A 68,968-nucleotide genomic window follows, 5' to 3' on the forward strand; every position below is an offset into this window, starting at 1 on the left:
GGACAAGAGAGAGTCGATTGGAAAGAGAGTGTTAATTGAAAAGGGGGAAACCAGGGAAAAGAGACAGTCGAGGGGGAAAGAGGTAAAAGAGAGAATTAATGCAGTAGAGGGAAACCAGGGAAAAGAGGCAGGCGAGGAAAAAGAGTGGAAGGGAGAGTTCATGGAAAAGAGGGAAACCAGGGAAAAGAGATAGGCAAGGGAAAAGAATGGGAAGAGAGAGTTAATGGAAAAAAGGGAAACCAGGGAAAAGGGATAGGCGAGGGGGAAAGAGGTAAAAGAGAGAGTTAATGCAGAAGAGGGAAGGCAGGGAAAAGAGGCAGTAGAGGGAAAAGAAGGGAAAGGAAGAGTTCATGGAGAAGAGGGAAACCAGGGGAAAGAGGCAGGCGAGGGACAACCAGGGGCAGAGAGAGTTCATGGTAAAAAGGGAATCTAAGGTAAAGAGACAGGCGAGGGGGAAAGAGGTAAAAGAGAGAGTCAATGCAGAAGAGAGAAGGAAGAGAAAAGAGACAGGTGAGGCGAAAAGAGATAAAAGAGACAAACGATGAAAAGAGGGGAAACACACATGCAAGTGCATAGAGGAAAACCAGGGAAGAGAGACAGGCGAGGGAAAAGCAGGGGAAGAGAGAGTTCATGGAAAAAAGGGAAATCAAGGAAAAAAGACAGGCGATGAGAAATGATGGAAAAGAGACAGCTCATGGAAACACTGTGGAAAGAGTCATGCGAGGGCAAAGGCGAAAAGCAGGGACAAGACAGAGTCGATTGGAAAGAGAGTGTTAATTGAAAAGGGGGAAACCAGGGAAAAGAGACAGTCGAGGGGGAAAGAGGTAAAAGAGAGAATTAATGCAGTAGAGGGAAACCAGGGAAAAGAGGCAGGCGAGGAAAAAGAGTGGAAGGGAGAGTTCATGGAAAAGAGGGAAACCAGGGAAAAGAGATAGGCAAGGGAAAAGAATGGGAAGAGAGAGTTAATGGAAAAAAGGGAAACCAGGGAAAAGGGATAGGCGAGGGGGAAAGAGGTAAAAGAGAGAGTTAATGCAGAAGAGGGAAGGCAGGGAAAAGAGGCAGGCGAGGAAAAAGAAGGGAAAGGAAGAGTTCATGGAGAAGAGGGAAACCAGGGGAAAGAGGCAGGCGAGGGACAACCAGGGGCAGAGAGAGTTCATGGTAAAAAGGGAATCTAAGGTAAAGAGACAGGCGAGGGGGAAAGAGGTAAAAGAGAGAGTCAATGCAGAAGAGAGAAGGAAGAGAAAAGAGACAGGCGAGGCGAAAAGAGATAAAAGAGACAAACGATGAAAAGAGGGGAAACACACATGCAAGTGCATAGAGGAAAACCAGGGAAGAGAGACAGGCGAGGGAAAAGCAGGGGAAGAGAGAGTTCATGGAAAAAAGGGAAATCAAGGAAAAAAGACAGGCGATGAGAAATGATGGAAAAGAGACAGCTCATGGAAACACTGTGGAAAGAGTCATGCGAGGGCAAAGGCGAAAATCAGGGACAAGAGAGAGTCGAAGGGAAAGAGAGTGTTAATTGAAAAGGGGGAAACCAGGGAAAAGAGACAGTCGAGGGGGAAAGAGGTAAAAGAGAGAATTAATGCAGTAGAGGGAAACCAGGGAAAAGAGGCAGGCGAGGAAAAAGAGTGGAAGGGAGAGTTCATGGAAACGAGGGAAACCAGGGAAAAGGGACAGGCGACGGGGAAAGAGGTAAAAGAGAGAGTGAATGCAGAAGAGGGAAGGCAGGGAAAAGAGGCAGGAGCGGGAAAAGAAGGGAAAGGAAGAGTTCATGGAAAAGAGGAAAAGCAAGGAGAAGAGGCAGGCGAGGGAAAAGAAGGGAAAGAGAGACTTCATGGAAAAGAGGGAAACCAGTGAAAAGAGACAGGTGAGGGAAAAGCAGGGGAAGAGAGATTTCATGGTAAAAAGGGAATCCTGGGAAAAGAGGCGAGGGAGAAAGAGGTAAAAGAGAGAGTTAATGCAGAAGAGGTAAAGACGATAAGAGAGACAGGCGAGGCGAATAGAGATAAAAGAGTCAAACGATGAAAAGAGGGGAAAGAGACAGGCGAGGGCATAGAGGAAAACCAGGGAAAAGTGACATGCGAGGGAAAAGAAGGGAAAAGAAACACGCGAGGGAAAAGAAGGGAAAGAGAGAGTTCATGGAAAAAGCGGGGAACCGAGGAAAAGAGACTCGCGACCGAAAATATGGGAAAGCGAGACTTCATGGAAAAGAGGGAAACCAGTGAAAAGAGACAGGCGAGGAAAAAGAGGGGAAAGAGAGGGTTCATGGAAAAAAGGGAAACCAGTGAAAAGAGGCGAGGAAAAAGAGGGGAAAGAGAGAATTTATGGAAAAAAGGGAAAGCAGGGAAAATAGGCGATGAGAAACGATGGAGAAGAGACAGTTCACGGAAAAACTGGGGAAAGAGTCATGCGAGGGCAAAGGCGAAAATTAGGGACAAGAGAGAGTCGATTGGAAAGAGAGTCTTAATTGAAAAGGGGGAAACCAGGGAAAAGAGACAGTCGAGGGGGAAAGAGGTAAAAGAGAGAATTAATGCAGTAGAGGGAAACCAGGGAAAAAGAGGCAGGCGAGGAAAAAGAGTGGAAGGGAGAGTTCATGGAAAAGAGGGAAACCAGGGAAAAGAGATAGGCGAGGGGGAAAGAGGTAAAAGAGAGAGTGAATGCAGAAGAGGGAAGGCAGGGAAAAGAGGCAGTAGAGGGAAAAGAAGGGAAAGGAAGAGTTCATGGAGAAGAGGGAAACCAGGGGAAAGAGGCAGGCGAGGGACAACCAGGGGCAGAGAGAGTTCATGGTAAAAAGGGAATCTAAGGTAAAGAGACAGGCGAGGGGGAAAGAGGTAAAAGAGAGAGTCAATGCAGAAGAGAGAAGGAAGAGAAAAGAGACAGGTGAGGCGAAAAGAGATAAAAGAGACAAACGATGAAAAGAGGGGAAACACACATGCAAGTGCATAGAGGAAAACCAGGGAAGAGAGACAGGCGAGGGAAAAGCAGGGGAAGAGAGAGTTCATGGAAAAAAGGGAAATCAAGGAAAAAAGACAGGCGATGAGAAATGATGGAGAAGAGACAGTTCACGGAAAAACTGGGGAAAGAGTCATGCGAGGGCAAAGGCGAAAATCAGGGACAAGAGAGAGTCGAAGGGAAAGAGAGTGTTCATTGACAAGGGGGAAACCAGGGAAAAGAGACAGTCGAGGGGGAAAGAGGTAAAAGAGAGAATTAATGCAGTAGAGGGAAACCAGGGAAAAGAGGCAGGCGAGGAAAAAGAGTGGAAGGGAGAGTTCATGGAAACGAGGGAAACCAGGGAAAAGGGACAGGCGACGGGGAAAGAGGTAAAAGAGAGAGTGAATGCAGAAGAGGGAAGGCAGGGAAAAGAGGCAGGAGCGGGAAAAGAAGGGAAAGGAAGAGTTCATGGAAAAGAGGAAAAGCAAGGAGAAGAGGCAGGCGAGGGAAAAGAAGGGAAAGAGAGACTTCATGGAAAAGAGGGAAACCAGTGAAAAGAGACAGGTGAGGGAAAAGCAGGGGAAGAGAGATTTCATGGTAAAAAGGGAATCCTGGGAAAAGAGGCGAGGGGGAAAGAGGTAAAAGAGAGAGTTAATGCAGAAGAGGTAAAGATGATAAGAGAGACAGGCGAGGCGAATAGAGATAAAAGAGTCAAACGATGAAAAGAGGGGAAAGAGACAGGCGAGGGCATAGAGGAAAACCAGGGAAAAGTGACATGCGAGGGAAAAGAAGGGAAAAGAAACACGCGAGGGAAAAGAAGGGAAAGAGAGAGTTCATGGAAAAAGCGGGGAACCGAGGAAAAGAGACTCGCGACCGAAAATATGGGAAAGCGAGACTTCATGGAAAAGAGGGAAACCAGTGAAAAGAGACAGGCGAGGAAAAAGAGGGGAAAGAGAGGGTTCATGGAAAAAAGGGAAACCAGTGAAAAGAGGCGAGGGAAAAGAGGGGAAAGAGAGAGTTCATGGAAAAAAGGGAAACCAGTGAAAAGAGGCGAGGGAAAAGAGGGGAAAGAGAGAATTTATGGAAAAAAGGGAAAGCAGGGAAAATAGGCGATGAGAAACGATGGAGAAGAGACAGTTCACGGAAAAACTGGGGAAAGAGTCATGCGAGGGCAAAGGCGAAAATTAGGGACAAGAGAGAGTCGATTGGAAAGAGAGTGTTAATTGAAAAGGGGGAAACCAGGGAAAAGAGACAGTCGAGGGGGAAAGAGGTAAAAGAGAGAATTAATGCAGTAGAGGGAAACCAGGGAAAAAGAGGCAGGCGAGGAAAAAGAGTGGAAGGGAGAGTTCATGGAGAAGAGGGAAACCAGGGAAAAGAGATAGGCAAGGGAAAAGAATGGGAAGAGAGAGTTAATGGAAAAAAGGGAAACCAGGGAAAAGGGATAGGCGAGGGGGAAAGAGGTAAAAGAGAGAGTTAATGCAGAAGAGGGAAGGCAGGGAAAAGAGGCAGTAGAGGGAAAAGAAGGGAAAGGAAGAGTTCATGGAGAAGAGGGAAACCAGGGGAAAGAGGCAGGCGAGGGACAACCAGGGGCAGAGAGAGTTCATGGTAAAAAGGGAATCTAAGGTAACGAGACAGGCGAGGGGGAAAGAGGTAAAAGAGAGAGTCAATGCAGAAGAGAGAAGGAAGAGAAAAGAGACAGGCGAGGCGAAAAGAGATAAAAGAGACAAACGATGAAAAGAGGGGAAACACACATGCAAGTGCATAGAGGAAAACCAGGGAAGAGAGACAGGCGAGGGAAAAGCAGGGGAAGAGAGAGTTCATGGAAAAAAGGGAAATCAAGGAAAAAAGACAGGCGATGAGAAATGATGGAGAAGAGACAGTTCACGGAAAAACTGGGGAAAGAGTCATGCGAGGGCAAAGGCGAAAATCAGGGACAAGAGAGAGTCGAAGGGAAAGAGAGTGTTCATTGACAAGGGGGAAACCAGGGAAAAGAGACAGTCGAGGGGGAAAGAGGTAAAAGAGAGAATTAATGCAGAAGAGGGAAACCAGGGAAAAGAGGCAGGCGAGGAAAAAGAGTGGAAGGGAGAGTTCATGGAAACGAGGGAAACCAGGGAAAAGGGACAGGCGAGGGGGAAAGAGGTAAAAGAGAGAGTGAATGCAGAAGAGGGAAGGCAGGGAAAAGAGGCAGGAGCGGGAAAAGAAGGGAAAGGAAGAGTTCATGGAAAAGAGGGAAACCAGTGAAAAGAGACAGGTGAGGGAAAAGCAGGGGAAGAGAGATTTCATGGTAAAAAGGGAATCCTGGGAAAAGAGGCGAGGGGGAAAGAGGTAAAAGAGAGAGTTAATGCAGAAGAGGTAAAGACGATAAGAGAGACAGGCGAGGCGAATAGAGATAAAAGAGTCAAACGATGAAAAGAGGGGAAAGAGACAGGCGAGGGCATAGAGGAAAACCAGGGAAAAGTGACATGCGAGGGAAAAGAAGGGAAAAGAAACACGCGAGGGAAAAGAAGGGAAAGAGAGAGTTCATGGAAAAAGCGGGGAACCGAGGAAAAGAGACTCGCGACCGAAAATATGGGAAAGCGAGACTTCATGGAAAAGAGGGAAACCAGTGAAAAGAGACAGGCGAGGAAAAAGAGGGGAAAGAGAGGGTTCATGGAAAAAAGGGAAACCAGTGAAAAGAGGCGAGGAAAAAGAGGGGAAAGAGAGAATTTATGGAAAAAAGGGAAAGCAGGGAAAATAGGCGATGAGAAACGATGGAGAAGAGACAGTTCACGGAAAAACTGGGGAAAGAGTCATGCGAGGGCAAAGGCGAAAATTAGGGACAAGAGAGAGTCGATTGGAAAGAGAGTGTTAATTGAAAAGGGGGAAACCAGGGAAAAGAGACAGTCGAGGGGGAAAGAGGTAAAAGAGAGAATTAATGCAGTAGAGGGAAACCAGGGAAAAGAGGCAGGCGAGGAAAAAGAGTGGAAGGGAGAGTTCATGGAAAAGAGGGAAACCAGGGAAAAGAGATAGGCAAGGGAAAAGAATGGGAAGAGAGAGTTAATGGAAAAAAGGGAAACCAGGGAAAAGGGATAAGCGAGGGGGAAAGAGGTAAAAGAGAGAGTTAATGCAGAAGAGGGAAGGCAGGGAAAAGAGGCAGGCGAGGAAAAAGAGTGGAAGGGAGAGTTCATGGAAAAGAGGGAAACCAGGGAAAAGAGATAGGCAAGGGAAAAAAATGGGAAGAGAGAGTTAATGGAAAAAAGGGAACCAGGGAAAAGGGATAGGCGAGGGGGAAAGAGGTAAAAGAGAGAGTTAATGCAGAAGAGGGAAGGCAGGGAAAAGAGGCAGTAGAGGGAAAAGAAGGGAAAGGAAGAGTTCATGGAGAAGAGGGAAACCAGGGGAAAGAGGCAGGCGAGGGACAACCAGGGGCAGAGAGAGTTCATGGTAAAAAGGGAATCTAAGGTAAAGAGACAGGCGAGGGGGAAAGAGGTAAAAGAGAGAGTCAATGCAGAAGAGAGAAGGAAGAGAAAAGAGACAGGCGAGGCGAAAAGAGATAAAAGAGACAAACGATGAAAAGAGGGGAAACACACATGCAAGTGCATAGAGGAAAACCAGGGAAGAGAGACAGGCGAGGGAAAAGCAGGGGAAGAGAGAGTTCATGGAAAAAAGGGAAATCAAGGAAAAAAGACAGGCGATGAGAAATGATGGAAAAGAGACAGCTCATGGAAACACTGTGGAAAGAGTCATGCGAGGGCAAAGGCGAAAAGCAGGGACAAGACAGAGTCTATTGGAAAGAGAGTGTTAATTGAAAAGGGGGAAACCAGGGAAAAGAGACAGTCGAGGGGGAAAGAGGTAAAAGAGAGAATTAATGCAGAAGAGGGAAACCAGGGAAAAGAGGCAGGCGAGGAAAAAGAGTGGAAGGGAGAGTTCATGGAAACGAGGGAAACCAGGGAAAAGGGACAGGCGACGGGGAAAGAGGTAAAAGAGAGAGTGAATGCAGAAGAGGGAAGGCAGGGAAAAGAGGCAGGAGCGGGAAAAGAAGGGAAAGGAAGAGTTCATGGAAAAGAGGAAAAGCAAGGAGAAGAGGCAGGCGAGGGAAAAGAAGGGAAAGAGAGACTTCATGGAAAAGAGGGAAACCAGTGAAAAGAGACAGGTGAGGGAAAAGCAGGGGAAGAGAGATTTCATGGTAAAAAGGGAATCCTGGGAAAAGAGGCGAGGGGGAAAGAGGTAAAAGAGAGAGTTAATGCAGAAGAGGTAAAGATGATAAGAGAGACAGGCGAGGCGAATAGAGATAAAAGAGTCAAACGATGAAAAGAGGGGAAAGAGACAGGCGAGGGCATAGAGGAAAACCAGGGAAAAGTGACATGCGAGGGAAAAGAAGGGAAAAGGAACACGCGAGGGAAAAGAAGGGAAAGAGAGAGTTCATGGAAAAAGCGGGGAACCGAGGAAAAGAGACTCGCGACCGAAAATATGGGAAAGCGAGACTTCATGGAAAAGAGGGAAACCAGTGAAAAGAGACAGGCGAGGAAAAAGAGGGGAAAGAGAGGGTTCATGGAAAAAAGGGAAACCAGTGAAAAGAGGCGAGGAAAAAGAGGGGAAAGAGAGAATTTATGGAAAAAAGGGAAAGCAGGGAAAATAGGCGATGAGAAACGATGGAGAAGAGACAGTTCACGGAAAAACTGGGGAAAGAATCATGCGAGGGCAAAGGCGAAAATTAGGGACAAGAGAGAGTCGATTGGAAAGAGAGTGTTAATTGAAAAGGGGGAAACCAGGGAAAAGAGACAGTCGAGGGGGAAAGAGGTAAAAGAGAGAATTAATGCAGTAGAGGGAAACCAGGGAAAAGAGGCAGGCGAGGAAAAAGAGTGGAAGGGAGAGTTCATGGAAAAGAGGGAAACCAGGGAAAAGAGATAGGCAAGGGAAAAGAATGGGAAGAGAGAGTTAATGGAAAAAAGGGAAACCAGGGAAAAGGGATAGGCGAGGGGGAAAGAGGTAAAAGAGAAAGTTAATGCAGAAGAGGGAAGGCAGGGAAAAGAGGCAGTAGAGGGAAAAGAAGGGAAAGGAAGAGTTCATGGAGAAGAGGGAAACCAGGGAAAAGAGACAGTCGAGGGGGAAAGAGGTAAAAGAGAGAATTAATGCAGTAGAGGGAAACCAGGGAAAAGAGGCAGTAGAGGGAAAAGAGTGGAAGGGAGAGTTCATGGAGAAGAGGGAAACCAGGGGAAAGAGGCAGGCGAGGGACAACCAGGGGCAGAGAGAGTTCATGGTAAAAAGGGAATCTAAGGTAAAGAGACAGGCGAGGGGGAAAGAGGTAAAAGAGAGAGTCAATGCAGAAGAGAGAAGGAAGAGAAAAGAGACAGGCGAGGCGAAAAGAGATAAAAGAGACAAACGATGAAAAGAGGGGAAACACACATGCAAGTGCATAGAGGAAAACCAGGGAAGAGAGACAGGCGAGGGAAAAGCAGGGGAAGAGAGAGTTCATGGAAAAAAGGGAAATCAAGGAAAAAAGACAGGCGATGAGAAATGATGGAAAAGAGACAGCTCATGGAAACACTGTGGAAAGAGTCATGCGAGGGCAAAGGCGAAAAGCAGGGACAAGACAGAGTCTATTGGAAAGAGAGTGTTAATTGAAAAGGGGGAAACCAGGGAAAAGAGACAGTCGAGGGGGAAAGAGGTAAAAGAGAGAATTAATGCAGAAGAGGGAAACCAGGGAAAAGAGGCAGGCGAGGAAAAAGAGTGGAAGGGAGAGTTCATGGAAACGAGGGAAACCAGGGAAAAGGGACAGGCGACGGGGAAAGAGGTAAAAGAGAGAGTGAATGCAGAAGAGGGAAGGCAGGGAAAAGAGGCAGGAGCGGGAAAAGAAGGGAAAGGAAGAGTTCATGGAAAAGAGGAAAAGCAAGGAGAAGAGGCAGGCGAGGGAAAAGAAGGGAAAGAGAGACTTCATGGAAAAGAGGGAAACCAGTGAAAAGAGACAGGTGAGGGAAAAGCAGGGGAAGAGAGATTTCATGGTAAAAAGGGAATCCTGGGAAAAGAGGCGAGGGGGAAAGAGGTAAAAGAGAGAGTTAATGCAGAAGAGGTAAAGATGATAAGAGAGACAGGCGAGGCGAATAGAGATAAAAGAGTCAAACGATGAAAAGAGGGGAAAGAGACAGGCGAGGGCATAGAGGAAAACCAGGGAAAAGTGACATGCGAGGGAAAAGAAGGGAAAAGAAACACGCGAGGGAAAAGAAGGGAAAGAGAGAGTTCATGGAAAAAGCGGGGAACCGAGGAAAAGAGACTCGCGATCGAAAATATGGGAAAGCGAGACTTCATGGAAAAGAGGGAAACCAGTGAAAAGAGACAGGCGAGGAAAAAGAGGGGAAAGAGAGGGTTCATGGAAAAAAGGGAAACCAGTGAAAAGAGGCGAGGAAAAAGAGGGGAAAGAGAGAATTTATGGAAAAAAGGGAAAGCAGGGAAAATAGGCGATGAGAAACGATGGAGAAGAGACAGTTCACGGAAAAACTGGGGAAAGAGTCATGCGAGGGCAAAGGCGAAAATTAGGGACAAGAGAGAGTCGATTGGAAAGAGAGTGTTAATTGAAAAGGGGGAAACCAGGGAAAAGAGACAGTCGAGGGGGAAAGAGGTAAAAGAGAGAATTAATGCAGTAGAGGGAAACCAGGGAAAAGAGGCAGGCGAGGAAAAAGAGTGGAAGGGAGAGTTCATGGAAAAGAGGGAAACCAGGGAAAAGAGATAGGCAAGGGAAAAAAATGGGAAGAGAGAGTTAATGGAAAAAAGGGAACCAGGGAAAAGGGATAGGCGAGGGGGAAAGAGGTAAAAGAGAGAGTTAATGCAGAAGAGGGAAGGCAGGGAAAAGAGGCAGTAGAGGGAAAAGAGTGGAAGGGAGAGTTCATGGAGAAGAGGGAAACCAGGGGAAAGAGGCAGGCGAGGGACAACCAGGGGCAGAGAGAGTTCATGGTAAAAAGGGAATCTAAGGTAAAGAGACAGGCGAGGGGGAAAGAGGTAAAAGAGAGAGTCAATGCAGAAGAGAGAAGGAAGAGAAAAGAGACAGGCGAGGTGAAAAGAGATAAAAGAGACAAACGATGAAAAGAGGGGAAACACACATGCAAGTGCATAGAGGAAAACCAGGGAAGAGAGACAGGCGAGGGAAAAGAGGGGAAAGAGAGAGTTCATGGAAAAAAGGGAAATCAAGGAAAAAAGACAGGCGATGAGAAATGATGGAAAAGAGACAGCTCATGGAAACACTATGGAAAGAGTCATGCGAGGGCAAAGGCGAAAAGCAGGGACAAGACAGAGTCTATTGGAAAGAGAGTGTTAATTGAAAAGGGGGAAACCAGGGAAAAGAGACAGTCGAGGGGGAAAGAGGTAAAAGAGAGAATTAATGCAGTAGAGGGAAACCAGGGAAAAGAGGCAGGCGAGGAAAAAGAGTGGAAGGGAGAGTTCATGGAAACGAGGGAAACCAGGGAAAAGGGACAGGCGACGGGGAAAGAGGTAAAAGAGAGAGTGAATGCAGAAGAGGGAAGGCAGGGAAAAGAGGCAGGAGCGGGAAAAGAAGGGAAAGGAAGAGTTCATGGAAAAGAGGGAAACCAGTGAAAAGAGACAGGTGAGGGAAAAGCAGGGGAAGAGAGATTTCATGGTAAAAAGGGAATCCTGGGAAAAGAGGCGAGGGGGAAAGAGGTAAAAGAGAGAGTTAATGCAGAAGAGGTAAAGATGATAAGAGAGACAGGCGAGGCGAATAGAGATAAAAGAGTCAAACGATGAAAAGAGGGGAAAGAGACAGGCGAGGGCATAGAGGAAAACCAGGGAAAAGTGACATGCGAGGGAAAAGAAGGGAAAAGAAACACGCGAGGGAAAAGAAGGGAAAGAGAGAGTTCATGGAAAAAGCGGGGAACCGAGGAAAAGAGACTCGCGACCGAAAATATGGGAAAGCGAGACTTCATGGAAAAGAGGGAAACCAGTGAAAAGAGACAGGCGAGGAAAAAGAGGGGAAAGAGAGGGTTCATGGAAAAAAGGGAAACCAGTGAAAAGAGGCGAGGAAAAAGAGGGGAAAGAGAGAATTTATGGAAAAAAGGGAAAGCAGGGAAAATAGGCGATGAGAAACGATGGAGAAGAGACAGTTCACGGAAAAACTGGGGAAAGAGTCATGCGAGGACAAAGGCGAAAATTAGGGACAAGAGAGAGTTGATAGGAAAGAGAGTGTTAATTGAAAAGGGGGAAACCAGGGAAAAGAGACAGTCGAGGGGGAAAGAGGTAAAAGAGAGAATTAATGCAGTAGAGGGAAACCAGGGAAAAGAGGCAGTAGAGGGAAAAGAGTGGAAGGGAGAGTTCATGGAGAAGAGGGAAACCAGGGGAAAGAGGCAGGCGAGGGACAACCAGGGGCAGAGAGAGTTCATTGTAAAAAGGGAATCTAAGGTAACGAGACAGGCGAGGGGGAAAGAGGTAAAAGAGAGAGTCAATGCAGAAGAGAGAAGGAAGAGAAAAGAGACAGGCGAGGTGAAAAGAGATAAAAGAGACAAACGATGAAAAGAGGGGAAACACACATGCAAGTGCATAGAGGAAAACCAGGGAAGAGAGACAGGCGAGAAAAAAGCAGGGGAAGAGAGAGTTCATGGAAAAAAGGGAAATCAAGGAAAAAAGACAGGCGATGAGAAATGATGGAGAAGAGACAGTTCACGGAAAAACTGGGGAAAGAGTCATGCGAGGGCAAAGGCGAAAATCAGGGACAAGAGAGAGTCGAAGGGAAAGAGAGTGTTCATTGACAAGGGGGAAACCAGGGAAAAGAGACAGTCGAGGGGGAAAGAGGTAAAAGAGAGAATTAATGCAGTAGAGGGAAACCAGGGAAAAGAGGCAGGCGAGGAAAAAGAGTGGAAGGGAGAGTTCATGGAAAAGAGGGAAACCACGGAAAAGAGATAGGCAAGGGAAAAAATGGGAAGAGAGAGTTAATGGAAAAAAGGGAAACCAGGGAAAAGGGATAGGCGAGGGGGAAAGAGGTAAAAGAGAAAGTTAATGCAGAAGAGGGAAGGCAGGGAAAAGAGGCAGGCGAGGGAAAAGAAGGGAAAGGAAGAGTTCATGGAGAAGAGGGAAACCAGGGGAAAGAGGCAGGCGAGGGACAACCAGGGGCAGAGAGAGTTCATGGTAAAAAGGGAATCTAAGGTAAAGAGACAGGCGAGGGGGAAAGAGATAAAAGAGACAAACGATGAAAAGAGGGGAAACACACATGCAAGTGCATAGAGGAAAACCAGGGAAGAGAGACAGGCGAGGGAAAAGCAGGGGAAGAGAGAGTTCATGGAAAAAAGGGAAATCAAGGAAAAAAGACAGGCGATGAGAAATGATGGAAAAGAGACAGCTCATGGAAACACTGTGGAAAGAGTCATGCGAGGGCAAAGGCGAAAAGCAGGGACAAGACAGAGTCTATTGGAAAGAGAGTGTTAATTGAAAAGGGGGAAACCAGGGAAAAGAGACAGTCGAGGGGGAAAGAGGTAAAAGAGAGAATTAATGCAGTAGAGGGAAACCAGGGAAAAGAGGCAGGCGAGGAAAAAGAGTGGAAGGGAGAGTTCATGGAAAAGAGGGAAACCAGGGAAAAGAGATAGGCAAGGGAAAAAAATGGGAAGAGAGAGTTAATGGAAAAAAGGGAACCAGGGAAAAGGGATAGGCGAGGGGGAAAGAGGTAAAAGAGAGAGTTAATGCAGAAGAGGGAAGGCAGGGAAAAGAGGCAGTAGAGGGAAAAGAAGGGAAAGGAAGAGTTCATGGAGAAGAGGGAAACCAGGGGAAAGAGGCAGGCGAGGGACAACCAGGGGCAGAGAGAGTTCATGGTAAAAAGGGAATCTAAGGTAAAGAGACAGGCGAGGGGGAAAGAGGTAAAAGAGAGAGTCAATGCAGAAGAGAGAAGGAAGAGAAAAGAGACAGGCGAGGCGAAAAGAGATAAAAGAGACAAACGATGAAAAGAGGGGAAACACACATGCAAGTGCATAGAGGAAAACCAGGGAAGAGAGACAGGCGAGGGAAAAGCAGGGGAAGAGAGAGTTCATGGAAAAAAGGGAAATCAAGGAAAAAAGACAGGCGATGAGAAATGATGGAAAAGAGACAGCTCATGGAAACACTGTGGAAAGAGTCATGCGAGGGCAAAGGCGAAAAGCAGGGACAAGACAGAGTCTATTGGAAAGAGAGTGTTAATTGAAAAGGGGGAAACCAGGGAAAAGAGACAGTCGAGGGGGAAAGAGGTAAAAGAGAGAATTAATGCAGAAGAGGGAAACCAGGGAAAAGAGGCAGGCGAGGAAAAAGAGTGGAAGGGAGAGTTCATGGAAACGAGGGAAACCAGGGAAAAGGGACAGGCGACGGGGAAAGAGGTAAAAGAGAGAGTGAATGCAGAAGAGGGAAGGCAGGGAAAAGAGGCAGGAGCGGGAAAAGAAGGGAAAGGAAGAGTTCATGGAAAAGAGGAAAAGCAAGGAGAAGAGGCAGGCGAGGGAAAAGAAGGGAAAGAGAGACTTCATGGAAAAGAGGGAAACCAGTGAAAAGAGACAGGTGAGGGAAAAGCAGGGGAAGAGAGATTTCATGGTAAAAAGGGAATCCTGGGAAAAGAGGCGAGGGGGAAAGAGGTAAAAGAGAGAGTTAATGCAGAAGAGGTAAAGATGATAAGAGAGACAGGCGAGGCGAATAGAGATAAAAGAGTCGAACGATGAAAAGAGGGGAAAGAGACAGGCGAGGGCATAGAGGAAAACCAGGGAAAAGTGACATGCGAGGGAAAAGAAGGGAAAAGAAACACGCGAGGGAAAAGAAGGGAAAGAGAGAGTTCATGGAAAAAGCGGGGAACCGAGGAAAAGAGACTCGCGACCGAAAATATGGGAAAGCGAGACTTCATGGAAAAGAGGGAAACCAGTGAAAAGAGGCGAGGAAAAAGAGGGGAAAGAGAGGGTTCATGGAAAAAAGGGAAACCAGTGAAAAGAGGCGAGGAAAAAGAGGGGAAAGAGAGAATTTATGGAAAAAAGGGAAAGCAGGGAAAATAGGCGATGAGAAACGATGGAGAAGAGACAGTTCACGGAAAAACTGGGGAAAGAGTCATGCGAGGGCAAAGGCGAAAATTAGGGACAAGAGAGAGTCGATTGGAAAGAGAGTGTTAATTGAAAAGGGGGAAACCAGGGAAAAGAGACAGTCGAGGGGGAAAGAGGTAAAAGAGAGAGTTAATGCAGAAGAGGGAAGGCAGGGGAAAGAGGCAGTAGAGGGAAAAGAATGGAAAGGAAGAGTTCATGGAGAAGAGGGAAACCAGGGGAAAGAGGCAGGCGAGGGACAACCAGGGGCAGAGAGAGTTCATGGTAAAAAGGGAATCTAAGGTAAAGAGACAGGCGAGGGGGAAAGAGATAAAAGAGACAAACGATGAAAAGAGGGGAAACACACATGCAAGTGCATAGAGGAAAACCAGGGAAGAGAGACAGGCGAGGGAAAAGCAGGGGAAGAGAGAGTTCATGGAAAAAAGGGAAATCAAGGAAAAAAGACAGGCGATGAGAAATGATGGAAAAGAGACAGCTCATGGAAACACTGTGGAAAGAGTCATGCGAGGGCAAAGGCGAAAATCAGGGACAAGAGAGAGTCGAAGGGAAAGAGAGTGTTCATTGACAAGGGGGAAACCAGGGAAAAGAGACAGTCGAGGGGGAAAGAGGTAAAAGAGAGAATTAATGCAGTAGAGGGAAACCAGGGAAAAGAGGCAGGCGAGGAAAAAGAGTGGAAGGGAGAGTTCATGGAAAAGAGGGAAACCAGGGAAAAGAGATAGGCAAGGGAAAAGAATGGGAAGAGAGAGTTAATGGAAAAAAGGGAAACCAGGGAAAAGGGATAGGCGAGGGGGAAAGAGGTAAAAGAGAGAGTTAATGCAGAAGAGGGAAGGCAGGGAAAAGAGGCAGGCGAGGGAAAAGAAGGGAAAGGAAGAGTTCATGGAGAAGAGGGAAACCAGGGGAAAGAGGCAGGCGAGGGACAACCAGGGGCAGAGAGAGTTCATGGTAAAAAGGGAATCTAAGGTAACGAGACAGGCGAGGGGGAAAGAGGTAAAAGAGAGAGTCAATGCAGAAGAGAGAAGGAAGAGAAAAGAGACAGGCGAGGCGAAAAGAGATAAAAGAGACAAACGATGAAAAGAGGGGAAACACACATGCAAGTGCATAGAGGAAAACCAGGGAAGAGAGACAGGCGAGGGAAAAGCAGGGGAAGAGAGAGTTCATGGAAAAAAGGGAAATCAAGGAAAAAAGACAGGCGATGAGAAATGATGGAAAAGAGACAGCTCATGGAAACACTGTGGAAAGAGTCATGCGAGGGCAAAGGCGAAAAGCAGGGACAAGAGAGAGTCTATTGGAAAGAGAGTGTTCATTGACAAGGGGGAAACCAGGGAAAAGAGACAGTCGAGGGGGAAAGAGGTAAAAGAGAGAATTAATGCAGAAGAGGGAAACCAGGGAAAAGAGGCAGGCGAGGAAAAAGAGTGGAAGGGAGAGTTCATGGAAACGAGGGAAACCAGGGAAAAGGGACAGGCGACGGGGAAAGAGGTAAAAGAGAGAGTGAATGCAGAAGAGGGAAGGCAGGGAAAAGAGGCAGGAGCGGGAAAAGAAGGGAAAGGAAGAGTTCATGGAAAAGAGGAAAAGCAAGGAGAAGAGGCAGGCGAGGGAAAAGAAGGGAAAGAGAGACTTCATGGAAAAGAGGGAAACCAGTGAAAAGAGACAGGTGAGGAAAAAGCAGGGGAAGAGAGATTTCATGGTAAAAAGGGAATCCTGGGAAAAGAGGCGAGGGGGAAAGAGGTAAAAGAGAGAGTTAATGCAGAAGAGGTAAAGATGATAAGAGAGACAGGCGAGGCGAATAGAGATAAAAGAGTCAAACGATGAAAAGAGGGGAAAGAGACAGGCGAGGGCATAGAGGAAAACCAGGGAAAAGTGACATGCGAGGGAAAAGAAGGGAAAAGAAACACGCGAGGGAAAAGAAGGGAAAGAGAGAGTTCATGGAAAAAGCGGGGAACCGAGGAAAAGAGACTCGCGACCGAAAATATGGGAAAGCGAGACTTCATGGAAAAGAGGGAAACCAGTGAAAAGAGACAGGCGAGGAAAAAGAGGGGAAAGAGAGGGTTCATGGAAAAAAGGGAAACCAGTGAAAAGAGGCGAGGAAAAAGAGGGGAAAGAGAGAATTTATGGAAAAAAGGGAAAGCAGGGAAAATAGGCGATGAGAAACGATGGAGAAGAGACAGTTCACGGAAAAACTGGGGAAAGAGTCATGCGAGGGCAACGGCGAAAATTAGGGACAAGAGAGAGTTGATAGGAAAGAGAGTGTTAATTGAAAAGGGGGAAACCAGGGAAAAGAGACAGTCGAGGGGGAAAGAGGTAAAAGAGAGAATTAATGCAGTAGAGGGAAACCAGGGAAAAGAGGCAGTAGAGGGAAAAGAGTGGAAGGGAGAGTTCATGGAGAAGAGGGAAACCAGGGGAAAGAGGCAGGCGAGGGACAACCAGGGGCAGAGAGAGTTCATGGTAAAAAGGGAATCTAAGGTAAAGAGACAGGCGAGGGGGAAAGAGGTAAAAGAGAGAGTCAATGCAGAAGAGAGAAGGAAGAGAAAAGAGACAGGCGAGGTGAAAAGAGATAAAAGAGACAAACGATGAAAAGAGGGGAAACACACATGCAAGTGCATAGAGGAAAACCAGGGAAGAGAGACAGGCGAGGGAAAAGCAGGGGAAGAGAGAGTTCATGGAAAAAAGGGAAATCAAGGAAAAAAGACAGGCGATGAGAAATGATGGAAAAGAGACAGCTCATGGAAACACTGTGGAAAGAGTCATGCGAGGGCAAAGGCGAAAAGCAGGGACAAGACAGAGTCTATTGGAAAGAGAGTGTTAATTGAAAAGGGGGAAACCAGGGAAAAGAGACAGTCGAGGGGGAAAGAGGTAAAAGAGAGAATTAATGCAGTAGAGGGAAACCAGGGAAAAGAGGCAGGCGAGGAAAAAGAGTGGAAGGGAGAGTTCATGGAAACGAGGGAAACCAGGGAAAAGGGACAGGCGACGGGGAAAGAGGTAAAAGAGAGAGTGAATGCAGAAGAGGGAAGGCAGGGAAAAGAGGCAGGAGCGGGAAAAGAAGGGAAAGGAAGAGTTCATGGAAAAGAGGAAAAGCAAGGAGAAGAGGCAGGCGAGGGAAAAGAAGGGAAAGAGAGACTTCATGGAAAAGAGGGAAACCAGTGAAAAGAGACAGGTGAGGGAAAAGCAGGGGAAGAGAGATTTCATGGTAAAAAGGGAATCCTGGGAAAAGAGGCGAGGGGGAAAGAGGTAAAAGAGAGAGTTACTGCAGAAGAGGTAAAGATGATAAGAGAGACAGGCGAGTCGAATAGAGATAAAAGAGTCAAACGATGAAAAGAGGGGAAAGAGACAGGCGAGGGCATAGAGGAAAACCAGGGAAAAGTGACATGCGAGGGAAAAGAAGGGAAAAGAAACACGCGAGGGAAAAGAAGGGAAAGAGAGAGTTCATGGAAAAAGCGGGGAACCGAGGAAAAGAGACTCGCGACCGAAAATATGGGAAAGCGAGACTTCATGGAAAAGAGGGAAACCAGTGAAAAGAGACAGGCGAGGAAAAAGAGGGGAAAGAGAGGGTTCATGGAAAAAAGGGAAACCAGTGAAAAGAGGCGAGGAAAAAGAGGGGAAAGAGAGAATTTATGGAAAAAAGGGAAAGCAGGGAAAATAGGCGATGAGAAACGATGGAGAAGAGACAGTTCACGGAAAAACTGGGGAAAGAGTCATGCGAGGGCAAAGGCGAAAATCAGGGACAAGACAGAGTCGATTGGAAAGAGAGTGTTCATTGACAAGGGGGAAACCAGGGAAAAGAGACAGTCGAGGGGGAAAGAGGTAAAAGAGAGAATTAATGCAGTAGAGGGAAACCAGGGAAAAGAGGCAGGCGAGGAAAAAGAGTGGAAGGGAGAGTTCATGGAAAAGAGGGAAACCAGGGAAAAGAGATAGGCAAGGGAAAAAAATGGGAAGAGAGAGTTAATGGAAAAAAGGGAAACCAGGGAAAAGGGATAGGCGAGGGGGAAAGAGGTAAAAGAGAGAGTTAATGCAGAAGAGGGAAGGCAGGGAAAAGAGGCAGGCGAGGGAAAAGAAGGGAAAGGAAGAGTTCATGGAGAAGAGGGAAACCAGGGGAAAGAGGCAGGCGAGGGACAACCAGGGGCAGAGAGAGTTCATGGTAAAAAGGGAATCTAAGGTAAAGAGACAGGCGAGGGGGAAAGAGATAAAAGAGACAAACGATGAAAAGAGGGGAAACACACATGCAAGTGCATAGAGGAAAACCAGGGAAGAGAGACAGGCGAGGGAAAAGCAGGGGAAGAGAGAGTTCATGGAAAAAAGGGAAATCAAGGAAAAAAGACAGGCGATGAGAAATGATGGAAAAGAGACAGCTCATGGAAACACTGTGGAAAGAGTCATGCGAGGGCAAAGGCGAAAAGCAGGGACAAGACAGAGTCTATTGGAAAGAGAGTGTTAATTGAAAAGGGGGAAACCAGGGAAAAGAGACAGTCGAGGGGGAAAGAGGTAAAAGAGAGAATTAATGCAGAAGAGGGAAACCAGGGAAAAGAGGCAGGCGAGGAAAAAGAGTGGAAGGGAGAGTTCATGGAAACGAGGGAAACCAGGGAAAGGGGACAGGCGACGGGGAAAGAGGTAAAAGAGAGAGTGAATGCAGAAGAGGGAAGGCAGGGAAAAGAGGCAGGAGCGGGAAAAGAAGGGAAAGGAAGAGTTCATGGAAAAGAGGAAAAGCAAGGAGAAGAGGCAGGCGAGGGAAAAGAAGGGAAAGAGAGACTTCATGGAAAAGAGGGAAACCAGTGAAAAGAGACAGGTGAGGGAAAAGCAGGGGAAGAGAGATTTCATGGTAAAAAGGGAATCCTGGGAAAAGAGGCGAGGGGGAAAGAGGTAAAAGAGAGAGTTAATGCAGAAGAGGTAAAGATGATAAGAGAGACAGGCGAGGCGAATAGAGATAAAAGAGTCAAACGATGAAAAGAGGGGAAAGAGACAGGCGAGGGCATAGAGGAAAACCAGGGAAAAGTGACATGCGAGGGAAAAGAAGGGAAAAGAAACACGCGAGGGAAAAGAAGGGAAAGAGAGAGTTCATGGAAAAAGCGGGGAACCGAGGAAAAGAGACTCGCGACCGAAAATATGGGAAAGCGAGACTTCATGGAAAAGAGGGAAACCAGTGAAAAGAGACAGGCGAGGAAAAAGAGGGGAAAGAGAGGGTTCATGGAAAAAAGGGAAACCAGTGAAAAGAGGCGAGGAAAAAGAGGGGAAAGAGAGAATTTATGGAAAAAAGGGAAAGCAGGGAAAATAGGCGATGAGAAACGATGGAGAAGAGACAGTTCACGGAAAAACTGGGGAAAGAGTCATGCGAGGGCAAAGGCGAAAATTAGGGACAACAGAGAGTCGATTGGAAAGAGAGTGTTAATTGAAAAGGGGGAAACCAGGGAAAAGAGACAGTCGAGGGGGAAAGAGGTAAAAGAGAGAATTAATGCAGTAGAGGGAAACCAGGGAAAAGAGGCAGTAGAGGGAAAAGAGTGGAAGGGAGAGTTCATGGAAAATAGGGAAACCAGGGAAAAGAGATAGGCAAGGGAAAAAAATGGGAAGAGAGAGTTAATGGAAAAAAGGGAACCAGGGAAAAGGGATAGGCGAGGGGGAAAGAGGTAAAAGAGAGAGTTAATGCAGAAGAGGGAAGGCAGGGAAAAGAGGCAGTAGAGGGAAAAGAAGGGAAAGGAAGAGTTCATGGAGAAGAGGGAAACCAGGGGAAAGAGGCAGGCGAGGGACAACCAGGGGCAGAGAGAGTTCATGGTAAAAAGGGAATCTAAGGTAAAGAGACAGGCGAGGCGAAAAGAGATAAAAGAGACAAACGATGAAAAGAGGGGAAACACACATGCAAGTGCATAGAGGAAAACCAGGGAAGAGAGACAGGCGAGGGAAAAGCAGGGGAAGAGAGAGTTCATGGAAAAAAGGGAAATCAAGGAAAAAAGACAGGCGATGAGAAATGATGGAAAAGAGACAGCTCATGGAAACACTGTGGAAAGAGTCATGCGAGGGCAAAGGCGAAAAGCAGGGACAAGAGAGAGTCGAAGGGAAAGAGAGTGTTCATTGACAAGGGGGAAACCAGGGAAAAGAGACAGTCGAGGGGGAAAGAGGTAAAAGAGAGAATTAATGCAGTAGAGGGAAACCAGGGAAAAGAGGCAGGCGAGGAAAAAGAGTGGAAGGGAGAGTTCATGGAAACGAGGGAAACCAGGGAAAAGGGACAGGCGACGGGGAAAGAGGTAAAAGAGAGAGTGAATGCAGAAGAGGGAAGGCAGGGAAAAGAGGCAGGAGCGGGAAAAGAAGGGAAAGGAAGAGTTCATGGAAAAGAGGAAAAGCAAGGAGAAGAGGCAGGCGAGGGAAAAGAAGGGAAAGAGAGACTTCATGGAAAAGAGGGAAACCAGTGAAAAGAGACAGGTGAGGGAAAAGCAGGGGAAGAGAGATTTCATGGTAAAAAGGGAATCCTGGGAAAAGAGGCGAGGGGGAAAGAGGTAAAAGAGAGAGTTAATGCAGAAGAGGTAAAGATGATAAGAGAGACAGGCGAGGCGAATAGAGATAAAAGAGTCAAACGATGAAAAGAGGGGAAAGAGACAGGCGAGGGCATAGAGGAAAACCAGGGAAAAGTGACATGCGAGGGAAAAGAAGGGAAAAGAAACACGCGAGGGAAAAGAAGGGAAAGAGAGAGTTCATGGAAAAAGCGGGGAACCGAGGAAAAGAGACTCGCGACCGAAAATATGGGAAAGCGAGACTTCATGGAAAAGAGGGAAACCAGTGAAAAGAGACAGGCGAGGGAAAAGCAGGGGAAGAGAGAGTTCATGGAAAAAAGGGAAATCAAGGAAAAAAGACAGGCGATGAGAAATGATGGAGAAGAGACAGTTCACGGAAAAACTGGGGAAAGAGTCATGCGAGGGCAAAGGCGAAAATCAGGGACAAGAGAGAGTCGAAGGGAAAGAGAGTGTTAATTGAAAAGGGGGAAACCAGGGAAAAGAGACAGTCGAGGGGGAAAGAGGTAAAAGAGAGAGTGAATGCAGTAGAGGGAAACCAGGGAAAAGAGGCAGGCGAGGAAAAAGAGTGGAAGGGAGAGTTCATGGAAAAGAGGGAAACCAGGGAAAAGAGATAGGCAAGGGAAAAAAATGGGAAGAGAGAGTTAATGGAAAAAAGGGAACCAGGGAAAAGGGATAGGCGAGGGGGAAAGAGGTAAAAGAGAGAGTTAATGCAGAAGAGGGAAGGCAGGGAAAAGAGGCAGGCGAGGGAAAAGAAGGGAAAGGAAGAGTTCATGGAGAAGAGGGAAACCAGGGGAAAGAGGCAGGCGAGGGACAACCAGGGGCAGAGAGTGTTCATGGTAAAAAGGGAATCTAAGGTAAAGAGACAGGCGAGGGGGAAAGAGGTAAAAGAGAGAGTCAATGCAGAAGAGAGAAGGAAGAGAAAAGAGACAGGCGAGGCGAAAAGAGATAAAAGAGACAAACGATGAAAAGAGGGGAAACACACATGCAAGTGCATAGAGGAAAACCAGGGAAGAGAGACAGGCGAGGGAAAAGCAGGGGAAGAGAGAGTTCATGGAAAAAAGGGAAATCAAGGAAAAAAGACAGGCGATGAGAAATGATGGAAAAGAGACAGCTCATGGAAACACTGTGGAAAGAGTCATGCGAGGGCAAAGGCGAAAAGCAGGGACAAGACAGAGTCTATTGGAAAGAGAGTGTTAATTGAAAAGGGGGAAACCAGGGAAAAGAGACAGTCGAGGGGGAAAGAGGTAAAAGAGAGAATTAATGCAGTAGAGGGAAACCAGGGAAAAGAGGCAGGCGAGGAAAAAGAGTGGAAGGGAGAGTTCATGGAAACGAGGGAAACCAGGGAAAAGGGACAGGCGACGGGGAAAGAGGTAAAAGAGAGAGTGAATGCAGAAGAGGGAAGGCAGGGAAAAGAGGCAGGAGCGGGAAAAGAAGGGAAAGGAAGAGTTCATGGAAAAGAGGAAAAGCAAGGAGAAGAGGCAGGCGAGGGAAAAGAAGGGAAAGAGAGACTTCATGGAAAAGAGGGAAACCAGTGAAAAGAGACAGGTGAGGGAAAAGCAGGGGAAGAGAGATTTCATGGTAAAAAGGGAATCCTGGGAAAAGAGGCGAGGGAGAAAGAGGTAAAAGAGAGAGTTAATGCAGAAGAGGTAAAGATGATAAGAGAGACAGGCGAGGCGAATAGAGATAAAAGAGTCAAACGATGAAAAGAGGGGAAAGAGACAGGCGAGGGCATAGAGGAAAACCAGGGAAAAGTGACATGCGAGGGAAAAGAAGGGAAAAGAAACACGCGAGGGAAAAGAAGGGAAAGAGAGAGTTCATGGAAAAAGCGGGGAACCGAGGAAAAGAGACTCGCGACCGAAAATATGGGAAAGCGAGACTTCATGGAAAAGAGGGAAACCAGTGAAAAGAGACAGGCGAGGAAAAAGAGGGGAAAGAGAGGGTTCATGGAAAAAAGGGAAACCAGTGAAAAGAGGCGAGGAAAAAGAGGGGAAAGAGAGAATTTATGGAAAAAAGGGAAAGCAGGGAAAATAGGCGATGAGAAACGATGGAGAAGAGACAGTTCACGGAAAAACTGGGGAAAGAGTCATGCGAGGGCAAAGGCGAAAATTAGGGACAAGAGAGAGTTGATAGGAAAGAGAGTGTTAATTGAAAAGGGGGAAACCAGGGAAAAGAGACAGTCGAGGGGGAAAGAGGTAAAAGAGAGAATTAATGCAGTAGAGGGAAACCAGGGAAAAGAGGCAGTAGAGGGAAAAGAGTGGAAGGGAGAGTTCATGGAGAAGAGGGAAACCAGGGGAAAGAGGCAGGCGAGGGACAACCAGGGGCAGAGAGAGTTCATGGTAAAAAGGGAATCTAAGGTAACGAGACAGGCGAGGGGGAAAGAGGTAAAAGAGAGAGTCAATGCAGAAGAGAGAAGGAAGAGAAAAGAGACAGGCGAGGTGAAAAGAGATAAAAGAGACAAACGATGAAAAGAGGGGAAACACACATGCAAGTGCATAGAGGAAAACCAGGGAAGAGAGACAGGCGAGGGAAAAGCAGGGGAAGAGAGAGTTCATGGAAAAAAGGGAAATCAAGGAAAAAAGACAGGCGATGAGAAATGATGGAGAAGAGACAGTTCACGGAAAAACTGGGGAAAGAGTCATGCGAGGGCAAAGGCGAAAATCAGGGACAAGAGAGAGTCGAAGGGAAAGAGAGTGTTCATTGACAAGGGGGAAACCAGGGAAAAGAGACAGTCGAGGGGGAAAGAGGTAAAAGAGAGAATTAATGCAGTAGAGGGAAACCAGGGAAAAGAGGCAGGCGAGGAAAAAGAGTGGAAGGGAGAGTTCATGGAAAAGAGGGAAACCAGGGAAAAGAGATAGGCAAGGGAAAAAAATGGGAAGAGAGAGTTATTGGAAAAAAGGGAAACCAGGGAAAAGGGATAGGTGAGGGGGAAAGAGGTAAAAGAGAGAGTGAATGCAGAAGAGGGAAGGCAGGGAAAAGAGGCAGGCGAGGGAAAAGAAGGGAAAGGAAGAGTTCATGGAGAAGAGGGAAACCAGGGGAAAGAGGCAGGCGAGGGACAACCAGGGGCAGAGAGAGTTCATGGTAAAAAGGGAATCTAAGGTAAAGAGACAGGCGAGGGGGAAAGAGATAAAAGAGACAAACGATGAAAAGAGGGGAAACACACATGCAAGTGCATAGAGGAAAACCAGGGAAGAGAGACAGGCGAGGGAAAAGCAGGGGAAGAGAGAGTTCATGGAAAAAAGGGAAATCAAGGAAAAAAGACAGGCGATGAGAAATGATGGAAAAGAGACAGCTCATGGAAACACTGTGGAAAGAGTCATGCGAGGGCAAAGGCGAAAAGCAGGGACAAGACAGAGTCGATTGGAAAGAGAGTGTTAATTGAAAAGGGGGAAACCAGGGAAAAGAGACAGTCGAGGGGGAAAGAGGTAAAAGAGAGAATTAATGCAGAAGAGGGAAACCAGGGAAAAGAGGCAGGCGAGGAAAAAGAGTGGAAGGGAGAGTTCATGGAAAAGAGGGAAACCAGGGAAAAGAGATAGGCAAGGGAAAAAAATGGGAAGAGAGAGTTAATGGAAAAAAGGGAACCAGGGAAAAGGGATAGGCGAGGGGGAAAGAGGTAAAAGAGAGAGTTAATGCAGAAGAGGGAAGGCAGGGAAAAGAGGCAGGCGAGGGAAAAGAAGGGAAAGGAAGAGTTCATGGAGAAGAGGGAAACCAGGGGAAAGAGGCAGGCGAGGGACAACCAGGGGCAGAGAGAGTTCATGGTAAAAAGGGAATCTAAGGTAAAGAGACAGTCGAGGGGGAAAGAGGTAAAAGAGAGAATTAATGCAGTAGAGGGAAACCAGGGAAAAGAGGCAGGCGAGGAAAAAGAGTGGAAGGGAGAGTTCATGGAAACGAGGGAAACCAGGGAAAAGGGACAGGCGACGGGGAAAGAGGTAAAAGAGAGAGTGAATGCAGAAGAGGGAAGGCAGGGAAAAGAAACACGCGAGGGAAAAGAAGGGAAAGGAAGAGTTCATGGAAAAGAGGAAAAGCAAGGAGAAGAGGCAGGCGAGGGAAAAGAAGGGAAAGAGAGACTTCATGGAAAAGAGGGAAACCAGTGAAAAGAGACAGGTGAGGGAAAAGCAGGGGAAGAGAGATTTCATGGTAAAAAGGGAATCCTGGGAAAAGAGGCGAGGGGGAAAGAGGTAAAAGAGAGAGTTAATGCAGAAGAGGTAAAGATGATAAGAGAGACAGGCGAGGCGAATAGAGATAAAAGAGTCAAACGATGAAAAGAGGGGAAAGAGACAGGCGAGGGCATAGAGGAAAACCAGGGAAAAGTGACATGCGAGGGAAAAGAAGGGAAAAGAAACACGCGAGGGAAAAGAAGGGAAAGAGAGAGTTCATGGAAAAAGCGGGGAACCGAGGAAAAGAGACTCGCGACCGAAAATATGGGAAAGCGAGACTTCATGGAAAAGAGGGAAACCAGTGAAAAGAGACAGGCGAGGAAAAAGAGGGGAAAGAGAGGGTTCATGGAAAAAAGGGAAACCAGTGAAAAGAGGCGAGGAAAAAGAGGGGAAAGAGAGAATTTATGGAAAAAAGGGAAAGCAGGGAAAATAGGCGATGAGAAACGATGGAGAAGAGACAGTTCACGGAAAAACTGGGGAAAGAGTCATGCGAGGGCAAAGGCGAAAATTAGGGACAAGAGAGAGTTGATAGGAAAGAGAGTGTTAATTGAAAAGGGGGAAACCAGGGAAAAGAGACAGTCGAGGGGGAAAGAGGTAAAAGAGAGAATTAATGCAGTAGAGGGAAACCAGGGAAAAGAGGCAGTAGAGGGAAAAGAGTGGAAGGGAGAGTTCATGGAGAAGAGGGAAACCAGGGGAAAGAGGCAGGCGAGGGACAACCAGGGGCAGAGAGAGTTCATGGTAAAAAGGGAATCTAAGGTAACGAGACAGGCGAGGGGGAAAGAGGTAAAAGAGAGAGTCAATGCAGAAGAGAGAAGGAAGAGAAAAGAGACAGGCGAGGTGAAAAGAGATAAAAGAGACAAACGATGAAAAGAGGGGAAACACACATGCAAGTGCATAGAGGAAAACCAGGGAAGAGAGACAGGCGAGGGAAAAGCAGGGGAAGAGAGAGTTCATGGAAAAAAGGGAAATCAAGGAAAAAAGACAGGCGATGAGAAATGATGGAGAAGAGACAGTTCACGGAAAAACTGGGGAAAGAGTCATGCGAGGGCAAAGGCGAAAATCAGGGACAAGAGAGAGTCGAAGGGAAAGAGAGTGTTCATTGACAAGGGGGAAACCAGGGAAAAGAGACAGTCGAGGGGGAAAGAGGTAAAAGAGAGAATTAATGCAGTAGAGGGAAACCAGGGAAAAGAGGCAGGCGAGGAAAAAGAGTGGAAGGGAGAGTTCATGGAAAAGAGGGAAACCAGGGAAAAGAGATAGGCAAGGGAAAAAAATGGGAAGAGAGAGTTATTGGAAAAAAGGGAAACCAGGGAAAAGGGATAGGTGAGGGGGAAAGAGGTAAAAGAGAGAGTGAATGCAGAAGAGGGAAGGCAGGGAAAAGAGGCAGGCGAGGGAAAAGAAGGGAAAGGAAGAGTTCATGGAGAAGAGGGAAACCAGGGGAAAGAGGCAGGCGAGGGACAACCAGGGGCAGAGAGAGTTCATGGTAAAAAGGGAATCTAAGGTAAAGAGACAGGCGAGGGGGAAAGAGATAAAAGAGACAAACGATGAAAAGAGGGGAAACACACATGCAAGTGCATAGAGGAAAACCAGGGAAGAGAGACAGGCGAGGGAAAAGCAGGGGAAGAGAGAGTTCATGGAAAAAAGGGAAATCAAGGAAAAAAGACAGGCGATGAGAAATGATGGAAAAGAGACAGCTCATGGAAACACTGTGGAAAGAGTCATGCGAGGGCAAAGGCGAAAAGCAGGGACAAGACAGAGTCGATTGGAAAGAGAGTGTTAATTGAAAAGGGGGAAACCAGGGAAAAGAGACAGTCGAGGGGGAAAGAGGTAAAAGAGAGAATTAATGCAGAAGAGGGAAACCAGGGAAAAGAGGCAGGCGAGGAAAAAGAGTGGAAGGGAGAGTTCATGGAAAAGAGGGAAACCAGGGAAAAGAGATAGGCAAGGGAAAAAAATGGGAAGAGAGAGTTAATGGAAAAAAGGGAACCAGGGAAAAGGGATAGGCGAGGGGGAAAGAGGTAAAAGAGAGAGTTAATGCAGAAGAGGGAAGGCAGGGAAAAGAGGCAGGCGAGGGAAAAGAAGGGAAAGGAAGAGTTCATGGAGAAGAGGGAAACCAGGGGAAAGAGGCAGGCGAGGGACAACCAGGGGCAGAGAGAGTTCATGGTAAAAAGGGAATCTAAGGTAAAGAGACAGTCGAGGGGGAAAGAGGTAAAAGAGAGAATTAATGCAGTAGAGGGAAACCAGGGAAAAGAGGCAGGCGAGGAAAAAGAGTGGAAGGGAGAGTTCATGGAAACGAGGGAAACCAGGGAAAAGGGACAGGCGACGGGGAAAGAGGTAAAAGAGAGAGTGAATGCAGAAGAGGGAAGGCAGGGAAAAGAAACACGCGAGGGAAAAGAAGGGAAAGGAAGAGTTCATGGAAAAGAGGAAAAGCAAGGAGAAGAGGCAGGCGAGGGAAAAGAAGGGAAAGAGAGACTTCATGGAAAAGAGGGAAACCAGTGAAAAGAGACAGGTGAGGGAAAAGCAGGGGAAGAGAGATTTCATGGTAAAAAGGGAATCCTGGGAAAAGAGGCGAGGGGGAAAGAGGTAAAAGAGAGAGTTAATGCAGAAGAGGTAAAGATGATAAGAGAGACAGGCGAGGCGAATAGAGATAAAAGAGTCAAACGATGAAAAGAGGGGAAAGAGACAGGCGAGGGCATAGAGGAAAACCAGGGAAAAGTGACATGCGAGGGAAAAGAAGGGAAAAGAAACACGCGAGGGAAAAGAAGGGAAAGAGAGAGTTCATGGAAAAAGCGGGGAACCGAGGAAAAGAGACTCGCGACCGAAAATATGGGAAAGCGAGACTTCATGGAAAAGAGGGAAACCAGTGAAAAGAGACAGGCGAGGAAAAAGAGGGGAAAGAGAGGGTTCATGGAAAAAAGGGAAACCAGTGAAAAGAGGCGAGGAAAAAGAGGGGAAAGAGAGAATTTATGGAAAAAAGGGAAAGCAGGGAAAATAGGCGATGAGAAACGATGGAGAAGAGACAGTTCACGGAAAAACTGGGGAAAGAGTCATGCGAGGGCAAAGGCGAAAATTAGGGACAAGAGAGAGTCGATTGGAAAGAGAGTGTTAATTGAAAAGGGGGAAACCAGGGAAAAGAGACAGTCGAGGGGGAAAGAGGTAAAAGAGAGAGTTAATGCAGAAGAGGGAAGGCAGGGGAAAGAGGCAGTAGAGGGAAAAGAATGGAAAGGAAGAGTTCATGGAGAAGAGGGAAACCAGGGGAAAGAGGCAGGCGAGGGACAACCAGGGGCAGAGAGAGTTCATGGTAAAAAGGGAATCTAAGGTAAAGAGACAGGCGAGGGGGAAAGAGATAAAAGAGACAAACGATGAAAAGAGGGGAAACACACATGCAAGTGCATAGAGGAAAACCAGGGAAGAGAGACAGGCGAGGGAAAAGCAGGGGAAGAGAGAGTTCATGGAAAAAAGGGAAATCAAGGAAAAAAGACAGGCGATGAGAAATGATGGAAAAGAGACAGTTCACGGAAAAACTGGGGAAAGAGTCATGCGAGGGCAAAGGCGAAAATCAGGGACAAGAGAGAGTCGAAGGGAAAGAGAGTGTTCATTGACAAGGGGGAAACCAGGGAAAAGAGACAGTCGAGGGGGAAAGAGGTAAAAGAGAGAATTAATGCAGTAGAGGGAAACCAGGGAAAAGAGGCAGGCGAGGAAAAAGAGTGGAAGGGAGAGTTCATGGAAAAGAGGGAAACCAGGGAAAAGAGATACGCAAGGGAAAAGAATGGGAAGAGAGAGTTAATGGAAAAAAGGGAAACCAGGGAAAAGGGATAGGCGAGGGGGAAAGAGGTAAAAGAGAGAGTTAATGCAGAAGAGGGAAGGCAGGGAAAAGAGGCAGGCGAGGGAAAAGAAGGGAAAGGAAGAGTTCATGGAGAAGAGGGAAACCAGGGGAAAGAGGCAGGCGAGGGACAACCAGGGGCAGAGAGAGTTCATGGTAAAAAGGGAATCTAAGGTAACGAGACAGGCGAGGGGGAAAGAGGTAAAAGAGAGAGTCAATGCAGAAGAGAGAAGGAAGAGAAAAGAGACAGGCGAGGCGAAAAGAGATAAAAGAGACAAACTATGAAAAGAGGGGAAACACACATGCAAGTGCATAGAGGAAAACCAGGGAAGAGAGACAGGCGAGGGAAAAGCAGGGGAAGAGAGAGTTCATGGAAAAAAGGGAAATCAAGGAAAAAAGAGGCGATGAGAAATGATGGAAAAGAGACAGCTCATGGAAACACTGTGGAAAGAGTCATGCGAGGGCAAAGGCGAAAAGCAGGGACAAGACAGAGTCTATTGGAAAGAGAGTGTTAATTGAAAAGGGGGAAACCAGTGCAGAGACAGTCGAGGGGGAAAGAGGTAAAAGAGAGAATTAATGCAGAAGAGGGAAACCAGGGAAAAGAGGCAGGCGAGGAAAAAGAGTGGAAGGGAGAGTTCATGGAAACGAGGGAAACCAGGGAAAAGGGACAGGCGACGGGGAAAGAGGTAAAAGAGAGAGTGAATGCAGAAGAGGGAAGGCAGGGAAAAGAGGCAGGAGCGGGAAAAGAAGGGAAAGGAAGAGTTCATGGAAAAGAGGAAAAGCAAGGAGAAGAGGCAGGCGAGGGAAAAGAAGGGAAAGAGAGACTTCATGGAAAAGAGGGAAACCAGTGAAAAGAGACAGGTGAGGGAAAAGCAGGGGAAGAGAGATTTCATGGTAAAAAGGGAATCCTGGGAAAAGAGGCGAGGGGGAAAGAGGTAAAAGAGAGAGTTAATGCAGAAGAGGTAAAGATGATAAGAGAGACAGGCGAGGCGAATAGAGATAAAAGAGTCAAACGATGAAAAGAGGGGAAAGAGACAGGCGAGGGCATAGAGGAAAACCAGGGAAAAGTGACATGCGAGGGAAAAGAAGGGAAAAGAAACACGCGAGGGAAAAGAAGGGAAAGAGAGAGTTCATGGAAAAAGCGGGGAACCGAGGAAAAGAGACTCGCGACCGAAAATATGGGAAAGCGAGACTTCATGGAAAAGAGGGAAACCAGTGAAAAGAGACAGGCGAGGAAAAAGAGGGGAAAGAGAGGGTTCATGGAAAAAAGGGAAACCAGTGAAAAGAGGCGAGGAAAAAGAGGGGAAAGAGAGAATTTATGGAAAAAAGGGAAAGCAGGGAAAATAGGCGATGAGAAACGATGGAGAAGAGACAGTTCACGGAAAAACTGGGGAAAGAGTCATGCGAGGGCAAAGGCGAAAATTAGGGACAAGAGAGAGTTGATAGGAAAGAGAGTGTTAATTGAAAAGGGGGAAACCAGGGAAAAGAGACAGTCGAGGGGGAAAGAGGTAAAAGAGAGAATTAATGCAGTAGAGGGAAACCAGGGAAAAGAGGCAGTAGAGGGAAAAGAGTGGAAGGGAGAGTTCATGGAGAAGAGGGAAACCAGGGGAAAGAGGCAGGCGAGGGACAACCAGGGGCAGAGAGAGTTCATGGTAAAAAGGGAATCTAAGGTAAAGAGACAGGCGAGGGGGAAAGAGGTAAAAGAGAGAGTCAATGCAGAAGAGAGAAGGAAGAGAAAAGAGACAGGCGAGGTGAAAAGAGATAAAAGAGACAAACGATGAAAAGAGGGGAAACACACATGCAAGTGCATAGAGGAAAACCAGGGAAGAGAGACAGGCGAGGGAAAAGCAGGGGAAGAGAGAGTTCATGGAAAAAAGGGAAATCAAGGAAAAAAGACAGGCGATGAGAAATGATGGAGAAGAGACAGTTCACGGAAAAACTGGGGAAAGAGTCATGCGAGGGCAAAGGCGAAAATCAGGGACAAGAGAGAGTCGAAGGGAAAGAGAGTGTTCATTGACAAGGGGGAAACCAGGGAAAAGAGACAGTCGAGGGGGAAAGAGGTAAAAGAGAGAATTAATGCAGTAGAGGGAAACCAGGGAAAAGAGGCAGGCGAGGAAAAAGAGTGGAAGGGAGAGTTCATGGAAAAGAGGGAAACCAGGGAAAAGAGATAGGCAAGGGAAAAAAATGGGAAGAGAGAGTTAATGGAAAAAAGGGAAACCAGGGAAAAGGGATAGGCGAGGGGGAAAGAGGTAAAAGAGAGAGTTAATGCAGAAGAGGGAAGGCAGGGAAAAGAGGCAGGCGAGGGAAAAGAAGGGAAAGGAAGAGTTCATGGAGAAGAGGGAAACCAGGGGAAAGAGGCAGGCGAGGGACAACCAGGGGCAGAGAGAGTTCATGGTAAAAAGGGAATCTAAGGTAAAGAGACAGGCGAGGGGGAAAGAGGTAAAAGAGAGAGTCAATGCAGAAGAGAGAAGGAAGAGAAAAGAGACAGGCGAGGCGAAAAGAGATAAAAGAGACAAACGATGAAAAGAGGGGAAACACACATGCAAGTGCATAGAGGAAAACCAGGGAAGAGAGACAGGCGAGGGAAAAGCAGGGGAAGAGAGAGTTCATGGAAAAAAGGGAAATCAAGGAAAAAAGACAGGTGATGAGAAATGATGGAAAAGAGACAGCTCATGGAAACACTGTGGAAAGAGTCATGCGAGGGCAAAGGCGAAAAGCAGGGACAAGAGAGAGTCGATTGGAAAGAGAGTGTTAATTGAAAAGGGGGAAACCAGGGAAAAGAGACAGTCGAGGGGGAAAGAGGTAAAAGAGAGAATTAATGCAGTAGAGGGAAACCAGGGAAAAGAGGCAGGCGAGGAAAAAGAGTGGAAGGGAGAGTTCATGGAAAAGAGGGAAACCAGGGAAAAGAGATAGGCAAGGGAAAAAAATGGGAAGAGAGAGTTAATGGAAAAAAGGGAACCAGGGAAAAGGGATAGGCGAGGGGGAAAGAGGTAAAAGAGAGAGTTAATGCAGAAGAGGGAAGGCAGGGAAAAGAGGCAGTAGAGGGAAAAGAAGGGAAAGGAAGAGTTCATGGAGAAGAGGGAAACCAGGGGAAAGAGGCAGGTGAGGGACAACCAGGGGCAGAGAGAGTTCATGGTAAAAAGGGAATCTAAGGTAAAGAGACAGGCGAGGGGGAAAGAGGTAAAAGAGAGAGTCAATGCAGAAGAGAGAAGGAAGATAAAAGAGACAGGCGAGGCGAAAAGAGATAAAAGAGACAAACGATGAAAAGAGGGGAAACACACATGCAAGTGCATAGAGGAAAACCAGGGAAGAGAGACAGGCGAGGGAAAAGCAGGGGAAGAGAGAGTTCATGGAAAAAAGGGAAATCAAGGAAAAAAGACAGGCGATGAGAAATGATGGAAAAGAGACAGCTCATGGAAACACTGTGGAAAGAGTCATGCGAGGGCAAAGGCGAAAAGCAGGGACAAGACAGAGTCTATTGGAAAGAGAGTGTTAATTGAAAAGGGGGAAACCAGGGAAAAGAGACAGTCGAGGGGGAAAGAGGTAAAAGAGAGAATTAATGCAGAAGAGGGAAACCAGGGAAAAGAGGCAGGCGAGGAAAAAGAGTGGAAGGGAGAGTTCATGGAAACGAGGGAAACCAGGGAAAGGGGACAGGCGACGGGGAAAGAGGTAAAAGAGAGAGTGAATGCAGAAGAGGGAAGGCAGGGAAAAGAGGCAGGAGCGGGAAAAGAAGGGAAAGGAAGAGTTCATGGAAAAGAGGAAGAGCAAGGAGAAGAGGCAGGCGAGGGAAAAGAAGGGAAAGAGAGACTTCATGGAAAAGAGGGAAACCAGTGAAAAGAGACAGGTGAGGGAAAAGCAGGGGAAGAGAGATTTCATGGTAAAAAGGGAATCCTGGGAAAAGAGGCGAGGGAGAAAGAGGTAAAAGAGAGAGTTAATGCAGAAGAGGTAAAGATGATAAGAGAGACAGGCGAGGCGAATAGAGATAAAAGAGTCAAACGATGAAAAGAGGGGAAAGAGACAGGCGAGGGCATAGAGGAAAACCAGGGAAAAGTGACATGCGAGGGAAAAGAAGGGAAAAGTGACACGCGAGGGAAAAGAAGGGAAAGAGAGAGTTCATGGAAAAAGCGGGGAACCGAGGAAAAGAGACTCGCGACCGAAAATATGGGAAAGCGAGACTTCATGGAAAAGAGGGAAACCAGTGAAAAGAGACAGGCGAGGAAAAAGAGGGGAAAGAGAGGGTTCATGGAAAAAAGGGAAACCAGTGAAAAGAGGCGAGGAAAAAGAGGGGAAAGAGAGAATTTATGGAAAAAAGGGAAAGCAGGGAAAATAGGCGATGAGAAACGATGGAGAAGAGACAGTTCACGGAAAAACTGGGGAAAGAGTCATGCGAGGGCAAAGGCGAAAATTAGGGACAAGAGAGAGTCGATTGGAAAGAGAGTGTTAATTGAAAAGGGGGAAACCAGGGAAAAGAGACAGTCGAGGGGGAAAGAGGTAAAAGAGAGAATTAATGCAGTAGAGGGAAACCAGGGAAAAGAGGCAGGCGAGGAAAAAGAGTGGAAGGGAGAGTTCATGGAAAAGAGGGAAACCAGGGAAAAGAGATAGGCAAGGGAAAAGAATGGGAAGAGAGAGTTAATGGAAAAAAGGGAAACCAGGGAAAAGGGATAGGCGAGGGGGAAAGAGGTAAAAGAGAGAGTGAATGCAGAAGAGGGAAGGCAGGGAAAAGAGGCAGGAGCGGGAAAAGAAGGGAAAGGAAGAGTTCATGGAAAAGAGGAAAAGCAAGGAGAAGAGGCAGGCGAGGGAAAAGAAGGGAAAGAGAGACTTCATGGAAAAGAGGGAAACCAGTGAAAAGAGACAGGTGAGGGAAAAGCAGGGGAAGAGAGATTTCATGGTAAAAAGGGAATCCTGGGAAAAGAGGCGAGGGAGAAAGAGGTAAAAGAGAGAGTTAATGCAGAAGAGGTAAAGATGATAAGAGAGACAGGCGAGGCGAATAGAGATAAAAGAGTCAAACGATGAAAAGAGGGGAAAGAGACAGGCGAGGGCATAGAGGAAAACCAGGGAAAAGTGACATGCGAGGGAAAAGAAGGGAAAAGTGACACGCGAGGGAAAAGAAGGGAAAGAGAGAGTTCATGGAAAAAGCGGGGAACCGAGGAAAAGAGACTCGCGACCGAAAATATGGGAAAGCGAGACTTCATGGAAAAGAGGGAAACCAGTGAAAAGAGACAGGCGAGGAAAAAGAGGGGAAAGAGAGGGTTCATGGAAAAAAGGGAAACCAGTGAAAAGAGGCGAGGAAAAAGAGGGGAAAGAGAGAATTTATGGAAAAAAGGGAAAGCAGGGAAAATAGGCGATGAGAAACGATGGAGAAGAGACAGTTCACGGAAAAACTGGGGAAAGAGTCATGCGAGGGCAAAGGCGAAAATTAGGGACAAGACAGAGTCGATTGGAAAGAGAGTGTTAATTGAAAAGGGGGAAACCAGGGAAAAGAGACAGTCGAGGGGGAAAGAGGTAAAAGAGAGAATTAATGCAGTAGAGGGAAACCAGGGAAAAGAGGCAGGCGAGGAAAAAGAGTGGAAGGGAGAGTTCATGGAAAAGAGGGAAACCAGGGAAAAGAGATAGGCAAGGGAAAAGAATGGGAAGAGAGAGTTAATGGAAAAAAGGGAAACCAGGGAAAAGGGATAGGCGAGGGGGAAAGAGGTAAAAGAGAGAGTTAATGCAGAAGAGGGAAGGTAGGGAAAAGAGGCAGGCGAGGGAAAAGAAGGGAAAGGAAGAGTTCATGGAGAAGAGGGAAACCAGGGGAAAGAGGCAGGCGAGGGACAACCAGGGGCAGAGAGAGTTCATGGTAAAAAGGGAATCTAAGGTAAAGAGACAGGCGAGGGGGAAAGAGATAAAAGAGACAAACGATGAAAAGAGGGGAAACACACATGCAAGTGCATAGAGGAAAACCAGGGAAGAGAGACAGGCGAGGGAAAAGCAGGGGAAGAGAGAGTTCATGGAAAAAAGGGAAATCAAGGAAAAAAGACAGGCGATGAGAAATGATGGAAAAGAGACAGCTCATGGAAACACTGTGGAAAGAGTCATGCGAGGGCAAAGGCGAAAAGCAGGGACAAGACAGAGTCGATTGGAAAGAGAGTGTTAATTGAAAAGGGGGAAACCAGGGAAAAGAGACAGTCGAGGGGGAAAGAGGTAAAAGAGAGAATTAATGCAGTAGAGGGAAACCAGGGAAAAGAGGCAGGCGAGGAAAAAGAGTGGAAGGGAGAGTTCATGGAAAAGAGGGAAACCAGGGAAAAGAGATAGGCAAGGGAAAAAAATGGGAAGAGAGAGTTAATGGAAAAAAGGGAACCAGGGAAAAGGGATAGGCGAGGGGGAAAGAGGTAAAAGAGAGAGTTAATGCAGAAGAGGGAAGGCAGGGAAAAGAGGCAGTAGAGGGAAAAGAAGGGAAAGGAAGAGTTCATGGAGAAGAGGGAAACCAGGGGAAAGAGGCAGGCGAGGGACAACCAGGGGCAGAGAGAGTTCATGGTAAAAAGGGAATCTAAGGTAAAGAGACAGGCGAGGGGGAAAGAGGTAAAAGAGAGAGTCAATGCAGAAGAGAGAAGGAAGAGAAAAGAGACAGGCGAGGCGAAAAGAGATAAAAGAGACAAACGATGAAAAGAGGGGAAACACACATGCAAGTGCATAGAGGAAAACCAGGGAAGAGAGACAGGCGAGGGAAAAGCAGGGGAAGAGAGAGTTCATGGAAAAAAGGGAAATCAAGGAAAAAAGACAGGCGATGAGAAATGATGGAGAAGAGACAGCTCATGGAAACACTGTGGAAAGAGTCATGCGAGGGCAAAGGCGAAAAGCAGGAACAAGACAGAGTCTATTGGAAAGAGAGTGTTAATTGAAAAGGGGGAAACCAGGGAAAAGAGACAGTCGAGGGGGAAAGAGGTAAAAGAGAGAATTAATGCAGAAGAGGGAAACCAGGGAAAAGAGGCAGGCGAGGAAAAAGAGTGGAAGGGAGAGTTCATGGAAACGAGGGAAACCAGGGAAAAGGGACAGGCGAGGGGGAAAGAGGTAAAAGAGAGAGTGAATGCAGAAGAGGGAAGGCAGGGAAAAGAGGCAGGAGCGGGAAAAGAAGGGAAAGGAAGAGTTCATGGAAAAGAGGAAAAGCAAGGAGAAGAGGCAGGCGAGGGAAAAGAAGGGAAAGAGAGACTTCATGGAAAAGAGGGAAACCAGTGAAAAGAGACAGGTGAGGGAAAAGCAGGGGAAGAGAGATTTCATGGTAAAAAGGGAATCCTGGGAAAAGAGGCGAGGGAGAAAGAGGTAAAAGAGAGAGTTAATGCAGAAGAGGTAAAGATGATAAGAGAGACAGGCGAGGCGAATAGAGATAAAAGAGTCAAACGATGAAAAGAGGGGAAAGAGACAGGCGAGGGCATAGAGGAAAACCAGGGAAAAGTGACACGCGAGGGAAAAGAAGGGAAAGAGAGAGTTCATGGAAAAAGCGGGGAACCGAGGAAAAGAGACTCACGACCGAAAATATGGGAAAGCGAGACTTCATGGAAAAGAGGGAAACCAGTGAAAAGAGACAGGCGAGGAAAAAGAGGGGAAAGAGAGGGTTCATGGAAAAAAGGGAAACCAGTGAAAAGAGGCGAGGAAAAAGAGGGGAAAGAGAGAATTTATGGAAAAAAGGGAAAGCAGGGAAAATAGGCGATGAGAAACGATGGAGAAGAGACAGTTCACGGAAAAACTGGGGAAAGAGTCATGCGAGGGCAAAGGCGAAAATTAGGGACAAGAGAGAGTCGATTGGAAAGAGAGTGTTAATTGAAAAGGGGGAAACCAGGGAAAAGAGACAGTCGAGGGGGAAAGAGGTAAAAGAGAGAATTAATGCAGTAGAGGGAAACCAGGGAAAAGAGGCAGGCGAGGAAAAAGAGTGGAAGGGAGAGTTCATGGAAAAGAGGGAAACCAGGGAAAAGAGATAGGCAAGGGAAAAGAATGGGAAGAGAGAGTTAATGGAAAAAAGGGAAACCAGGGAAAAGGGATAGGCGAGGGGGAAAGAGGTAAAAGAGAGAGTTAATGCAGAAGAGGGAAGGCAGGGAAAAGAGGCAGTAGAGGGAAAAGAAGGGAAAGGAAGAGTTCATGGAGAAGAGGGAAACCAGGGGAAAGAGGCAGGCGAGGGACAACCAGGGGCAGAGAGAGTTCATGGTAAAAAGGGAATCTAAGGTAAAGAGACAGGCGAGGGGGAAAGAGGTAAAAGAGAGAGTCAATGCAGAAGAGAGAAGGAAGAGAAAAGAGACAGGTGAGGCGAAAAGAGATAAAAGAGACAAACGATGAAAAGAGGGGAAACACACATGCAAGTGCATAGAGGAAAACCAGGGAAGAGAGACAGGCGAGGGAAAAGCAGGGGAAGAGAGAGTTCATGGAAAAAAGGGAAATCAAGGAAAAAAGACAGGCGATGAGAAATGATGGAAAAGAGACAGCTCATGGAAACACTGTGGAAAGAGTCATGCGAGGGCAAAGGCGAAAAGCAGGGACAAGACAGAGTCGAAGGGAAAGAGAGTGTTAATTGAAAAGGGGGAAACCAGGGAAAAGAGACAGTCGAGGGGGAAAGAGGTAAAAGAGAGAATTAATGCAGTAGAGGGAAACCAGGGAAAAGAGGCAGGCGAGGAAAAAGAGTGGAAGGGAGAGTTCATGGAAACGAGGGAAACCAGGGAAAAGGGACAGGCGACGGGGAAAGAGGTAAAAGAGAGAGTGAATGCAGAAGAGGGAAGGCAGGGAAAAGAGGCAGGAGCGGGAAAAGAAGGGAAAGGAAGAGTTCATGGAAAAGAGGAAAAGCAAGGAGAAGAGGCAGGCGAGGGAAAAGAAGGGAAAGAGAGACTTCATGGAAAAGAGGGAAACCAGTGAAAAGAGACAGGTGAGGGAAAAGCAGGGGAAGAGAGATTTCATGGTAAAAAGGGAATCCTGGGAAAAGAGGCGAGGGAGAAAGAGGTAAAAGAGAGAGTTAATGCAGAAGAGGTAAAGATGATAAGAGAGACAGGCGAGGCGAATAGAGATAAAAGAGTCAAACGATGAAAAGAGGGGAAAGAGACAGGCGAGGGCATAGAGGAAAACCAGGGAAAAGTGACATGCGAGGGAAAAGAAGGGAAAAGAAACACGCGAGGGAAAAGAAGGGAAAGAGAGAGTTCATGGAAAAAGCGGGGAACCGAGGAAAAGAGACTCGCGACCGAAAATATGGGAAAGCGAGACTTCATGGAAAAGAGGGAAACCAGTGAAAAGAGACAGGCGAGGAAAAAGAGGGGAAAGAGAGGGTTCATGGAAAAAAGGGAAACCAGTGAAAAGAGGCGAGGAAAAAGAGGGGAAAGAGAGAATTTATGGAAAAAAGGGAAAGCAGGGAAAATAGGCGATGAGAAACGATGGAGAAGAGACAGTTCACGGAAAAACTGGGGAAAGAGTCATGCGAGGGCAAAGGCGAAAATCAGGGACAAGAGAGAGTCGAAGGGAAAGAGAGTGTTCATTGACAAGGGGGAAACCAGGGAAAAGAGACAGTCGAGGGGGAAAGAGGTAAAAGAGAGAATTAATGCAGTAGAGGGAAACCAGGGAAAAGAGGCAGGCGAGGAAAAAGAGTGGAAGGGAGAGTTCATGGAAACGAGGGAAACCAGGGAAAAGGGACAGGCGACGGGGAAAGAGGTAAAAGAGAGAGTGAATGCAGAAGAGGGAAGGCAGGGAAAAGAGGCAGGAGCGGGAAAAGAAGGGAAAGGAAGAGTTCATGGAAAAGAGGAAAAGCAAGGAGAAGAGGCAGGCGAGGGAAAAGAAGGGAAAGAGAGACTTCATGGAAAAGAGGGAAACCAGTGAAAAGAGACAGGTGAGGGAAAAGCAGGGGAAGAGAGATTTCATGGTAAAAAGGGAATCCTGGGAAAAGAGGCGAGGGGGAAAGAGGTAAAAGAGAGAGTTAATGCAGAAGAGGTAAAGATGATAAGAGAGACAGGCGAGGCGAATAGAGATAAAAGAGTCAAACGATGAAAAGAGGGGAAAGAGACAGGCGAGGGCATAGAGGAAAACCAGGGAAAAGTGACATGCGAGGGAAAAGAAGGGAAAAGAAACACGCGAGGGAAAAGAAGGGAAAGAGAGAGTTCATGGAAAAAGCGGGGAACCGAGGAAAAGAGACTCGCGACCGAAAATATGGGAAAGCGAGACTTCATGGAAAAGAGGGAAACCAGTGAAAAGAGACAGGCGAGGAAAAAGAGGGGAAAGAGAGGGTTCATGGAAAAAAGGGAAACCAGTGAAAAGAGGCGAGGGAAAAGAGGGGAAAGAGAGAGTTCATGGAAAAAAGGGAAACCAGTGAAAAGAGGCGAGGGAAAAGAGGGGAAAGAGAGAATTTATGGAAAAAAGGGAAAGCAGGGAAAATAGGCGATGAGAAACGATGGAGAAGAGACAGTTCACGGAAAAACTGGGGAAAGAGTCATGCGAGGGCAAAGGCGAAAATTAGGGACAAGAGAGAGTCGATTGGAAAGAGAGTGTTAATTGAAAAGGGGGAAACCAGGGAAAAGAGACAGTCGAGGGGGAAAGAGGTAAAAGAGAGAATTAATGCAGTAGAGGGAAACCAGGGAAAAAGAGGCAGGCGAGGAAAAAGAGTGGAAGGGAGAGTTCATGGAGAAGAGGGAAACCAGGGGAAAGAGGCAGGCGAGGGACAACCAGGGGCAGAGAGAGTTCATGGTAAAAAGGGAATCTAAGGTAACGAGACAGGCGAGGGGGAAAGAGGTAAAAGAGAGAGTCAATGCAGAAGAGAGAAGGAAGAGAAAAGAGACAGGCGAGGCGAAAAGAGATAAAAGAGACAAACGATGAAAAGAGGGGAAACACACATGCAAGTGCATAGAGGAAAACCAGGGAAGAGAGATAGGCGAGGGAAAAGCAGGGGAAGAGAGAGTTCATGGAAAAAAGGGAAATCAAGGAAAAAAGACAGGCGATGAGAAATGATGGAGAAGAGACAGTTCACGGAAAAACTGGGGAAAGAGTCATGCGAGGGCAAAGGCGAAAATCAGGGACAAGAGAGAGTCGAAGGGAAAGAGAGTGTTCATTGACAAGGGGGAAACCAGGGAAAAGAGACAGTCGAGGGGGAAAGAGGTAAAAGAGAGAATTAATGCAGAAGAGGGAAACCAGGGAAAAGAGGCAGGCGAGGAAAAAGAGTGGAAGGGAGAGTTCATGGAAACGAGGGAAACCAGGGAAAAGGGACAGGCGAGGGGGAAAGAGGTAAAAGAGAGAGTGAATGCAGAAGAGGGAAGGCAGGGAAAAGAGGCAGGAGCGGGAAAAGAAGGGAAAGGAAGAGTTCATGGAAAAGAGGGAAACCAGTGAAAAGAGACAGGTGAGGGAAAAGCAGGGGAAGAGAGATTTCATGGTAAAAAGGGAATCCTGGGAAAAGAGGCGAGGGGGAAAGAGGTAAAAGAGAGAGTTAATGCAGAAGAGGTAAAGACGATAAGAGAGACAGGCGAGGCGAATAGAGATAAAAGAGTCAAACGATGAAAAGAGGGGAAAGAGACAGGCGAGGGCATAGAGGAAAACCAGGGAAAAGTGACATGCGAGGGAAAAGAAGGGAAAAGAAACACGCGAGGGAAAAGAAGGGAAAGAGAGAGTTCATGGAAAAAGCGGGGAACCGAGGAAAAGAGACTCGCGATCGAAAATATGGGAAAGCGAGACTTCATGGAAAAGAGGGAAACCAGTGAAAAGAGACAGGCGAGGAAAAAGAGGGGAAAGAGAGGGTTCATGGAAAAAAGGGAAACCAGTGAAAAGAGGCGAGGAAAAAGAGGGGAAAGACAGAATTTATGGCAAAAAGGGAAAGCAGGGAAAATAGGCGATGAGAAACGATGGAGAAGAGACAGTTCACGGAAAAACTGGGGAAAGAGTCATGCGAGGGCAAAGGCGAAAATTAGGGACAAGAGAGAGTCGATTGGAAAGAGAGTGTTAATTGAAAAGGGGGGAAACCAGGGAAAAGAGACAGTCGAGGGGGAAAGAGGTAAAAGAGAGAATTAATGCAGTAGAGGGAAACCAGGGAAAAGAGGCAGGCGAGGAAAAAGAGTGGAAGGGAGAGTTCATGGAAAAGAGGGAAACCAGGGAAAAGAGATAGGCAAGGGAAAAGAATGGGAAGAGAGAGTTAATGGAAAAAAGGGAAACCAGGGAAAAGGGATAAGCGAGGGGGAAAGAGGTAAAAGAGAGAGTTAATGCAGAAGAGGGAAGGCAGGGAAAAGAGGCAGGCGAGGAAAAAGAGTGGAAGGGAGAGTTCATGGAAAAGAGGGAAACCAGGGAAAAGAGATAGGCAAGGGAAAAAAATGGGAAGAGAGAGTTAATGGAAAAAAGGGAACCAGGGAAAAGGGATAGGCGAGGGGGAAAGAGGTAAAAGAGAGAGTTAATGCAGAAGAGGGAAGGCAGGGAAAAGAGGCAGGCGAGGGAAAAGAAGGGAAAGGAAGAGTTCATGGAGAAGAGGGAAACCAGGGGAAAGAGGCAGGCGAGGGACAACCAGGGGCAGAGAGAGTTCATGGTAAAAAGGGAATCCTGGGAAAAGAGGCGAGGGGGAAAGAGGTAAAAGAGAGAGTTAATGCAGAAGAGGTAAAGACGATAAGAGAGACAGGCGAGGCGAATAGAGATAAAAGAGTCAAACGATGAAAAGAGGGGAAAGAGACAGGCGAGGGCATAGAGGAAAACCAGGGAAAAGTGACATGCGAGGGAAAAGAAGGGAAAAGAAACACGCGAGGGAAAAGAAGGGAAAGAGAGAGTTCATGGAAAAAGCGGGGAACCGAGGAAAAGAGACTCGCGACCGAAAATATGGGAAAGCGAGACTTCATGGAAAAGAGGGAAAGCAGTGAAAAGAGACAGGCGAGGAAAAAGAGGGGAAAGAGAGGGTTCATGGAAAAAAGGGAAACCAGTGAAAAGAGGCGAGGAAAAAGAGGGGAAAGAGAGAATTTATGGAAAAAAGGGAAAGCAGGGAAAATAGGCGATGAGAAACGATGGAGAAGAGACAGTTCACGGAAAAACTGGGGAAAGAGTCATGCGAGGGCAAAGGCGAAAATTAGGGACAAGAGAGAGTCGATTGGAAAGAGAGTGTTAATTGAAAAGGGGGAAACCAGGGAAAAGAGACAGTCGAGGGGGAAAGAGGTAAAAGAGAGAGTTAATGCAGAAGAGGGAAGGCAGGGGAAAGAGGCAGTAGAGGGAAAAGAAGGGAAAGGAAGAGTTCATGGAGAAGAGGGAAACCAGGGGAAAGAGGCAGGCGAGGGACAACCAGGGGCAGAGAGAGTTCATGGTAAAAAGGGAATCTAAGGTAAAGAGACAGGCGAGGGGGGAAAGAGATAAAAGAGACAAACGATGAAAAGAGGGGAAACACACATGCAAGTGCATAGAGGAAAACCAGGGAAGAGAGACAGGCGAGGGAAAAGCAGGGGAAGAGAGAGTTCATGGAAAAAAGGGAAATCAAGGAAAAAAGACAGGCGATGAGAAATGATGGAAAAGAGACAGCTCATGGAAACACTGTGGAAAGAGTCATGCGAGGGCAAAGGCGAAAAGCAGGAACAAGACAGAGTCTATTGGAAAGAGAGTGTTAATTGAAAAGGGGGAAACCAGGGAAAAGAGACAGTCGAGGGGGAAAGAGGTAAAAGAGAGAATTAATGCAGAAGAGGGAAACCAGGGAAAAGAGGCAGGCGAGGAAAAAGAGTGGAAGGGAGAGTTCATGGAAACGAGGGAAACCAGGGAAAAGGGACAGGCGAGGGGGAAAGAGGTAAAAGAGAGAGTGAATGCAGAAGAGGGAAGGCAGGGAAAAGAGGCAGGAGCGGGAAAAGAAGGGAAAGGAAGAGTTCATGGAAAAGAGGAAAAGCAAGGAGAAGAGGCAGGCGAGGGAAAAGAAGGGAAAGAGAGAGTTCATGGAAAAAGCGGGGAACCGAGGAAAAGAGACTCGCGACCGAAAATATGGGAAAGCGAGACTTCATGGAAAAGAGGGAAACCAGTGAAAAGAGACAGGCGAGGAAAAAGAGGGGAAAGAGAGGGTTCATGGAAAAAAGGGAAACCAGTGAAAAGAGGCGAGGAAAAAGAGGGGAAAGAGAGAATTTATGGAAAAAAGGGAAAGCAGGGAAAATAGGCGATGAGAAACGATGGAGAAGAGACAGTTCACGGAAAAACTGGGGAAAGAGTCATGCGAGGGCAAAGGCGAAAATTAGGGACAAGAGAGAGTCGATTGGAAAGAGAGTGTTAATTGAAAAGGGGGAAACCAGGGAAAAGAGACAGTCGAGGGGGAAAGAGGTAAAAGAGAGAATTAATGCAGTAGAGGGAAACCAGGGAAAAGAGGCAGGCGAGGAAAAAGAGTGGAAGGGAGAGTTCATGGAAAAGAGGGAAACCAGGGAAAAGAGATAGGCAAGGGAAAAAAATGGGAAGAGAGAGTTAATGGAAAAAAGGGAACCAGGGAAAAGGGATAGGCGAGGGGGAAAGAGGTAAAAGAGAGAGTGAATGCAGAAGAGGGAAGGCAGGGAAAAGAGGCAGTAGAGGGAAAAGAGTGGAAGGGAGAGTTCATGGAGAAGAGGGAAACCAGGGGAAAGAGGCAGGCGAGGGACAACCAGGGGCAGAGAGAGTTCATGGTAAAAAGGGAATCTAAGGTAAAGAGACAGGCGAGGGGGAAAGAGGTAAAAGAGAGAGTCAATGCAGAAGAGAGAAGGAAGAGAAAAGAGACAGGCGAGGTGAAAAGAGATAAAAGAGACAAACGATGAAAAGAGGGGAAACACACATGCAAGTGCATAGAGGAAAACCAGGGAAGAGAGACAGGCGAGGGAAAAGAGGGGAAAGAGAGAGTTCATGGAAAAAAGGGAAATCAAGGAAAAAAGACAGGCGATGAGAAATGATGGAAAAGAGACAGCTCATGGAAACACTGTGGAAAGAGTCATGCGAGGGCAAAGGCGAAAAGCAGGGACAAGACAGAGTCTATTGGAAAGAGAGTGTTAATTGAAAAGGGGGAAACCAGGGAAAAGAGACAGTCGAGGGGGAAAGAGGTAAAAGAGAGAATTAATGCAGTAGAGGGAAACCAGGGAAAAGAGGCAGGCGAGGAAAAAGAGTGGAAGGGAGAGTTCATGGAAACGAGGGAAACCAGGGAAAAGGGACAGGCGACGGGGAAAGAGGTAAAAGAGAGAGTGAATGCAGAAGAGGGAAGGCAGGGAAAAGAGGCAGGAGCGGGAAAAGAAGGGAAAGGAAGAGTTCATGGAAAAGAGGAAAAGCAAGGAGAAGAGGCAGGCGAGGGAAAAGAAGGGAAAGAGAGACTTCATGGAAAAGAGGGAAACCAGTGAAAAGAGACAGGTGAGGGAAAAGCAGGGGAAGAGAGATTTCATGGTAAAAAGGGAATCCTGGGAAAAGAGGCGAGGGGGAAAGAGGTAAAAGAGAGAGTTAATGCAGAAGAGGTAAAGATGATAAGAGAGACAGGCGAGGCGAATAGAGATAAAAGAGTCAAACGATGAAAAGAGGGGAAAGAGACAGGCGAGGGCATAGAGGAAAACCAGGGAAAAGTGACATGCGAGGGAAAAGAAGGGAAAAGAAACACGCGAGGGAAAAGAAGGGAAAGAGAGAGTTCATGGAAAAAGCGGGGAACCGAGGAAAAGAGACTCGCGACCGAAAATATGGGAAAGCGAGACTTCATGGAAAAGAGGGAAACCAGTGAAAAGAGACAGGCGAGGAAAAAGAGGGGAAAGAGAGGGTTCATGGAAAAAAGGGAAACCAGTGAAAAGAGGCGAGGAAAAAGAGGGGAAAGAGAGAATTTATGGAAAAAAGGGAAAGCAGGGAAAATAGGCGATGAGAAACGATGGAGAAGAGACAGTTCACGGAAAAACTGGGGAAAGAGTCATGCGAGGACAAAGGCGAAAATTAGGGACAAGAGAGAGTTGATAGGAAAGAGAGTGTTAATTGAAAAGGGGGAAACCAGGGAAAAGAGACAGTCGAGGGGGAAAGAGGTAAAAGAGAGAATTAATGCAGTAGAGGGAAACCAGGGAAAAGAGGCAGTAGAGGGAAAAGAGTGGAAGGGAGAGTTCATGGAGAAGAGGGAAACCAGGGGAAAGAGGCAGGCGAGGGACAACCAGGGGCAGAGAGAGTTCATTGTAAAAAGGGAATCTAAGGTAAAGAGACAGGCGAGGGGGAAAGAGGTAAAAGAGAGAGTCAATGCAGAAGAGAGAAGGAAGAGAAAAGAGACAGGCGAGGTGAAAAGAGATAAAAGAGACAAACGATGAAAAGAGGGGAAACACACATGCAAGTGCATAGAGGAAAACCAGGGAAGAGAGACAGGCGAGGGAAAAGCAGGGGAAGAGAGAGTTCATGGAAAAAAGGGAAATCAAGGAAAAAAGACAGGCGATGAGAAATGATGGAGAAGAGACAGTTCACGGAAAAACTGGGGAAAGAGTCATGCGAGGGCAAAGGCGAAAATCAGGGACAAGAGAGAGTCGAAGGGAAAGAGAGTGTTCATTGACAAGGGGGAAACCAGGGAAAAGAGACAGTCGAGGGGGAAAGAGGTAAAAGAGAGAATTAATGCAGTAGAGGGAAACCAGGGAAAAGAGGCAGGCGAGGAAAAAGAGTGGAAGGGAGAGTTCATGGAAAAGAGGGAAACCACGGAAAAGAGATAGGCAAGGGAAAAAAATGGGAAGAGAGAGTTAATGGAAAAAAGGGAAACCAGGGAAAAGGGATAGGCGAGGGGGAAAGAGGTAAAAGAGAGAGTTAATGCAGAAGAGGGAAGGCAGGGAAAAGAGGCAGGCGAGGGAAAAGAAGGGAAAGGAAGAGTTCATGGAGAAGAGGGAAACCAGGGGAAAGAGGCAGGCGAGGGACAACCAGGGGCAGAGAGAGTTCATGGTAAAAAGGGAATCTAAGGTAAAGAGACAGGCGAGGGGGAAAGAGATAAAAGAGACAAACGATGAAAAGAGGGGAAACACACATGCAAGTGCATAGAGGAAAACCAGGGAAGAGAGACAGGCGAGGGAAAAGCAGGGGAAGAGAGAGTTCATGGAAAAAAGGGAAATCAAGGAAAAAAGACAGGCGATGAGAAATGATGGAAAAGAGACAGCTCATGGAAACACTGTGGAAAGAGTCATGCGAGGGCAAAGGCGAAAAGCAGGGACAAGACAGAGTCTATTGGAAAGAGAGTGTTAATTGAAAAGGGGGAAACCAGGGAAAAGAGACAGTCGAGGGGGAAAGAGGTAAAAGAGAGAATTAATGCAGTAGAGGGAAACCAGGGAAAAGAGGCAGGCGAGGAAAAAGAGTGGAAGGGAGAGTTCATGGAAACGAGGGAAACCAGGGAAAAGGGACAGGCGACGGGGAAAGAGGTAAAAGAGAGAGTGAATGCAGAAGAGGGAAGGCAGGGAAAAGAGGCAGGAGCGGGAAAAGAAGGGAAAGGAAGAGTTCATGGAAAAGAGGAAAAGCAAGGAGAAGAGGCAGGCGAGGGAAAAGAAGGGAAAGAGAGACTTCATGGAAAAGAGGGAAACCAGTGAAAAGAGACAGGTGAGGGAAAAGCAGGGGAAGAGAGATTTCATGGTAAAAAGGGAATCCTGGGAAAAGAGGCGAGGGGGAAAGAGGTAAAAGAGAGAGTTAATGCAGAAGAGGTAAAGATGATAAGAGAGACAGGCGAGGCGAATAGAGATAAAAGAGTCAAACGATGAAAAGAGGGGAAAGAGACAGGCGAGGGCATAGAGGAAAACCAGGGAAAAGTGACATGCGAGGGAAAAGAAGGGAAAAGAAACACGCGAGGGAAAAGAAGGGAAAGAGAGAGTTCATGGAAAAAGCGGGGAACCGAGGAAAAGAGACTCGCGACCGAAAATATGGGAAAGCGAGACTTCATGGAAAAGAGGGAAACCAGTGAAAAGAGGCGAGGAAAAAGAGGGGAAAGAGAGGGTTCATGGAAAAAAGGGAAACCAGTGAAAAGAGGCGAGGAAAAAGAGGGGAAAGAGAGAATTTATGGAAAAAAGGGAAAGCAGGGAAAATAGGCGATGAGAAACGATGGAGAAGAGACAGTTCACGGAAAAACTGGGGAAAGAGTCATGCGAGGGCAAAGGCGAAAATTAGGGACAAGAGAGAGTCGATTGGAAAGAGAGTGTTAATTGAAAAGGGGGAAACCAGGGAAAAGAGACAGTCGAGGGGGAAAGAGGTAAAAGAGAGAGTTAATGCAGAAGAGGGAAGGCAGGGGAAAGAGGCAGTAGAGGGAAAAGAATGGAAAGGAAGAGTTCATGGAGAAGAGGGAAACCAGGGGAAAGAGGCAGGCGAGGGACAACCAGGGGCAGAGAGAGTTCATGGTAAAAAGGGAATCTAAGGTAAAGAGACAGGCGAGGGGGAAAGAGATAAAAGAGACAAACGATGAAAAGAGGGGAAACACACATGCAAGTGCATAGAGGAAAACCAGGGAAGAGAGACAGGCGAGGGAAAAGCAGGGGAAGAGAGAGTTCATGGAAAAAAGGGAAATCAAGGAAAAAAGACAGGCGATGAGAAATGATGGAAAAGAGACAGCTCATGGAAACACTGTGGAAAGAGTCATGCGAGGGCAAAGGCGAAAATCAGGGACAAGAGAGAGTCGAAGGGAAAGAGAGTGTTCATTGACAAGGGGGAAACCAGGGAAAAGAGACAGTCGAGGGGGAAAGAGGTAAAAGAGAGAATTAATGCAGTAGAGGGAAACCAGGGAAAAGAGGCAGGCGAGGAAAAAGAGTGGAAGGGAGAGTTCATGGAAAAGAGGGAAACCAGGGAAAAGAGATAGGCAAGGGAAAAGAATGGGAAGAGAGAGTTAATGGAAAAAAGGGAAACCAGGGAAAAGGGATAGGCGAGGGGGAAAGAGGTAAAAGAGAGAGTTAATGCAGAAGAGGGAAGGCAGGGAAAAGAGGCAGGCGAGGGAAAAGAAGGGAAAGGAAGAGTTCATGGAGAAGAGGGAAACCAGGGGAAAGAGGCAGGCGAGGGACAACCAGGGGCAGAGAGAGTTCATGGTAAAAAGGGAATCTAAGGTAACGAGACAGGCGAGGGGGAAAGAGGTAAAAGAGAGAGTCAATGCAGAAGAGAGAAGGAAGAGAAAAGAGACAGGCGAGGCGAAAAGAGATAAAAGAGACAAACGATGAAAAGAGGGGAAACACACATGCAAGTGCATAGAGGAAAACCAGGGAAGAGAGACAGGCGAGGGAAAAGCAGGGGAAGAGAGAGTTCATGGAAAAAAGGGAAATCAAGGAAAAAAGACAGGCGATGAGAAATGATGGAAAAGAGACAGCTCATGGAAACACTGTGGAAAGAGTCATGCGAGGGCAAAGGCGAAAAGCAGGGACAAGAGAGAGTCTATTGGAAAGAGAGTGTTCATTGACAAGGGGGAAACCAGGGAAAAGAGACAGTCGAGGGGGAAAGAGGTAAAAGAGAGAATTAATGCAGAAGAGGGAAACCAGGGAAAAGAGGCAGGCGAGGAAAAAGAGTGGAAGGGAGAGTTCATGGAAACGAGGGAAACCAGGGAAAAGGGACAGGCGACGGGGAAAGAGGTAAAAGAGAGAGTGAATGCAGAAGAGGGAAGGCAGGGAAAAGAGGCAGGAGCGGGAAAAGAAGGGAAAGGAAGAGTTCATGGAAAAGAGGAAAAGCAAGGAGAAGAGGCAGGCGAGGGAAAAGAAGGGAAAGAGAGACTTCATGGAAAAGAGGGAAACCAGTGAAAAGAGACAGGTGAGGGAAAAGCAGGGGAAGAGAGATTTCATGGTAAAAAGGGAATCCTGGGAAAAGAGGCGAGGGGGAAAGAGGTAAAAGAGAGAGTTAATGCAGAAGAGGTAAAGATGATAAGAGAGACAGGCGAGGCGAATAGAGATAAAAGAGTCAAACGATGAAAAGAGGGGAAAGAGACAGGCGAGGGCATAGAGGAAAACCAGGGAAAAGTGACATGCGAGGGAAAAGAAGGGAAAAGAAACACGCGAGGGAAAAGAAGGGAAAGAGAGAGTTCATGGAAAAAGCGGGGAACCGAGGAAAAGAGACTCGCGACCGAAAATATGGGAAAGCGAGACTTCATGGAAAAGAGGGAAACCAGTGAAAAGAGACAGGCGAGGAAAAAGAGGGGAAAGAGAGGGTTCATGGAAAAAAGGGAAACCAGTGAAAAGAGGCGAGGAAAAAGAGGGGAAAGAGAGAATTTATGGAAAAAAGGGAAAGCAGGGAAAATAGGCGATGAGAAACGATGGAGAAGAGACAGTTCACGGAAAAACTGGGGAAAGAGTCATGCGAGGACAAAGGCGAAAATTAGGGACAAGAGAGAGTTGATAGGAAAGAGAGTGTTAATTGAAAAGGGGGAAACCAGGGAAAAGAGACAGTCGAGGGGGAAAGAGGTAAAAGAGAGAATTAATGCAGTAGAGGGAAACCAGGGAAAAGAGGCAGTAGAGGGAAAAGAGTGGAAGGGAGAGTTCATGGAGAAGAGGGAAACCAGGGGAAAGAGGCAGGCGAGGGACAACCAGGGGCAGAGAGAGTTCATTGTAAAAAGGGAATCTAAGGTAAAGAGACAGGCGAGGGGGAAAGAGGTAAAAGAGAGAGTCAATGCAGAAGAGAGAAGGAAGAGAAAAGAGACAGGCGAGGTGAAAAGAGATAAAAGAGACAAACGATGAAAAGAGGGGAAACACACATGCAAGTGCATAGAGGAAAACCAGGGAAGAGAGACAGGCGAGGGAAAAGCAGGGGAAGAGAGAGTTCATGGAAAAAAGGGAAATCAAGGAAAAAAGACAGGCGATGAGAAATGATGGAGAAGAGACAGTTCACGGAAAAACTGGGGAAAGAGTCATGCGAGGGCAAAGGCGAAAATCAGGGACAAGAGAGAGTCGAAGGGAAAGAGAGTGTTCATTGACAAGGGGGAAACCAGGGAAAAGAGACAGTCGAGGGGGAAAGAGGTAAAAGAGAGAATTAATGCAGTAGAGGGAAACCAGGGAAAAGAGGCAGGCGAGGAAAAAGAGTGGAAGGGAGAGTTCATGGAAAAGAGGGAAACCACGGAAAAGAGATAGGCAAGGGAAAAAAATGGGAAGAGAGAGTTAATGGAAAAAAGGGAAACCAGGGAAAAGGGATAGGCGAGGGGGAAAGAGGTAAAAGAGAGAGTTAATGCAGAAGAGGGAAGGCAGGGAAAAGAGGCAGGCGAGGGAAAAGAAGGGAAAGGAAGAGTTCATGGAGAAGAGGGAAACCAGGGGAAAGAGGCAGGCGAGGGACAACCAGGGGCAGAGAGAGTTCATGGTAAAAAGGGAATCTAAGGTAAAGAGACAGGCGAGGGGGAAAGAGATAAAAGAGACAAACGATGAAAAGAGGGGAAACACACATGCAAGTGCATAGAGGAAAACCAGGGAAGAGAGACAGGCGAGGGAAAAGCAGGGGAAGAGAGAGTTCATGGAAAAAAGGGAAATCAAGGAAAAAAGACAGGCGATGAGAAATGATGGAAAAGAGACAGCTCATGGAAACACTGTGGAAAGAGTCATGCGAGGGCAAAGGCGAAAAGCAGGGACAAGACAGAGTCTATTGGAAAGAGAGTGTTAATTGAAAAGGGGGAAACCAGGGAAAAGAGACAGTCGAGGGGGAAAGAGGTAAAAGAGAGAATTAATGCAGTAGAGGGAAACCAGGGAAAAGAGGCAGGCGAGGAAAAAGAGTGGAAGGGAGAGTTCATGGAAAAGAGGGAAACCAGGGAAAAGAGATAGGCAAGGGAAAAAAATGGGAAGAGAGAGTTAATGGAAAAAAGGGAACCAGGGAAAAGGGATAGGCGAGGGGGAAAGAGGTAAAAGAGAGAGTTAATGCAGAAGAGGGAAGGCAGGGAAAAGAGGCAGTAGAGGGAAAAGAAGGGAAAGGAAGAGTTCATGGAGAAGAGGGAAACCAGGGGAAAGAGGCAGGCGAGGGACAACCAGGGGCAGAGAGAGTTCATGGTAAAAAGGGAATCTAAGGTAAAGAGACAGGCGAGGGGGAAAGAGGTAAAAGAGAGAGTCAATGCAGAAGAGAGAAGGAAGAGAAAAGAGACAGGCGAGGCGAAAAGAGATAAAAGAGACAAACGATGAAAAGAGGGGAAACACACATGCAAGTGCATAGAGGAAAACCAGGGAAGAGAGACAGGCGAGGGAAAAGCAGGGGAAGAGAGAGTTCATGGAAAAAAGGGAAATCAAGGAAAAAAGACAGGCGATGAGAAATGATGGAAAAGAGACAGCTCATGGAAACACTGTGGAAAGAGTCATGCGAGGGCAAAGGCGAAAAGCAGGGACAAGACAGAGTCTATTGGAAAGAGAGTGTTAATTGAAAAGGGGGAAACCAGGGAAAAGAGACAGTCGAGGGGGAAAGAGGTAAAAGAGAGAATTAATGCAGTAGAGGGAAACCAGGGAAAAGAGGCAGGCGAGGAAAAAGAGTGGAAGGGAGAGTTCATGGAAACGAGGGAAACCAGGGAAAAGGGACAGGCGACGGGGAAAGAGGTAAAAGAGAGAGTGAATGCAGAAGAGGGAAGGCAGGGAAAAGAGGCAGGAGCGGGAAAAGAAGGGAAAGGAAGAGTTCATGGAAAAGAGGAAAAGCAAGGAGAAGAGGCAGGCGAGGGAAAAGAAGGGAAAGAGAGACTTCATGGAAAAGAGGGAAACCAGTGAAAAGAGACAGGTGAGGGAAAAGCAGGGGAAGAGAGATTTCATGGTAAAAAGGGAATCCTGGGAAAAGAGGCGAGGGGGAAAGAGGTAAAAGAGAGAGTTAATGCAGAAGAGGTAAAGATGATAAGAGAGACAGGCGAGGCGAATAGAGATAAAAGAGTCAAACGATGAAAAGAGGGGAAAGAGACAGGCGAGGGCATAGAGGAAAACCAGGGAAAAGTGACATGCGAGGGAAAAGAAGGGAAAAGAAACACGCGAGGGAAAAGAAGGGAAAGAGAGAGTTCATGGAAAAAGCGGGGAACCGAGGAAAAGAGACTCGCGACCGAAAATATGGGAAAGCGAGACTTCATGGAAAAGAGGGAAACCAGTGAAAAGAGACAGGCGAGGAAAAAGAGGGGAAAGAGAGGGTTCATGGAAAAAAGGGAAACCAGTGAAAAGAGGCGAGGAAAAAGAGGGGAAAGAGAGAATTTATGGAAAAAAGGGAAAGCAGGGAAAATAGGCGATGAGAAACGATGGAGAAGAGACAGTTCACGGAAAAACTGGGGAAAGAGTCATGCGAGGGCAACGGCGAAAATTAGGGACAAGAGAGAGTCGATTGGAAAGAGAGTGTTAATTGAAAAGGGGGAAACCAGGGAAAAGAGACAGTCGAGGGGGAAAGAGGTAAAAGAGAGAATTAATGCAGTAGAGGGAAACCAGGGAAAAGAGGCAGTAGAGGGAAAAGAGTGGAAGGGAGAGTTCATGGAGAAGAGGGAAACCAGGGGAAAGAGGCAGGCGAGGGACAACCAGGGGCAGAGAGAGTTCATGGTAAAAAGGGAATCTAAGGTAAAGAGACAGGCGAGGGGGAAAGAGATAAAAGAGACAAACGATGAAAAGAGGGGAAACACACATGCAAGTGCATAGAGGAAAACCAGGGAAGAGAGACAGGCGAGGGAAAAGCAGGGGAAGAGAGAGTTCATGGAAAAAAGGGAAATCAAGGAAAAAAGACAGGCGATGAGAAATGATGGAAAAGAGACAGCTCATGGAAACACTGTGGAAAGAGTCATGCGAGGGCAAAGGCGAAAATCAGGGACAAGAGAGAGTCGAAGGGAAAGAGAGTGTTCATTGACAAGGGGGAAACCAGGGAAAAGAGACAGTCGAGGGGGAAAGAGGTAAAAGAGAGAATTAATGCAGTAGAGGGAAACCAGGGAAAAGAGGCAGGCGAGGAAAAAGAGTGGAAGGGAGAGTTCATGGAAAAGAGGGAAACCAGGGAAAAGAGATAGGCAAGGGAAAAGAATGGGAAGAGAGAGTTAATGGAAAAAAGGGAAACCAGGGAAAAGGGATAGGCGAGGGGGAAAGAGGTAAAAGAGAGAGTTAATGCAGAAGAGGGAAGGCAGGGAAAAGAGGCAGGCGAGGGAAAAGAAGGGAAAGGAAGAGTTCATGGAGAAGAGGGAAACCAGGGGAAAGAGGCAGGCGAGGGACAACCAGGGGCAGAGAGAGTTCATGGTAAAAAGGGAATCTAAGGTAACGAGACAGGCGAGGGGGAAAGAGGTAAAAGAGAGAGTCAATGCAGAAGAGAGAAGGAAGAGAAAAGAGACAGGCGAGGCGAAAAGAGATAAAAGAGACAAACGATGAAAAGAGGGGAAACACACATGCAAGTGCATAGAGGAAAACCAGGGAAGAGAGACAGGCGAGGGAAAAGCAGGGGAAGAGAGAGTTCATGGAAAAAAGGGAAATCAAGGAAAAAAGACAGGCGATGAGAAATGATGGAAAAGAGACAGCTCATGGAAACACTGTGGAAAGAGTCATGCGAGGGCAAAGGCGAAAAGCAGGGACAAGACAGAGTCTATTGGAAAGAGAGTGTTCATTGACAAGGGGGAAACCAGGGAAAAGAGACAGTCGAGGGGGAAAGAGGTAAAAGAGAGAATTAATGCAGAAGAGGGAAACCAGGGAAAAGAGGCAGGCGAGGAAAAAGAGTGGAAGGGAGAGTTCATGGAAACGAGGGAAACCAGGGAAAAGGGACAGGCGACGGGGAAAGAGGTAAAAGAGAGAGTGAATGCAGAAGAGGGAAGGCAGGGAAAAGAGGCAGGAGCGGGAAAAGAAGGGAAAGGAAGAGTTCATGGAAAAGAGGAAAAGCAAGGAGAAGAGGCAGGCGAGGGAAAAGAAGGGAAAGAGAGACTTCATGGAAAAGAGGGAAACCAGTGAAAAGAGACAGGTGAGGGAAAAGCAGGGGAAGAGAGATTTCATGGTAAAAAGGGAATCCTGGGAAAAGAGGCGAGGGGGAAAGAGGTAAAAGAGAGAGTTAATGCAGAAGAGGTAAAGATGATAAGAGAGACAGGCGAGGCGAATAGAGATAAAAGAGTCAAACGATGAAAAGAGGGGAAAGAGACAGGCGAGGGCATAGAGGAAAACCAGGGAAAAGTGACATGCGAGGGAAAAGAAGGGAAAAGAAACACGCGAGGGAAAAGAAGGGAAAGAGAGAGTTCATGGAAAAAGCGGGGAACCGAGGAAAAGAGACTCGCGACCGAAAATATGGGAAAGCGAGACTTCATGGAAAAGAGGGAAACCAGTGAAAAGAGACAGGCGAGGAAAAAGAGGGGAAAGAGAGGGTTCATGGAAAAAAGGGAAACCAGTGAAAAGAGGCGAGGAAAAAGAGGGGAAAGAGAGAATTTATGGAAAAAAGGGAAAGCAGGGAAAATAGGCGATGAGAAACGATGGAGAAGAGACAGTTCACGGAAAAACTGGGGAAAGAGTCATGCGAGGGCAACGGCGAAAATTAGGGACAAGAGAGAGTCGATTGGAAAGAGAGTGTTAATTGAAAAGGGGGAAACCAGGGAAAAGAGACAGTCGAGGGGGAAAGAGGTAAAAGAGAGAATTAATGCAGTAGAGGGAAACCAGGGAAAAGAGGCAGTAGAGGGAAAAGAGTGGAAGGGAGAGTTCATGGAGAAGAGGGAAACCAGGGGAAAGAGGCAGGCGAGGGACAACCAGGGGCAGAGAGAGTTCATGGTAAAAAGGGAATCTAAGGTAAAGAGACAGGCGAGGGGGAAAGAGGTAAAAGAGAGAGTCAATGCAGAAGAGAGAAGGAAGAGAAAAGAGACAGGCGAGGTGAAAAGAGATAAAAGAGACAAACGATGAAAAGAGGGGAAACACACATGCAAGTGCATAGAGGAAAACCAGGGAAGAGAGACAGGCGAGGGAAAAGCAGGGGAAGAGAGAGTTCATGGAAAAAAGGGAAATCAAGGAAAAAAGACAGGCGATGAGAAATGATGGAAAAGAGACAGCTCATGGAAACACTGTGGAAAGAGTCATGCGAGGGCAAAGGCGAAAAGCAGGGACAAGACAGAGTCTATTGGAAAGAGAGTGTTAATTGAAAAGGGGGAAACCAGTGCAGAGACAGTCGAGGGGGAAAGAGGTAAAAGAGAGAATTAATGCAGTAGAGGGAAACCAGGGAAAAGAGGCAGGCGAGGAAAAAGAGTGGAAGGGAGAGTTCATGGAAACGAGGGAAACCAGGGAAAAGGGACAGGCGACGGGGAAAGAGGTAAAAGAGAGAGTGAATGCAGAAGAGGGAAGGCAGGGAAAAGAGGCAGGAGCGGGAAAAGAAGGGAAAGGAAGAGTTCATGGAAAAGAGGAAAAGCAAGGAGAAGAGGCAGGCGAGGGAAAAGAAGGGAAAGAGAGACTTCATGGAAAAGAGGGAAACCAGTGAAAAGAGACAGGTGAGGGAAAAGCAGGGGAAGAGAGATTTCATGGTAAAAAGGGAATCCTGGGAAAAGAGGCGAGGGGGAAAGAGGTAAAAGAGAGAGTTAATGCAGAAGAGGTAAAGATGATAAGAGAGACAGGCGAGGCGAATAGAGATAAAAGAGTCAAACGATGAAAAGAGGGGAAAGAGACAGGCGAGGGCATAGAGGAAAACCAGGGAAAAGTGACATGCGAGGGAAAAGAAGGGAAAAGAAACACGCGAGGGAAAAGAAGGGAAAGAGAGAGTTCATGGAAAAAGCGGGGAACCGAGGAAAAGAGACTCGCGACCGAAAATATGGGAAAGCGAGACTTCATGGAAAAGAGGGAAACCAGTGAAAAGAGACAGGCGAGGAAAAAGAGGGGAAAGAGAGGGTTCATGGAAAAAAGGGAAACCAGTGAAAAGAGGCGAGGAAAAAGAGGGGAAAGAGAGAATTTATGGAAAAAAGGGAAAGCAGGGAAAATAGGCGATGAGAAACGATGGAGAAGAGACAGTTCACGGAAAAACTGGGGAAAGAGTCATGCGAGGGCAAAGGCGAAAATTAGGGACAAGAGAGAGTTGATAGGAAAGAGAGTGTTAATTGAAAAGGGGGAAACCAGGGAAAAGAGACAGTCGAGGGGGAAAGAGGTAAAAGAGAGAATTAATGCAGTAGAGGGAAACCAGGGAAAAGAGGCAGTAGAGGGAAAAGAGTGGAAGGGAGAGTTCATGGAGAAGAGGGAAACCAGGGGAAAGAGGCAGGCGAGGGACAACCAGGGGCAGAGAGAGTTCATGGTAAAAAGGGAATCTAAGGTAAAGAGACAGGCGAGGGGGAAAGAGGTAAAAGAGAGAGTCAATGCAGAAGAGAGAAGGAAGAGAAAAGAGACAGGCGAGGCGAAAAGAGATAAAAGAGACAAACGATGAAAAGAGGGGAAACACACATGCAAGTGCATAGAGGAAAACCAGGGAAGAGAGACAGGCGAGGGAAAAGCAGGGGAAGAGAGAGTTCATGGAAAAAAGGGAAATCAAGGAAAAAAGACAGGCGATGAGAAATGATGGAGAAGAGACAGTTCACGGAAAAACTGGGGAAAGAGTCATGCGAGGGCAAAGGCGAAAATCAGAGACAAGAGAGAGTCGAAGGGAAAGAGAGTGTTCATTGACAAGGGGGAAACCAGGGAAAAGAGACAGTCGAGGGGGAAAGAGGTAAAAGAGAGAGTTAATGCAGAAGAGGGAAGGCAGGGAAAAGAGGCAGGCGAGGGAAAAGAAGGGAAAGGAAGAGTTCATGGAGAAGAGGGAAACCAGGGGAAAGAGACAGGCGAGGGACAACCAGGGGCAGAGAGAGTTCATGGTAAAAAGGGAATCTAAGGTAAAGAGACAGGCGAGGGGGAAAGAGATAAAAGAGACAAACGATGAAAAGAGGGGAAACACACATGCAAGTGCATAGAGGAAAACCAGGGAAGAGAGACAGGCGAGGGAAAAGCAGGGGAAGAGAGAGTTCATGGAAAAAAGGGAAATCAAGGAAAAAAGACAGGCGATGAGAAATGATGGAAAAGAGACAGCTCATGGAAACACTGTGGAAAGAGTCATGCGAGGGCAAAGGCGAAAAGCAGGGACAAGACAGAGTCTATTGGAAAGAGAGTGTTAATTGAAAAGGGGGAAACCAGGGAAAAGAGACAGTCGAGGGGGAAAGAGGTAAAAGAGAGAATTAATGCAGTAGAGGGAAACCAGGGAAAAGAGGCAGGCGAGGAAAAAGAGTGGAAGGGAGAGTTCATGGAAACGAGGGAAACCAGGGAAAAGGGACAGGCGACGGGGAAAGAGGTAAAAGAGAGAGTGAATGCAGAAGAGGGAAGGCAGGGAAAAGAGGCAGGAGCGGGAAAAGAAGGGAAAGGAAGAGTTCATGGAAAAGAGGAAAAGCAAGGAGAAGAGGCAGGCGAGGGAAAAGAAGGGAAAGAGAGACTTCATGGAAAAGAGGGAAACCAGTGAAAAGAGACAGGTGAGGGAAAAGCAGGGGAAGAGAGATTTCATGGTAAAAAGGGAATCCTGGGAAAAGAGGCGAGGGGGAAAGAGGTAAAAGAGAGAGTTAATGCAGAAGAGGTAAAGATGATAAGAGAGACAGGCGAGGCGAATAGAGATAAAAGAGTCAAACGATGAAAAGAGGGGAAAGAGACAGGCGAGGGCATAGAGGAAAACCAGGGAAAAGTGACATGCGAGGGAAAAGAAGGGAAAAGAAACACGCGAGGGAAAAGAAGGGAAAGAGAGAGTTCATGGAAAAAGCGGGGAACCGAGGAAAAGAGACTCGCGACCGAAAATATGGGAAAGCGAGACTTCATGGAAAAGAGGGAAACCAGTGAAAAGAGACAGGCGAGGAAAAAGAGGGGAAAGAGAGGGTTCATGGAAAAAAGGGAAAGCAGGGAAAATAGGCGATGAGAAACGATGGAGAAGAGACAGTTCACGGAAAAACTGGGGAAAGAGTCATGCGAGGGCAAAGGCGAAAATTAGGGACAAGAGAGAGTCGATTGGAAAGAGAGTGTTAATTGAAAAGGGGGAAACCAGGGAAAAGAGACAGTCGAGGGGGAAAGAGGTAAAAGAGAGAATTAATGCAGTAGAGGGAAACCAGGGAAAAGAGGCAGTAGAGGGAAAAGAGTGGAAGGGAGAGTTCATGGAGAAGAGGGAAACCAGGGGAAAGAGGCAGGCGAGGGACAACCAGGGGCAGAGAGAGTTCATGGTAAAAAGGGAATCTAAGGTAAAGAGACAGGCGAGGGGGAAAGAGGTAAAAGAGAGAGTCAATGCAGAAGAGAGAAGGAAGAGAAAAGAGACAGGCGAGGTGAAAAGAGATAAAAGAGACAAACGATGAAAAGAGGGGAAACACACATGCAAGTGCATAGAGGAAAACCAGGGAAGAGAGACAGGCGAGGGAAAAGCAGGGGAAGAGAGAGTTCATGGAAAAAAGGGAAATCAAGGAAAAAAGACAGGCGATGAGAAATGATGGAGAAGACACAGTTCACGGAAAAACTGGGGAAAGAGTCATGCGAGGGCAAAGGCGAAAATCAGGGACAAGAGAGAGTCGAAGGGAAAGAGAGTGTTCATTGACAAGGGGGAAACCAGGGAAAAGAGACAGTCGAGGGGGAAAGAGGTAAAAGAGAGAATTAATGCAGTAGAGGGAAACCAGGGAAAAGAGGCAGGCGAGGAAAAAGAGTGGAAGAGAGAGTTAATGGAAAAAAGGGAAACCAGGGAAAAGGGATAGGCGAGGGGGAAAGAGGTAAAAGAGAGAGTTAATGCAGAAGAGGGAAGGCAGGGAAAAGAGGCAGGCGAGGGAAAAGAAGGGAAAGGAAGAGTTCATGGAGAAGAGGGAAACCAGGGGAAAGAGGCAGGCGAGGGACAACCAGGGGCAGAGAGAGTTCATGGTAAAAAGGGAATCTAAGGTAAAGAGACAGGCGAGGGGGAAAGAGGTAAAAGAGAGAGTCAATGCAGAAGAGAGAAGGAAGAGAAAAGAGACAGGCGAGGCGAAAAGAGATAAAAGAGACAAACGATGAAAAGAGGGGAAACACACATGCAAGTGCATAGAGGAAAACCAGGGAAGAGAGACAGGCGAGGGAAAAGCAGGGGAAGAGAGAGTTCATGGAAAAAAGGGAAATCAAGGAAAAAAGACAGGCGATGAGAAATGATGGAAAAGAGACAGCTCATGGAAACACTGTGGAAAGAGTCATGCGAGGGCAAAGGCGAAAAGCAGGGACAAGAGAGAGTCTATTGGAAAGAGAGTGTTCATTGAAAAGAGGGAAACCAGTGCAGAGACAGTCGAGGGGGAAAGAGGTAAAAGAGAGAATTAATGCAGAAGAGGGAAACCAGGGAAAAGAGGCAGGCGAGGAAAAAGAGTGGAAGGGAGAGTTCATGGAAACGAGGGAAACCAGGGAAAAGGGACAGGCGACGGGGAAAGAGGTAAAAGAGAGAGTGAATGCAGAAGAGGGAAGGCAGGGAAAAGAGGCAGGAGCGGGAAAAGAAGGGAAAGGAAGAGTTCATGGAAAAGAGGAAAAGCAAGGAGAAGAGGCAGGCGAGGGAAAAGAAGGGAAAGAGAGACTTCATGGAAAAGAGGGAAACCAGTGAAAAGAGACAGGTGAGGGAAAAGCAGGGGAAGAGAGATTTCATGGTAAAAAGGGAATCCTGGGAAAAGAGGCGAGGGGGAAAGAGGTAAAAGAGAGAGTTACTGCAGAAGAGGTAAAGATGATAAGAGAGACAGGCGAGTCGAATAGAGATAAAAGAGTCAAACGATGAAAAGAGGGGAAAGAGACAGGCGAGGGCATAGAGGAAAACCAGGGAAAAGTGACATGCGAGGGAAAAGAAGGGAAAAGAAACACGCGAGGGAAAAGAAGGGAAAGAGAGAGTTCATGGAAAAAGCGGGGAACCGAGGAAAAGAGACTCGCGACCGAAAATATGGGAAAGCGAGACTTCATGGAAAAGAGGGAAACCAGTGAAAAGAGACAGGCGAGGAAAAAGAGGGGAAAGAGAGGGTTCATGGAAAAAAGGGAAACCAGTGAAAAGAGGCGAGGAAAAAGAGGGGAAAGAGAGAATTTATGGAAAAAAGGGAAAGCAGGGAAAATAGGCGATGAGAAACGATGGAGAAGAGACAGTTCACGGAAAAACTGGGGAAAGAGTCATGCGAGGGCAAAGGCGAAAATCAGGGACAAGACAGAGTCGATTGGAAAGAGAGTGTTCATTGACAAGGGGGAAACCAGGGAAAAGAGACAGTCGAGGGGGAAAGAGGTAAAAGAGAGAATTAATGCAGTAGAGGGAAACCAGGGAAAAGAGGCAGGCGAGGAAAAAGAGTGGAAGGGAGAGTTCATGGAAAAGAGGGAAACCAGGGAAAAGAGATAGGCAAGGGAAAAAAATGGGAAGAGAGAGTTAATGGAAAAAAGGGAAACCAGGGAAAAGGGATAGGCGAGGGGGAAAGAGGTAAAAGAGAGAGTTAATGCAGAAGAGGGAAGGCAGGGAAAAGAGGCAGGCGAGGGAAAAGAAGGGAAAGGAAGAGTTCATGGAGAAGAGGGAAACCAGGGGAAAGAGGCAGGCGACGGGGAAAGAGGTAAAAGAGAGAGTGAATGCAGAAGAGGGAAGGCAGGGAAAAGAGGCAGGAGCGGGAAAAGAAGGGAAAGAGAGACTTCATGGAAAAGAGGGAAACCAGTGAAAAGAGACAGGTGAGGGAAAAGCAGGGGAAGAGAGATTTCATGGTAAAAAGGGAATCCTGGGAAAAGAGGCGAGGGGGAAAGAGGTAAAAGAGAGAGTTAATGCAGAAGAGGTAAAGATGATAAGAGAGACAGGCGAGGCGAATAGAGATAAAAGAGTCAAACGATGAAAAGAGGGGAAAGAGACAGGCGAGGGCATAGAGGAAAACCAGGGAAAAGTGACATGCGAGGGAAAAGAAGGGAAAAGAAACACGCGAGGGAAAAGAAGGGAAAGAGAGAGCTCATGGAAAAAGCGGGGAACCGAGGAAAAGAGACTCGCGACCGAAAATATGGGAAAGCGAGACTTCATGGAAAAGAGGGAAACCAGTGAAAAGAGACAGGCGAGGAAAAAGAGGGGAAAGAGAGGGTTCATGGAAAAAAGGGAAACCAGTGAAAAGAGGCGAGGAAAAAGAGGGGAAAGAGAGAATTTATGGAAAAAAGGGAAAGCAGGGAAAATAGGCGATGAGAAACGATGGAGAAGAGACAGTTCACGGAAAAACTGGGGAAAGAGTCATGCGAGGGCAAAGGCGAAAATTAGGGACAACAGAGAGTCGATTGGAAAGAGAGTGTTAATTGAAAAGGGGGAAACCAGGGAAAAGAGACAGTCGAGGGGGAAAGAGGTAAAAGAGAGAATTAATGCAGTAGAGGGAAACCAGGGAAAAGAGGCAGTAGAGGGAAAAGAGTGGAAGGGAGAGTTCATGGAAAATAGGGAAACCAGGGAAAAGAGATAGGCAAGGGAAAAAAATGGGAAGAGAGAGTTAATGGAAAAAAGGGAACCAGGGAAAAGGGATAGGCGAGGGGGAAAGAGGTAAAAGAGAGAGTTAATGCAGAAGAGGGAAGGCAGGGAAAAGAGGCAGTAGAGGGAAAAGAAGGGAAAGGAAGAGTTCATGGAGAAGAGGGAAACCAGGGGAAAGAGGCAGGCGAGGGACAACCAGGGGCAGAGAGAGTTCATGGTAAAAAGGGAATCTAAGGTAAAGAGACAGGCGAGGCGAAAAGAGATAAAAGAGACAAACGATGAAAAGAGGGGAAACACACATGCAAGTGCATAGAGGAAAACCAGGGAAGAGAGACAGGCGAGGGAAAAGCAGGGGAAGAGAGAGTTCATGGAAAAAAGGGAAATCAAGGAAAAAAGACAGGCGATGAGAAATGATGGAAAAGAGACAGCTCATGGAAACACTGTGGAAAGAGTCATGCGAGGGCAAAGGCGAAAAGCAGGGACAAGACAGAGTCGAAGGGAAAGAGAGTGTTAATTGAAAAGGGGGAAACCAGGGAAAAGAGACAGTCGAGGGGGAAAGAGGTAAAAGAGAGAATTAATGCAGTAGAGGGAAACCAGGGAAAAGAGGCAGGCGAGGAAAAAGAGTGGAAGGGAGAGTTCATGGAAACGAGGGAAACCAGGGAAAAGGGACAGGCGACGGGGAAAGAGGTAAAAGAGAGAGTGAATGCAGAAGAGGGAAGGCAGGGAAAAGAGGCAGGAGCGGGAAAAGAAGGGAAAGGAAGAGTTCATGGAAAAGAGGAAAAGCAAGGAGAAGAGGCAGGCGAGGGAAAAGAAGGGAAAGAGAGACTTCATGGAAAAGAGGGAAACCAGTGAAAAGAGACAGGTGAGGGAAAAGCAGGGGAAGAGAGATTTCATGGTAAAAAGGGAATCCTGGGAAAAGAGGCGAGGGGGAAAGAGGTAAAAGAGAGAGTTAATGCAGAAGAGGTAAAGATGATAAGAGAGACAGGCGAGGCGAATAGAGATAAAAGAGTCAAACGATGAAAAGAGGGGAAAGAGACAGGCGAGGGCATAGAGGAAAACCAGGGAAAAGTGACATGCGAGGGAAAAGAAGGGAAAAGAAACACGCGAGGGAAAAGAAGGGAAAGAGAGAGTTCATGGAAAAAGCGGGGAACCGAGGAAGAGACTCGCGACCGAAAATATGGGAAAGCGAGACTTCATGGAAAAGAGGGAAACCAGTGAAAAGAGGCAGGCGAGGAAAAAGAGTGGAAGGGAGAGTTCATGGAAAAAAGGGAAATCAAGGAAAAAAGACAGGCGATGAGAAATGATGGAGAAGAGACAGTTCACGGAAAAACTGGGGAAAGAGTCATGCGAGGGCAAAGGCGAAAATCAGGGACAAGAGAGAGTCGAAGGGAAAGAGAGTGTTAATTGAAAAGGGGGAAACCAGGGAAAAGAGACAGTCGAGGGGGAAAGAGGTAAAAGAGAGAGTGAATGCAGTAGAGGGAAACCAGGGAAAAGAGGCAGGCGAGGAAAAAGAGTGGAAGGGAGAGTTCATGGAAAAGAGGGAAACCAGGGAAAAGAGATAGGCAAGGGAAAAAAATGGGAAGAGAGAGTTAATGGAAAAAAGGGAACCAGGGAAAAGGGATAGGCGAGGGGGAAAGAGGTAAAAGAGAGAGTTAATGCAGAAGAGGGAAGGCAGGGAAAAGAGGCAGGCGAGGGAAAAGAAGGGAAAGGAAGAGTTCATGGAGAAGAGGGAAACCAGGGGAAAGAGGCAGGCGAGGGACAACCAGGGGCAGAGAGTGTTCATGGTAAAAAGGGAATCTAAGGTAAAGAGACAGGCGAGGGGGAAAGAGGTAAAAGAGAGAGTCAATGCAGAAGAGAGAAGGAAGAGAAAAGAGACAGGCGAGGCGAAAAGAGATAAAAGAGACAAACGATGAAAAGAGGGGAAACACACATGCAAGTGCATAGAGGAAAACCAGGGAAGAGAGACAGGCGAGGGAAAAGCAGGGGAAGAGAGAGTTCATGGAAAAAAGGGAAATCAAGGAAAAAAGACAGGCGATGAGAAATGATGGAAAAGAGACAGCTCATGGAAACACTGTGGAAAGAGTCATGCGAGGGCAAAGGCGAAAAGCAGGGACAAGACAGAGTCTATTGGAAAGAGAGTGTTAATTGAAAAGGGGGAAACCAGGGAAAAGAGACAGTCGAGGGGGAAAGAGGTAAAAGAGAGAATTAATGCAGTAGAGGGAAACCAGGGAAAAGAGGCAGGCGAGGAAAAAGAGTGGAAGGGAGAGTTCATGGAAACGAGGGAAACCAGGGAAAAGGGACAGGCGACGGGGAAAGAGGTAAAAGAGAGAGTGAATGCAGAAGAGGGAAGGCAGGGAAAAGAGGCAGGAGCGGGAAAAGAAGGGAAAGGAAGAGTTCATGGAAAAGAGGAAAAGCAAGGAGAAGAGGCAGGCGAGGGAAAAGAAGGGAAAGAGAGACTTCATGGAAAAGAGGGAAACCAGTGAAAAGAGACAGGTGAGGGAAAAGCAGGGGAAGAGAGATTTCATGGTAAAAAGGGAATCCTGGGAAAAGAGGCGAGGGGGAAAGAGGTAAAAGAGAGAGTTAATGCAGAAGAGGTAAAGATGATAAGAGAGACAGGCGAGGCGAATAGAGATAAAAGAGTCAAACGATGAAAAGAGGGGAAAGAGACAGGCGAGGGCATAGAGGAAAACCAGGGAAAAGTGACATGCGAGGGAAAAGAAGGGAAAAGAAACACGCGAGGGAAAAGAAGGGAAAGAGAGAGTTCATGGAAAAAGCGGGGAACCGAGGAAAAGAGACTCGCGACCGAAAATATGGGAAAGCGAGACTTCATGGAAAAGAGGGAAACCAGTGAAAAGAGACAGGCGAGGAAAAAGAGGGGAAAGAGAGGGTTCATGGAAAAAAGGGAAACCAGTGAAAAGAGGCGAGGAAAAAGAGGGGAAAGAGAGAATTTATGGAAAAAAGGGAAAGCAGGGAAAATAGGCGATGAGAAACGATGGAGAAGAGACAGTTCACGGAAAAACTGGGGAAAGAGTCATGCGAGGGCAAAGGCGAAAATTAGGGACAAGAGAGAGTTGATAGGAAAGAGAGTGTTAATTGAAAAGGGGGAAACCAGGGAAAAGAGACAGTCGAGGGGGAAAGAGGTAAAAGAGAGAATTAATGCAGTAGAGGGAAACCAGGGAAAAGAGGCAGTAGAGGGAAAAGAGTGGAAGGGAGAGTTCATGGAGAAGAGGGAAACCAGGGGAAAGAGGCAGGCGAGGGACAACCAGGGGCAGAGAGAGTTCATGGTAAAAAGGGAATCTAAGGTAACGAGACAGGCGAGGGGGAAAGAGGTAAAAGAGAGAGTCAATGCAGAAGAGAGAAGGAAGAGAAAAGAGACAGGCGAGGTGAAAAGAGATAAAAGAGACAAACGATGAAAAGAGGGGAAACACACATGCAAGTGCATAGAGGAAAACCAGGGAAGAGAGACAGGCGAGGGAAAAGCAGGGGAAGAGAGAGTTCATGGAAAAAAGGGAAATCAAGGAAAAAAGACAGGCGATGAGAAATGATGGAGAAGAGACAGTTCACGGAAAAACTGGGGAAAGAGTCATGCGAGGGCAAAGGCGAAAATCAGGGACAAGAGAGAGTCGAAGGGAAAGAGAGTGTTCATTGACAAGGGGGAAACCAGGGAAAAGAGACAGTCGAGGGGGAAAGAGGTAAAAGAGAGAATTAATGCAGTAGAGGGAAACCAGGGAAAAGAGGCAGGCGAGGAAAAAGAGTGGAAGGGAGAGTTCATGGAAAAGAGGGAAACCAGGGAAAAGAGATAGGCAAGGGAAAAAAATGGGAAGAGAGAGTTATTGGAAAAAAGGGAAACCAGGGAAAAGGGATAGGTGAGGGGGAAAGAGGTAAAAGAGAGAGTGAATGCAGAAGAGGGAAGGCAGGGAAAAGAGGCAGGCGAGGGAAAAGAAGGGAAAGGAAGAGTTCATGGAGAAGAGGGAAACCAGGGGAAAGAGGCAGGCGAGGGACAACCAGGGGCAGAGAGAGTTCATGGTAAAAAGGGAATCTAAGGTAAAGAGACAGTCGAGGGGGAAAGAGGTAAAAGAGAGAATTAATGCAGTAGAGGGAAACCAGGGAAAAGAGGCAGGCGAGGAAAAAGAGTGGAAGGGAGAGTTCATGGAAACGAGGGAAACCAGGGAAAAGGGACAGGCGACGGGGAAAGAGGTAAAAGAGAGAGTGAATGCAGAAGAGGGAAGGCAGGGAAAAGAAACACGCGAGGGAAAAGAAGGGAAAGGAAGAGTTCATGGAAAAGAGGAAAAGCAAGGAGAAGAGGCAGGCGAGGGAAAAGAAGGGAAAGAGAGACTTCATGGAAAAGAGGGAAACCAGTGAAAAGAGACAGGTGAGGGAAAAGCAGGGGAAGAGAGATTTCATGGTAAAAAGGGAATCCTGGGAAAAGAGGCGAGGGGGAAAGAGGTAAAAGAGAGAGTTAATGCAGAAGAGGTAAAGATGATAAGAGAGACAGGCGAGGCGAATAGAGATAAAAGAGTCAAACGATGAAAAGAGGGGAAAGAGACAGGCGAGGGCATAGAGGAAAACCAGGGAAAAGTGACATGCGAGGGAAAAGAAGGGAAAAGAAACACGCGAGGGAAAAGAAGGGAAAGAGAGAGTTCATGGAAAAAGCGGGGAACCGAGGAAAAGAGACTCGCGACCGAAAATATGGGAAAGCGAGACTTCATGGAAAAGAGGGAAACCAGTGAAAAGAGACAGGCGAGGAAAAAGAGGGGAAAGAAAGGGTTCATGGAAAAAAGGGAAACCAGTGAAAAGAGGCGAGGAAAAAGAGGGGAAAGAGAGAATTTATGGAAAAAAGGGAAAGCAGGGAAAATAGGCGATGAGAAACGATGGAGAAGAGACAGTTCACGGAAAAACTGGGGAAAGAGTCATGCGAGGGCAAAGGCGAAAAGCAGGGACAAGAGAGAGTCGATTGGAAAGAGAGTGTTAATTGAAAAGGGGGAAACCAGGGAAAAGAGACAGTCGAGGGGTAAAGAGGTAAAAGAGAGAGTTAATGCAGAAGAGGGAAGGCAGGGGAAAGAGGCAGTAGAGGGAAAAGAAGGGAAAGGAAGAGTTCATGGAGAAGAGGGAAACCAGGGGAAAGAGGCAGGCGAGGGACAACCAGGGGCAGAGAGAGTTCATGGTAAAAAGGGAATCTAAGGTAAAGAGACAGGCGAGGGGGAAAGAGATAAAAGAGACAAACGATGAAAAGAGGGGAAACACACATGCAAGTGCATAGAGGAAAACCAGGGAAGAGAGACAGGCGAGGGAAAAGCAGGGGAAGAGAGAGTTCATGGAAAAAAGGGAAATCAAGGAAAAAAGACAGGCGATGAGAAATGATGGAAAAGAGACAGTTCACGGAAAAACTGGGGAAAGAGTCATGCGAGGGCAAAGGCGAAAATCAGGGACAAGAGAGAGTCGAAGGGAAAGAGAGTGTTCATTGACAAGGGGGAAACCAGGGAAAAGAGACAGTCGAGGGGGAAAGAGGTAAAAGAGAGAATTAATGCAGTAGAGGGAAACCAGGGAAAAGAGGCAGGCGAGGAAAAAGAGTGGAAGGGAGAGTTCATGGAAAAGAGGGAAACCAGGGAAAAGAGATACGCAAGGGAAAAGAATGGGAAGAGAGAGTTAATGGAAAAAAGGGAAACCAGGGAAAAGGGATAGGCGAGGGGGAAAGAGGTAAAAGAGAGAGTTAATGCAGAAGAGGGAAGGCAGGGAAAAGAGGCAGGCGAGGGAAAAGAAGGGAAAGGAAGAGTTCATGGAGAAGAGGGAAACCAGGGGAAAGAGGCAGGCGAGGGACAACCAGGGGCAGAGAGAGTTCATGGTAAAAAGGGAATCTAAGGTAAAGAGACAGGCGAGGGGGAAAGAGGTAAAAGAGAGAGTCAATGCAGAAGAGAGAAGGAAGAGAAAAGAGACAGGCGAGGTGAAAAGAGATAAAAGAGACAAACGATGAAAAGAGGGGAAACACACATGCAAGTGCATAGAGGAAAACCAGGGAAGAGAGACAGGCGAGGGAAAAGCAGGGGAAGAGAGAGTTCATGGAAAAAAGGGAAATCAAGGAAAAAAGACAGGCGATGAGAAATGATGGAGAAGAGACAGTTCACGGAAAAACTGGGGAAAGAGTCATGCGAGGGCAAAGGCGAAAATCAGGGACAAGAGAGAGTCGAAGGGAAAGAGAGTGTTCATTGACAAGGGGGAAACCAGGGAAAAGAGACAGTCGAGGGGGAAAGAGGTAAAAGAGAGAATTAATGCAGTAGAGGGAAACCAGGGAAAAGAGGCAGGCGAGGAAAAAGAGTGGAAGGGAGAGTTCATGGAAAAGAGGGAAACCAGGGAAAAGAGATAGGCAAGGGAAAAAAATGGGAAGAGAGAGTTAATGGAAAAAAGGGAAACCAGGGAAAAGGGATAGGCGAGGGGGAAAGAGGTAAAAGAGAGAGTTAATGCAGAAGAGGGAAGGCAGGGAAAAGAGGCAGTAGAGGGAAAAGAGTGGAAGGGAGAGTTCATGGAGAAGAGGGAAACCAGGGGAAAGAGGCAGGCGAGGGACAACCAGGGGCAGAGAGAGTTCATGGTAAAAAGGGAATCTAAGGTAAAGAGACAGGCGAGGGGGAAAGAGGTAAAAGAGAGAGTCAATGCAGAAGAGAGAAGGAAGAGAAAAGAGACAGGCGAGGCGAAAAGAGATAAAAGAGACAAACGATGAAAAGAGGGGAAACACACATGCAAGTGCATAGAGGAAAACCAGGGAAGAGAGACAGGCGAGGGAAAAGCAGGGGAAGAGAGAGTTCATGGAAAAAAGGGAAATCAAGGAAAAAAGACAGGCGATGAGAAATGATGGAAAAGAGACAGCTCATGGAAACACTGTGGAAAGAGTCATGCGAGGGCAAAGGCGAAAAGCAGGGACAAGAGAGAGTCGATTGGAAAGAGAGTGTTAATTGAAAAGGGGGAAACCAGGGAAAAGAGACAGTCGAGGGGGAAAGAGGTAAAAGAGAGAATTAATGCAGTAGAGGGAAACCAGGGAAAAGAGGCAGGCGAGGAAAAAGAGTGGAAGGGAGAGTTCATGGAAAAGAGGGAAACCAGGGAAAAGAGATAGGCAAGGGAAAAAAATGGGAAGAGAGAGTTAATGGAAAAAAGGGAACCAGGGAAAAGGGATAGGCGAGGGGGAAAGAGGTAAAAGAGAGAGTTAATGCAGAAGAGGGAAGGCAGGGAAAAGAGGCAGTAGAGGGAAAAGAAGGGAAAGGAAGAGTTCATGGAGAAGAGGGAAACCAGGGGAAAGAGGCAGGCGAGGGACAACCAGGGGCAGAGAGAGTTCATGGTAAAAAGGGAATCTAAGGTAAAGAGACAGGCGAGGGGGAAAGAGGTAAAAGAGAGAGTCAATGCAGAAGAGAGAAGGAAGAGAAAAGAGACAGGCGAGGCGAAAAGAGATAAAAGAGACAAACGATGAAAAGAGGGGAAACACACATGCAAGTGCATAGAGGAAAACCAGGGAAGAGAGACAGGCGAGGGAAAAGCAGGGGAAGAGAGAGTTCATGGAAAAAAGGGAAATCAAGGAAAAAAGACAGGCGATGAGAAATGATGGAAAAGAGACAGCTCATGGAAACACTGTGGAAAGAGTCATGCGAGGGCAAAGGCGAAAAGCAGGGACAAGACAGAGTCTATTGGAAAGAGAGTGTTAATTGAAAAGGGGGAAACCAGGGAAAAGAGACAGTCGAGGGGGAAAGAGGTAAAAGAGAGAATTAATGCAGAAGAGGGAAACCAGGGAAAAGAGGCAGGCGAGGAAAAAGAGTGGAAGGGAGAGTTCATGGAAACGAGGGAAACCAGGGAAAGGGGACAGGCGACGGGGAAAGAGGTAAAAGAGAGAGTGAATGCAGAAGAGGGAAGGCAGGGAAAAGAGGCAGGAGCGGGAAAAGAAGGGAAAGGAAGAGTTCATGGAAAAGAGGAAAAGCAAGGAGAAGAGGCAGGCGAGGGAAAAGAAGGGAAAGAGAGACTTCATGGAAAAGAGGGAAACCAGTGAAAAGAGACAGGTGAGGGAAAAGCAGGGGAAGAGAGATTTCATGGTAAAAAGGGAATCCTGGGAAAAGAGGCGAGGGGGAAAGAGGTAAAAGAGAGAGTTAATGCAGAAGAGGTAAAGATGATAAGAGAGACAGGCGAGGCGAATAGAGATAAAAGAGTCAAACGATGAAAAGAGGGGAAAGAGACAGGCGAGGGCATAGAGGAAAACCAGGGAAAAGTGACATGCGAGGGAAAAGAAGGGAAAAGAAACACGCGAGGGAAAAGAAGGGAAAGAGAGAGTTCATGGAAAAAGCGGGGAACCGAGGAAAAGAGACTCGCGACCGAAAATATGGGAAAGCGAGACTTCATGGAAAAGAGGGA

The sequence above is a fragment of the Harpia harpyja genome, chromosome W (assembly GCF_026419915.1).
Source record: "Harpia harpyja isolate bHarHar1 chromosome W, bHarHar1 primary haplotype, whole genome shotgun sequence".
Taxonomy (NCBI): Eukaryota; Metazoa; Chordata; class Aves; order Accipitriformes; family Accipitridae; genus Harpia; species Harpia harpyja.